Here is a 72,089-nt window from a genome sequence, read left to right on the forward strand (position 1 = left end):
ACCATCTCCTCCAGCCCTCTCAGATGCTCGCCCCACCAGTGTATTCCTCAGAGGAGGCACTGGCAGAGGTGTAGTGCATGTACTGGAAATGGCTAAAGCCATTTCACGGGTATGTCTGTGAAAGAAAAAAAACCACACACCTAAAGCTACTCATAGCTATCAATTGGAGTTTGCTAATTAAAAATGAGAAGAGTAATTTTTTTCAGGAATTCATCCCTCTTTTGTTTGAGGCAGCTTCAGTGACTATCCTTTACAGTTAAGGTTTCAGAGGGAAAAAACAGGACCAAAAAATTGAGCTTCTCAAGACTCAAGATCTGGTACAAAGTCGGAAGCCATAGCTAGACTCGACTGGGAGGATGGTGGCCCAAAACATTTGCTTGCCTCCCACTACAGCTTTCCGTGACTGAAGCCACTCATGGTTATAAGGCACCATCGATCAAATCCGGCCTTAGGGAATCCTAATGCTAATGACTGATTTCTGGAAGGACAGGATGGGTATGCTAAATGTGCCCGCTTTTTATACACCTTCCCTACAGACGTGCTGTCTCCTGGCAGAGCCCGGGCACTGAGGTAGGTGGACCTTTCTCTGATCTTTTCTAGGGTCCCCTCTGGTGTGGCAGTCCCCATGCTGCTGTAACGGCCCCCAGATTTTCTTCTTGCTGCCTCCAAAAGTGGCACCTCCTCTCCTAGATGTTTTGTGCTAGTCTATGTTTGTCTCAGTTTTTCTGTCCTGTTTGCTTATTGCTACAAAGTATTTCAGGGGTGCAGGCAAGACTCCCCTAGTCCACCAGGACCTTTGGGCTTGGCACCCATGACCTGTGGCCACAGGCAGATGTGATTCTGCACTTCTTCAGCATACTGGAGGGCTGCCCCCAGGAAATTGGGACCTCCAGCATTATTACAGTGACACCCTGTGAGACCGACCCACTGCTGGGGCGGAGGGTCCCTTTGCAGGACCCCCAACTATATTGATAATACCCGAGGTTTCCCTGTGGGGCAACTCAGGGGCTGAAGAGGTTAACTGAGAAAAAACACATTAGATCTTAAAAAACAGTGTTGGTGGGCAGCCCTGCACTGTATAATAGAAAGAAAACCTGGCACACGGCTGGGTAATCCTGTGATATTTTGAAGAAATCATGCCCCCTGCTGATTTAATTAGGTTTTTTTTTTTAGCCTCAGCTCTAAACCTGGTGAGAACATTCAAACATACTGATTAGCGTTCAAGGTCAATAACTCTGATGTCCTGCTGGATAGTAAAAATCTTCTCTTTCAACCCCAAAATAAGATGCTTATTACTGATATTTTTTGGAAGCAGAAGGCAAAAGATGCATGGCATATCCTTGCAGGGCCGGCCTTTCTGTGACCATGCCTAGCATTTCACATGCACTTTGTAGCATTTAATGGGGAAATGAAAGCTTGGAATAATAATGCAAACAGAAATTTGTGACCAGGGGATTTGCCAGGTTTATAAAGCCTCCATGGATGTTTGTGACTCATCTGCATGGTAAAATCGTCTCATTTTCTAGCCTTCTACAAAGGACAGTCATCAGCTGCCCATTTAAAATGATCATGAGTGATTAGCACGATAAAACCAGATCGCTGTGGAATAGCAATCACTGTTATTTTACAAGATGTTTTTTATGCCCCAATATCTCAGATCAGCTCTCTCAATGGCCAGCAGTATAAAAAAATGCACCTTTTTTTCAGAAAACGTCAGCTGTGTCAAGCTGACTAGCACAAAGGTCACCCCCAAAGCTTCTCTCCTTGCAGGTCAGACAGCAAAAAGCAGGAAAGAAAGGAAGAAAACCCAGCGGCATGCTGTCATGGGGGTACAAACTGACCTCCCAGCTGGCCCCGCATTCCTGTCCCGCAGTGGGGCTGGACGTGTGCTCACGCTCCCCCGGAAAGGGCCACCAAAGCCCCATTTCCCATTGCCCCATTTCCATCTGGCAGCTTGGGTGTCGCTGGAGCTATGGTACGGAGATGGTCCTGCTGGATTTAAGCAGGTCCAACATTTCTTTCCCCTAAAATCCTCCTTACTGTGCTTTCTGGTCCTGTATTGTGCTCTGCTATTGTTAATGCAACTCTCAGTGACATTTTCTTTTGGCTTTCCTCTCCCAGTGGCTAGACTGCAAACCTGCCTTCACTGGAAGATCATCGAGTACCCTCTAGTGGATATTTTTGGGAAATATAGCTCAGCTCTATTGGTCTCCAGAGTCTTAGCAGCAGCTCTCTGGAAAGCCTTGAGTTTAGAGTTAAGATACACAGGGGATGGATTACAGTAAGTACAGCACATACTAACAGTTGCAAGTTCTTACAAGAGCTCCTTCTCTTTAGTTAAATCAAACATGAAGGGCAAACGAGATCAAAAATCAATATTTCAGGGAAACACTGCTCAAGTTTTTTTAACTAGTAGATGTGTACAAGGGCAAAAATACCTGTAAGGAAAGATCAATCTGCCAGTAGTACTAATTTTCAGTTTTTGGAATAGCCTGGGATGGCATCAGGCCTCTGAGTTATGGCACTGCAGGGCAGGCTGGAAATTATGTCAGGGAGATCCTGGGAGGAGCAAGAATATATTTCCCATGATTGGCCTCCTTACCCTTTATTTCTTACTTTTATTAATCATCCCTTTTTCAAAATGAGCTAATGCATTTGCTCTTTGCTTCCCATGAACTGTATGTGGTGGGTTAGTCTTTGCAATTAGCCAAACTCCCACCCAGCTGCTCACTCGCTCCCCCTCCTCAGAAAATGGGATGAAAAAGTTCTTGTGTCAAGGTAAGGACAGGGAGCTCACTTGTCAGTTACCATCACAGGCGAAACAGACTTGATTGGGGGGAAAATATTTTAATTTATTGCCAATGAAAATAGATTCAGGTAGTGACAAACACAAATATTAAATTGATACCTTTCTTCTCCCCCTTTTCCTAGGCTCAGCTTTGTTCCCAACTCCTCTACCTCCTCATCCTGCCACATGGCACAGGGGGATGGGGAATGGGAGCTGGGGTCAGTCCATAACAGCTCCTCTCTGCCGCCCCTTCCTCCTCATGCTTTTCCCCTGCTGCATTGTGGGGTCCTCCATGGGCTGCAGTCCTTCAGGATAAACGTGTTCCAGCGCGGGTTCTCAACAGCATGATGGATATCTGCTCCTGCTCCTGGAGTACCTCTGCCCCTGCCCCCTTTCTTCTCCTCCTCTGACCTTTGTATCCCCTCTGCTCTTTGTCACTTCTTCCTATCTGCCATCCAGTATTTTCTGTCCTTTCTGATACAACTTACCAATAATATTTTCACTAAAGTGTTGTATGGTACAGAACCAAAAGACTCACAGAAAACCAAATATCTGCATAAGCAAAGTGCAGACAGAGTGTCCATGCAGAAAACCCCTCCATGCCTTTCTGTTCCTGTTTCTGTTCCTGTCATCTATCAATCCAATCCCTCTGTCAGCAGTCTCATTTGTTCACCTTGGGTTGATGTCAGACTAAATGTTGTAGAATTATCAGGCTCATCTTCATGCCTTTTTAACAGTGGCTTAATCCCAATACTCTGTAAGGCTTCAGGAATTTCACTGGTACACCAGGATGAATTCAAAATGAAGATGAGTGGGCCAATTATCTCCTAGGCAGATCTTCCAGGACTCCTGAGTATGTAGCAAGACTTAAAACTATAAAAATCCGTATTCGACATAAAATGTCCTCACTTATAACTTAGTAGCTAAAAATATGACTTCTCGCATTTTGCTTGAATATATCGTCTTGCTTCTTTCCAAGTGCATAACAGAAATATTTGTCTTTACCTTTTCTCCCCTATCTTCTTCATAGGGAGTTGCTGTAGGTGCTGCCTGCTGTATTTTAGGGACGTCTGTCAGGCTTTGCCCTTTATGTGTCTCATGTCTCTTCAGAATCACAAGATCCATGCTGGTCTAATGCATATTTCATGAAAATACAGTACCTCTGCTGGCTTAAAAGGCTTCTGGACCTCCCCCCTCCCCGTTTTTACATTGGCTGTTCACCTCCTTTTTTAACATTTCCGTTCCTTGTGGAGCTTTTGGCTGTGGCTCCTGAAGCTGAACCTCCTGTGCTGTTCTTATGCCAAATGTTGGTCACTGTTGACCAATTTCTAAACCACCCTGATGGGTGGAGTTTTGCTTTTGCAAGTAGCGAGTAGCAGGCTGTCCATTTGTCATGATTTAACATTAAACTAGACTCTCTCCATAAACAGGTAGGTAAAAGACAGGCCAGTTGGGCCCCAACCCCTCTCTCTAACCTTCTACTTTCGACCCTCCAGAGTCCACCCTCTCCACTAACAGCTGAGACACCTCCCGCCTCCCGCTGCCCACCCCTGGGTTGGCTGAGGTTTCTGAAGGAGGCTGTGACCCCCGTGGAGAGGAGCCCATGCTGGAGCAGGTTTGCTGGCAGGACTTGTGACCCCGTGGGGGACCCACGCTGGAGCAGTCTGTTCCTGAAGGACTGCGCCCTGTGGGAGGGACCCACGCTGGAGCAAGGGAAGAGCATGAGGCGTCCTCCCGCTGAGGAGGAAGGAGCAGCAGAGACAACGTGTGATGAACTGACCACAACCTGCTGGTGGGGAGGAGGTAGAGAAAACTGGGAGTGAAGTTGAGCCCAGGAAGAAGGGGGTGGGGGGGGTGGGGGGAAGGTGTTATTTAGAGTTGTTCTTGTTTCTCATTATCTTACTATTGTTAATTAGCAATAAATTAAATAAATTTCCTCGATTTGGGGCTGTTTTGCCCATGATGGTAATTGGTGAGTGATCCCTCCCAGCCCTTATCTCCACCCACAAGCCTTTTGTTGTATTTTCTCCCCACTGTCCAGTTGAGGAGGGGGAGTGACAGAGCAGGCGGGCACCCGGCATCCACCACGCAGGGATGTGCCAGCTCAAACACCAGAGACACAGTCTGTTTTACAGAGCAAGCAGAAGTGTGTGTTTCCGTGTGAGTTCACGCATAAGCAACAAACACATATAACAAAAAAAAAAATTGGCTTAGCCAGTGCTTCAAAGGGTGTGAGCTGCCACCCATAGTAATTTCACTGTGCTACCTGCTGCCTTCCCCTTTGCAAAAGGGCACTCAGGTGATTCATGTGCTCATGTACTGCCGTTCCCAGCTTCTTAAACCACACCGCGTACTCTTTGCCTTGGACCCAAAAATATCAAATAGTTTTTAAAAGTTTTTTTTTTTTTCTATGTGTGTCCATAGAGCCTTCTTTTGGAAGAGAGGCATTCCCAGCCTGTGGCCCGAGAGACAGGGCGGGCAGTGGGAAGTTGCCCTCCTCCCCTGCCTTGCTCACTTTGCTCACACTTGCTTTTCCCCATGACTGCTCCCTGTGAAAGGATGGAGCCATGTCCTCCCTTCCCACAGGTGAGAGTTGAGACACTGAGCCACTGGCAAACCATCTGGCTCCCTGCAGCAAGGGGTGCCTTGCCCCTTTTCTGATTCGGCTACGAAGTTGTAATGCTGATGTGCAGTCAGGCTGCAAAGTCACCATGCTGATCCAAATGGAAAGCCAGGATGTGCGGGCACCTCCTCCCCCTGCTTTATTGCTGGCTGGAGGAACACTGTGGGTTGCAGGAGCATTGCACTTCCATACCCTCCTCTTTTCTGTGCTGGATCCCCCTGTGCCAGCCCAGCCATTCACCATTTCAAGGAACCTTCAAAATCTTTCCTAAAAAGCATTACATTAATTTTTTTAAATTAGCGCAGATGACATTAATTACTTTTTATGAGGAACAAGGTCTGCATCTCTTCCAGCCCTGCAAGGGCAGCCATGGGGGGCTGGCATGGTGGGTGGGCACCACGTTCTGTGACACTTTCCCAATGCCTCCGGTGACTGATCTGCTTGGCAAAGCGTCTCTTCTGGTTATGTTTAGCTTCTTAATCCTTTTTCCTCTCCCTTTCCAGAAGTGACAACTTTTCTGTTTGCTCCTCTATTGCATCACCACCACCCCCCCACCACCTCCCCCTCCCCGAGAGCTGCCCTGCATTTTTTTGCCTAACAGCATGTAATTAATCAGCTCAGGTTTGTAATAAAATATGACGCCCATTTAATAGAGTGAGTCACCGGTAGAGCCAAGCAAAATTAGCCGATGGGAAGGATGGCAGGGGAGATAACGCAGGGCTGTCAGCAGGCGAGGGGCAGGCCTGCCTTGTACAGCCAGCACTCTGCCGCAGCAGCCTGGGCAACGCCAAGACCAAACCTGCTCGTGTTTCCTCATTGCTTGGTGACGTTTTGGCACGTTTTCCTGCCTTACCCAGCGCTTCTGTGGCAGGAGCCAGATTGACCAATCCTTTCCATAAGCAATGGGCACGGGTGGAGCGGAAAGATGACTGCCACCCCCGTGGGGACACCCCCCCTCCAGGCGAGGGGAAGGGGTTGGACCCCACCAAGGAGATGAGCCTTTCAATGGGGAGGCACCAGCCTTGTCCTCAAACTGTTGGTGGCATTTCAAACATTGGGCTGATTTCTATTCGTAGCATTTTTTTGTTGTCAGCTGTGGTACAGTCACGTCATTAGTCTTCATTAGGGGGTGATAAAATACACAGGTAAAACCTAGGGTAAAACCAGCTGATCACCGGCACTGTGCTTTATGAGCTCTAGATTCAAAAGACAAAGCAGTTCTGTGACATTATAGAATAAAAAAAAAATCTCCCTCTTGTGGCTCAGAGATCATCAAAGCTAAAAAAGAATTGTCCTTACGCAGCTGACAAAGGCTTTAGGGCTCGTATACACAAACAGCTAAACTGATGTATCAGGGACTGCTCCTTAGTAACACCAGGAAGGTATTGGGGGTTTGTACAAGTTGCTTTGCAAGAGTTGTAGAAAAATACAGCAACAGCAGTTTAGTTTCACTTTAACATTAGAAATAATACAGAAAATAGCCTGTATAAACTCAATGTAAGACACGATACGTGCACCTTGGAAACAGAAGGATGGACAAAAGTGAAAAACCCAACATCTTAGTTTCGGTAATGGGGCATCTGGGTGTGTATATCCAGACACACATAGCAAAAGTAAACGCTTTCTGATTTTATGGTTAACACAACTGCAGTTGTGTTAGAAGCTTTTTAAGAAAAAGCATTTTAGCTTTGTTTCATGCAATTATGAATTTTTCCATATGACCGCTTTTCAGCCGTTTGTTAGAAAATGCTTACCTAGAACACTTTTATGATGTAAGCTAATTACATCCCAATTAAAAAGATTTTATTACTAATGAATAAGATAGTGGGATTTGGCATTTGCTTTCAGCATTCAGCAAAATTCCTATTTAATGCTGTGCAAACTAATTTGGTCTCTTATCCCAGACCAGAAACTGCAAAAATTGTGACGCTACAAATGGCGCGTTACAGGATAGTCACTGCACGAGAAGATTCAGGCTGCTCTGGGGACAGGCAGGAGAGCAAAAGCTCCGCCGGTTCTCTGCATGGCTGTGCCTGGGGAGGCAGCAGTGGCCAGGGGACCTCGTTTCCAGTCCCTCGGTGTGATGAGTCCTGTACAGAGCTTGCAGACGCAGCAGCAGCCTTGTGTTAGCCTGCCACGGCTGCGGAAGGAACAGGATCAAAGGAGAGAGTCACTACCCAAGTTCTTGCAAGTCTTGTTTCTGGTTGTTTACCAAGTATTCCAACCACTTCGTGAACGTCTCCTTTTTTTATTGGAAAACAATATTAACAAAGAGCCAGCAGTAACACAAATTACCTGCCCCACTTTTCATTATAGAATAAATAATCTCCTTACTTTATAGCGCTGCCAGGAGGGATAACGCTATTGTTAAGTTATGACACCACACTGCAGAGAGGGTGTCTGCTCAAAACTTTCTCATCCTTGCCTGTAGCCACTGGAAAACATACAAAACCCCTGCAGTTAAACAGCATGGTAGCCATTGCAGGTGAACTACAGCTCTTCCCTTTTGGTTTTCTTTCCCTGTTAAGGTAAAAAAAAAACCCAAACACCAAAACAAAAAACCAACCCACACCAAACCCAAAGCTAAACACCTGAAAGGGGCCCTTTACTGGTGTTCAGAAGCTCCTGAAAGAGCAGCTGAAAGCATCTGCTTTTGGTGGTAGGTGGACACTAGAAAAGCCACTTTAAGATTACCCATCAGTTGAATTTTTAAAGCCAAGGAGGTGAAGCTGCGGAAACGCCCTACCTATTGATGCCAGAACATTATTTAGGTTCTCCTTAGAAAACATCAGTAGTTAGGAAAGGCTCCAAGCTTTCCTAAGGAAACACCATAGTGAAATGCATCATCAAGCTGGCTGTGCCTTCAGCACCGCTCATCTGTATCTGCCCCTATGCAGTGTAACCTGCTAACAGCTCGTCAGGTTGTGCAAAGCCTGCTAAATCCAAGGGCCACCTAGAAAGCCTTTTGCAAGTGGATGCACTCTCCAGCTACAGGAATTTTCGCCTTCCCCACTAAATTGCATACAGCAGAAGTTCAGCACCTGCTATTTTTATTTACTTATGTATTTAAATTGCTATTCAGTCAATCCAGTAAGTCTCCAGGAGTAAACCAATCCCAAGCAACAGGAATGATGAGTGATGAGAACACTGTAATTTTAAAAGGGGGTCAGGGCCAAATATTCCTATGATTTCTAATTCGTTCACCTTCCAAGGGACGCCAGAGCAATCCCGCTGGGCACGTATGGATTCCTCCTTGCTCACATAAAATGCTGCTTCTGCTCCAGGTTTCCGGCTTCAAGACCTGAAATTCTGGTGCAAATGTTCAGATTGCATTATAACAGCTGAAAAAAGAAATCAGAAATAGAATTAGCCCACCCCCCACCTCTGACTGAGTGTATCATTAATCTCTTTTCTAAAGCATTCTTTACGACCATAAAGGCTATTTTATCTAAGCAACAAGGTGAAACAGGTTCCAGCTGGGGCTTTAAAACCTGAGCTACTGATTTCCTTAAAATAAATAGCATTAGTAGGCAATAACGAGGACATTTCTTAATTTAGTTGCTTCTGCTACTAAAATAGCAGAGGGCACAAAAAGAGCAGTAAGTAATAACCTCCGTGAGCACACTTCAGGGATTTTTTTTCTTTACCTTATTCCTCAATGCTGAGGAAAGAGATGACAAAGTTGCGTTGAATGTAATGACTTTTAAAAATTATGTATTAATTTAAATCAAGGATTTAGGACACACAAAAAAAGCTGTGTTCCTTTCCAAATTCTTGGTTCCTAAACATAACTTTTGCAGATAATAATAGCACATATCTCTATATCCCGGCCTAGCCACAGTGCTGGGAAAGAGCTGTTGACTATATCTACTTACTGGCAGATTATAGAATTATTTTAAATTTATAAATCAAATACAGAATACACTGCTCACTGGGTCATAACAGTGTTGATAGCTAATCTTGGTGTCTAGCATCATGCTTACAAAGGGAGTTTTGCTCAGTGAAGGAGGTTCTCCACAGCACTCTGTGCCTGTTCTAACAAACAAAAGAACCACATTGCCTCAAGATGTTATGCTGCCAAAATTGCTACACCAAAATTTAAATTGAGAACAGAGCCCCAGATCACTTGTCTGGCTAAAACAACGCATTATTTTCAGTATCCTTGCAATTCAAAAGCAAGCAAACCACTAATGCTTTGGGCACTTGTTTGTAACCCAGCATATGTTCCTTCCTCCCATGAAAAACATGCATCAAGATGTGATGCGATGAAAATACCAAGAATATTTTGCTCAGATTAAAATACCTACATAGGCCCCAATCAGTCGTTAAAATTCCAAAGAAAACACATTACAGACGAGTAAATGAATTGCTTCTATTTAACGCGTCACTTACTAGAGCTGCTGAGCAGTCATCTTCTGATACCTGCAGTGAACCACTGAGAGCCCAGTGCTGCTCCCTGGTAGCTGGTGGAAGGACCAGACACTCAAAAAGTCAAAGACTCAGGTGTTGAAAGGATGAGAAGTTGCCTCAAACAAGTGCTAAAAAAGGAGCAGAACCATACTTTTGCAGGATGACTTGTATGTATATTTAAAAAAAAAAATAAATACAGGCTTGCATAGTTTAGAATTTAAATTGTCGATCTAATGGTTCAGTTCTTAAGAGTGCAAGGATTATAGTAAATTGGTACCTCTATAGCTTTCAATGGGCTTTAGACAAGATCTTCTAGATCTGAGGGATTTATAGACCTGTGAAGCAGACAACTTATGCCGACTGTTTATCACGCCGGTCCTACAGGCGTGTTCTGTACTGCTGGTGCAAGCAGAGGCATTCAAGAGAGTCTGAGCTACAAGTGCTGCACATGCAATCTTGTTTCTGAGTCCTTATCAAAGGCATATTTAATCAAGCGTCAGAAAGCAGGGAGGAATCTTCCCATGCAATTGTCTACAGCACAAAGCAGGTTTTTTTCTCAGTAAGGAATCTGCCACAGCCAACACTGCGTAAGTTCAAAATACATTGCCACTCTCCTAGTGTTTTACTAAAGTAATTATGTTTTCATTGTTAAGTGTTTAAAAAAATCTAAATAGAAAAAAAATTAATTTTTTTTGTGCTTATTTTTCTATTTTTCTCTTAATATCTTAGTGTGCAATGTGAGGTCTAGACAGTAAGTGAGCTTTGATAAATCCTGCTAGCATCACGGAGTGACCTTAGCTAGTGAAAATTCCCACTGAAATAAGTGAAACTTCACCTAGAGAACACCAAAATGCATCAAAAAGGCAGGATGAGAATTTTTATCTGTGCAAGAGAATATTTGTACCGGTTACCTGACTTTGAAATAAAAACCAAAAAGTCATATTTGTATAAAAATCCATTTTTTATTAAACTCTGATCACAGAAGAGAATAGCTCAGTATAAAATCTCTAACAAAGTGATTTTATAGTGCAGTAAACTCTCTGTCTCTCGCAGCCATAAGCTCTGGTTACGAGTGTACAAGACGCCTTCGTATCACAGAACACAAAACTGGAGTTTGTCCTTGTAGCCCTGTATTTGTTAAGCAGGAAGACAAAAATTTAATAAAAGCTGAATCTTTTTCTAGCTTTTTGTATCCAGGACACCCAGTTTTGTAGCGATGCTTTGAGACCATTATACGCTAAGTCTTGTTACTAGTCAACCTGCTCAGACTGTTCGGCTGCTGTTGGGTATTTCATACTTCAAATGCCCCAGTGACAAATCCCAGCAGTAAATTATTTCCTGAACGCGCACAGCAATCTTTGTCCGAGGAGCCACCCTAGCAGACCAGAGGAGCAGAAAGGCATGCACAGTGGTTAAAGGGAGCAAAGGGGAAACAACGGGAAGTTTTTAGTAAAAAACTAGCTACTACCTAAAGTCTCACTTTCTGAAGAAATCAAAAAAGTTGGGGTTTTTTTTCCACTACATTTGGTGGAATATTTCCACCACATTTGGTTTATGCCAAGCAACTAACAACAACTGAAAAGCACGCTAGGCTCTCTATGAATACTGAATACTGAATCCAGAGCCGCATTTTCTTCAAACTCTGTACCTCAAGTTGTCAGTGGAAAGTGTTCAGACACCCCCTGCCATGTTTGGTGATTTGAGAGGAGGCAGAACTGTAAAAAAAACAACCAAACAAACCCCTCCTTGGCCCAAGGATGACTTCTGCCCAGGCTAACACCTGTGTGGAAACCAGGCCCGACACCAAATCCCAGGTAAGAATCTACTGTCTAGTAAAGAAAATTCAGAATAGGCTAGAAGGGCCCGGGTTGCTGTTCCCTGTGCCCAAGGGCAGCATTTGAGGAGAAGCCAGTGTATCAAGTGAAGCCATGGACTTGAAATCCTTGACTCTGCAACACTCCGGAGTCCATTTTACTCACTTGCAACCACTACAAGATCTTTCTATGAAGTATATCCCACTCTGAAATAATTCAGTAAGCAAGCATCTGACCTGAAGACACATTGCCAAGAGAGAAACAAAGCAATAATAGGAGCTCTGCAAAATAGGTTTTTAGCAGTTAAATAGCAATTTTCATCTTCAGAGAGCTTTGTGTTATTGTGAGAAGCTTCTCAGAAGCTCTGAAAAAGATTACTAAACAGAAAATACAGGGTAAATATTTATTTGTGAGTCCTGCCAATCAGGACTACGACATTTGTCATTACTTCCACTACAAGCATTTGTGGTTAGATAAATAGCTCGCTCTATTGTAATTGAAGACAAAGCAATTTTTATTTACTACTTCAGAATGTACTTACGCACAAGTACACTACTTGTATACTGCTACAGCATCTATAAATAGGAAATACACAGCAGTGACAGTTATAGAGTAGTCCTTAAACTAACTCCTGAAACATCTAGCGGCAAGGGCAAAAACTAGAGGAGCGACCACTCCATGTTCTCTAGCTTTTGGCCCAAGTTATTTCTTGTATTTCTCTAGTTTTCTCTCATAACACACTCCAAAAGCTACCAGTATAAAGGTAGTTTTCTCATGAAACAAATTAAGAAGATACCACTGCAAGAATAACAGTTCTCAATCTAAAGATAAGGATCGACAACATTTATCTTTGAATTAGTTCAAGAATCAAAGATTTCATCTCATTTAGCAAACTAAAACCTACCTGATATTCGTTTGACGGATAGCAGCGATGCCATATGAGCTCGTATCAATTCCTACATATTGAATCAAAACGTAAATAGCTGTTTTCCCCTCAAAGCTGTACCAACTGTACGGTGCTCTGGCAGAAACTACTGGCACTGTTTTAATACTGTCAGACCAGTGTGCACTAATCAGGTCCTGGACAACTGGCACAGCAATGATCAAAAGAGCCATAACCTTGCCCATCAATAAGCATCTTCGTAATTAAGTCAAATGCAATGTCACTGACGCATCAGGCGATCAACAGAGAGGTGCGTGCGCATTCCTTAGGCTACCTAGGAGTCTCAAGCATAAAAAGACACCGAAAGGCACTGGTCCATAGAAAGGAAGTACTGCCTTCAAAACTGCCTTTGAGTACATGCTTCATTTTCATCTAAGACTACAGCGTGTGTTCACCCAATCTCTTGTGGTAACTCCAGTGCTCTGAGCTCAGCAAGCTCAGAGTAACAGGTCAATGGGTAATAAAACTTTTCCCACATTCCCAATTTTCTGGACATTAAGCAGCAAGTGATACAATAAAGAAAACCAAACATGAAAACCAAAGGATCCAGCCTACTCTCTCCAACCATCTGATGAACCCAGCTTGACCACGCGTGCTTATTTTTGATTCCTGGTGGGGAATGAGTATTACGGAGAAGATGCCTGGACAGGGTGCCTACCACCAGCATATGTTAAGCGTCAAAGCAACAAACCCTGCTCTGAACACTGTGTATTTTCTGATTTCAGGGAAGATGTAAACAGTGAATTGAAGCAACAGCTGCGAATTATGCAAGAAAGAATTGGCCACACCATATTTTGCTGTGATGGCAGACTCAGTTGTCTGCTACTTGACATCCAGAGCAGCTATTTGCACTTAGGCGCTAGGAGTGCCATATGGGTGCAACTCAGCATTATAAAGTTGATTATACTGATCATACTTGGTGGACTGGCTATGAAGAAGCTTATAGTACACAGCAACACGTAATCATGAATTACACCTACTGCCAAGAGTGCTCCAGATCCCCCGGGGTGAGAGACATCACATTAACACAATGCGGTGTTCAGCAAGAGCTAAACAAGTGGCTAATTGTATTCCTAATTGTTAATACTTCCAGGGCCAAACAATCTGGAGCCTGAGGAACAGCATAGAGATTGTTGTACCACCACGTTCTCAAAACAGAAGATTGATTGAGGTTTCTTAGCTACAACCATTATATTCAGGCACTGCATGCATTTTTTCACTTTGCTGATCCTTCCCTCCCTCTCCTGCTTATCCAAGGCACAAGACATACTGGGCTAGTAGCAAAGGCCAACACTATTTGACACTTTCAGTTTTTCCCCAGCCTTAAGATGATGTCTGGACAAATGTGATGCCAATATATGCACTGCACAGCTGGAATATATTCCGGGAGACTTGTTTCTCCCTTAAGGGGACATCCTATTTTCAGTCAGTTCCCTAAGGGTGACTTCAAAGCCACTAGACTACTATTTTGGGTCAATATTAAAAATTACAGAGTCCCCTAAACCTTAATATGGGATGATGTGCCACTGAAGTGTTTCTCTCAAATTTCTGGGCTACAGAACAGATTACATCAACACAATCTGTGCAACAGTATAAAATCAGCAAGCATCTCGAAACAAGATGGGACACAGAACTTTCTACAGAATGCAGAAAACCGAACCCAAACAGCATGAAAAAAAGTAATTTTTATTTTTATTGTTTACAAAAGCATGAACACCTTACACAAAGCACCATCCTGAACCATGTATTTCCCTCATCCTCCTGGGATACTGGCAGAAAGCAAGTATTTTGTCAGTTCTTTAGGGTTAAACGTACTCTGCTGACGTAAATGGGAACCACCCCACCTATTTCCATGGAGCTCCAACTGCTTACGTTAGCAAAGGGGCCAACTCATCAGACCACAACACAATGAGATGTCACATGGGTGACTCGCTCTAGGTGCCAGACTGACTTAGTCTGTGCTTCTAACCAAGATGAATACACTATCCAAATACTTAATAAGCTCTCCATTCACTTCAGTTTCAACTGAAACAGATCTAATTTTAAATATCTCTTTGAACATTATGACTCTCATCCCACACTAACTTCATGCAAGGTTTATGTACCATGAACAATTTCACTCAAGTTTTTAAGAGACAGCAAGCGTGCTTATAAGCTATTTTAGGAATGAGACCTTTCAGCACAATAGCTATTTACTCCTTTCTTACCTGCCTCCCCAGCACATGGAGGTCAAGCACTTACTCTGAAGAAATGTGCCCTAAGGTTAACCTGAAAAAAAAAGTGCAGCGTTTTTATTTTGCCTTCATCTTTTTCTCCTGATCCGGAGCTGGAAGTAGTTAATAGTCATATAATCAAATAGGTCATGCTTTTGAACCTACAGAGAAACATTTTTTGTTTTTAAAGTGCTCTGTTAAACAGAGAATTTGATTACAATGACTTCAAAGACTTACCTGGAGCAAATTACTCATACCGTTTTCTAAAATGATCCCTACTATAAAACTGTAATTCTTCAGCTCCTCCGAGTTGAGGTCCCTCCCCTCAGAATCTACAACCAATGCCTCAAAATATTTATTACACTGGAAGAAATGCATCTGGCTTGTCTGCCATCCCATGTCTAAGATGACTGACAAATACTATTTATGTCTGCAAGACTGATACTGGATCTATGGATCAATGAAAGCTGCCTCATTTTACTGCTCGAGCTGTCGGAACTGTTCTATTAGCTCCTGCCAACTTCACATTTAAGAAGTATAATTTACTTCACATATTGAAAGAACCTGCTAAGAACCCATATATATACCCCCACACATACCCTATGTATGTGTACACATATATACACACACATATATAGATAATTTGTATTTATTTTACACTGTCAAAGTGCTAAAGAATCCAACAACTGTCACTGCTAGAGATGAGACTAAATGAAACGGTATCACTTATATGGCATGAAATAATTATGTGACTCTGGTCCAAGAGCTTCAGAACTGTTAGCAAAGTATTTTTCATTGGCAAAAAAGAAAAGCTCCAAATGGTTTGAATTTCACTTTTAAATAAATTTGAAGCATTAAAAAAAAATACCACACAAAGTAGATTTTATAATTTAAATTTCAGTTCAGTGTATAGCAAGCACATTTATACATACATTGTGTTACTTTACTTATTACGGCAAAATTCTGAGGTGCCTTGGACTCAATGATGACTTTAATGAATCTGGCAGTATCTCACGTGTGCATCGTTGCCTGAAATTTTGGAAAAGAAAAAACTGTACAAGTTCAGCCCCATACTCTGTGAGTTTGGCTGCACAGTCAGAAACAAAAGTATTGCACTCAAGAGAACGCCTACAAAAATGCACATTTAATAAGGCCATTATATTCAAGATCATAATGGGACTCAAGTAGTCATATGGACAATCAAATATATCATAAACAGACCTAGGAAAACATATTGCAGAAAATGGACTCAAAACAGCAGTGTTCCAGCAATTTAATAACTGATTTTTTTCCCATGAAATGCCAAGCTCTCAAACTGGTTTTACCCACAGGGCCAGGCAGCATGATGTGTGTGTACACATGCATTCCCACAATGCGCTGCTTCATTTTTTTTCTTAAAAGTTACTGAGTGCTCCAGAGTTTGAGGGTAGGATTCTACTCAAGTTCTGCCAGTAGGCTTAAGCTGTTATCGACTTTAAGCAGCTTCCATGCATGATGAGGGGAGAGAAGATTTGACTTTCAGTTATTTAAATATTTGCCAACATGCAAGACATAATTCTTACTTTACAAAGTGTAGCAAAGACGTTAACTGAACCTGTACTGGAATACTTCTTCAGTATGCTCTTTCAGAGCTAGATCACATTAAGAGCATCAGTTTATCTGATCTGGCTTACCAGAAGAAAGACAGAGCAAACAACCAATTTAACATAATACAAGGAATGATACAGATTTACAAGTTAGCTGCCCACATCCCATTGCAAATAGAAAGAAGCTACCCCTTAATGAAAGTGGGGTAAGCTACCTTGAATTTACAGTAGGGTAAGTGTATTCACACCAGCCATTACTTTGGAGTAGCAGGTGTGCTGTAAATCTGCTAGCTTGCTTTGTAGTTATTTGCTCCTCTAGCCATTCCAAAGTTACCCAGTCAGCCAGCATTTTGCCTTGGTTAAGAGTAGTGGCATTTGTCCAAGAAGGAAGGGTACACCACTATCCCTCTTCCCCACGCCACGCTTCGTAAATACAGAGTGTTATGCAAATGCAAAAAGCTTCAGTACAAAGGCTGGAAGAATCACAAGACACAACAGATAGGAACCTTAACGGTCACATGCATTGCAGCTCAGCAGAGACATCCTTTCACAATCCTATATTCTGCTGTAAAATCCACAGTGGTGGAGATTATAGATGAACTACCTCCCAGCTGAATCAACTCCAGCATTAGGAATTACTTCAGAGTACAACACACTATATCCAATCCTTTTTTTCCAAGGGCTTGTTTTTTGGGCTTAGGCAGTTCTTAGTATAGAGACAACAGACAAACCTGGGACACAGAAGATGTGACCTGTTTGCATGCTGTAAACAGACAAATGGTTAGTCGAGTTGTAATAACTATTAAACATGTCACACACTTTACACCTACAGCTCCATGTACTTTTTTCCTGCAACAATGCTGTCACTTGCCAGGTGCAAGTTTGTCACTAATTATGAATATGTTTTTGTCCAGAGCTGGGAGGAATGCGTTGTTGCTGTCTAAACGTAGCTCCTGCAGTGATGAGCAAGGACCGTGGGAGTTCAGGTTTCTAATTCCACCCGTCTTACACTCATAACATACTGAGCAGCTCAAAACATCTCTCTTAGTAATCACATTATTTGGAAGGAAAAATAACTCTTTCCATATTTTCTTCACAAAAGGAGCAGTAAGAACTCCCTTAATGTATCAAGTAAGACGAAAAGCCGTCTAAAAGGCTTCTACTTATTTTAGCAATTTTGACTAAAAATGATTAACATAATCACTTTGTCAATTAGGTTGAAAAGAGACGAGAATATTTTGGGAATAAGTTTCAGAAGCCCATCTCTGTCATTCACATTAAACTGGTGGCCTGACTGCTGGCAATACTTTGTCTGCAAGCGTCTAAACAAAGAGAGTGTTGATGGGTATCACGCATTTGCAGTGTTTTCAACATTTTATGTTTGATGTATTTAGTACTTTTTAAGCAAATTCTCTCTCCCAATAAAGCAACTGTCTTGTAGTTAGCGTGACTACCCATACACACAGCATTTCTAAATGGAATTACACATCGTTGTTTTCTCTCCACCGTAACATTATCTTACCATTTTCAGTATTGGTCAGCACCACAGGTGTAATGCAGGTCACGGACAACAAGCAGCAGGCCTACTTTTACTGCTTGCTTCAAACAATCTATTGTTTCATATTTATACATTCTTAAAATGTTTTCTTTGCTTAGCCATACTACAAGTACTACTCCAAAATTCAAGCTTACATTTAAAATGGTTACTGATTACTTGACAAAAAAATACCGCCCCCCAAATCCCTTTTACTCCCACAGGAAACCATGTTTTCTCCTGAATTAGTGTTAACAGATATTTATATTAGAGGACTCCATATTTCAGAAACCAGTTATTTAATGTTCAATATTCTTTTCAGCGGATGAAGAGGTAGGTAGATTTCCACACAAGAAAAAAAAAAAAACACCAAAACAACTTGTAACAGACAGTTAAATCAAGTAATGTCTGAAAAGTCAAACACTGTTCTGACAGCACATAAACATAATGTGTCTGAAGATACTCTCCAAGGAGGACAAGAAAAGTTGCACATTCTGATTAGATAATATGGCATAATTTGAAATTTAATAATTTTCTGGAAAGAAAACACAAGTATCCAAACGCTACTTCCTTCCCCTCCCTCCCCCAAAGAAATGTGGGTGTCAACAGAACTGCCTGTATCAATGGTAGTATTAACTTTTGGACTGCTAAACATGGAATCAACTGCAATTCTTCCTTACATTCACCAACACCAGCAGTCTACAAGTTTACACAGAGACCATATGCATGATAATTACATAATTACAATAGAAATTCAACTTTAGTGTTGTTCTTAAAACAATCTTCATAAATAATGAAAATATCTGTGTTCTAGCTCTTCGGTAACCTAAGGTTAATTGGTACAGATAGTGGTTTTTTTCTTCCTTTTACAAACCAAACTGGAGGTTCCTCACTGCCAACAATGGTTAAGGCCTGGATCAAGTTACTCTCCTTTTGCTTTTCCCTTTTTCTGCTTTTTTCCATTTTCCGCCACTGCATTATTTTCTGGTTTGCTTACTCCATTTGCAACAGCACCATTTGCTATTTTGCCATTCTTTAGAGATTCCTTGGGCAGCTTATATGTCCGATAGTAGAAGTTACCAAACAGGAAAATGAAGGTGACAGCATAGAAAATTACACCCCAGTGCATCCATTTAGGGAAAGGACAATCGATATAAATAGACAAGGCTGTGTGGCCAATAGTCACATGGAACTGCACCTGAAACACAGAAAATATAGAATCAAAAAGGTCTGGATATATTCTGTAGGTCTGATTGAATTAAGTTTTAAAAACTGCTAAATTGGGAGGCAGTAGGGAAGCTGTATTTGGTTGTCGTATCACGCATCCACACGTATGCTTGACCAGGGATATCAAATTTATTGCAGTACCTGGCGCCGGTTTTCAGAAATAGAAAAATGAGCAGACATTAGAAGATTTGGATTTTCTCTACCTTTTGAGCAGGTCTTTGCAATTCAGTTGAAACAACCAGTAAAGTGGTATTAGACTTTACTCACACAGCTATTATCTATGCTGCATATTTTTTGAGAGATGAAATAAATACTTCCATCTCCGGGAAGCATTCTAACTTGAGCTGTATCAGAGAGCTAAGAACTTTTGGACGGAGCAGCATCTGTTCAAAGGTGCTGCAAATGCGAATCCACTCCGAGGCAATACCTTCCAAGATAAAGGGAGAAATTTTACTTACCAATTGCAATATGGTCAAGTATCGTTTCCACCACAGGTATTTCTGAAATTTAGGGCCACAGGCAGCTAATCCGTAATACATGTACATAATGACATGAATAAACGCATTCATCTGAGCTCCAAAAAAAGCTGTCCAGGAACAGAAAGGAAGATTGTAATATAATTTCAACAACAACAAAAAAAGTCGTCTCTTCCAGGATTTTTCATGATAGTTAAAATTATAAAGCACAGGACATGCCAGGCTTCCACTTTTGAAATATTCAATAGTACTGTATAGACCTGACTGCCAACATGTGCTGACACAAATAGCTGTTCAATGCAAGTAGTACGTCACATCTGTCACGGAACTACTTATGGAAAAGCTTTTCATAAGATTTTTGTTGAACAGACATAAATCACACAGATTCCACAATAGTTGTAGTGTAAGTGCAATTGTTTTGCAAAATGGGTTATTAAAACCGGTATTTGACAACATAAAGGATAAAGTATCAGGTTCTGAACTTAAATCTTTCCAACTATATTTAAATAAACAAGGTTCACTTTTCTGCAAGAAGTCAAGAAACTCACGTGGAAGTCTGATGAAAGAGGCCAAAATACTGTACAAAGCAAAACTTCATTTGTGGTTATAAGATGTTTAAGGGCATTGCCAAGTGAGTTTGTCTAAACTGCTCATCTTTAGTTTCCTTATTTATGAGGTAAAATATGCAGCATTCTTAAATATATAAACGTATAGTATAGCATTTTCCAGAATGATCCATGCTGGAAACAATTACAACAGTTCTCATTTGCATTGAGATCTATTCGCTCTATCAAGATTAGCAGCCATTTAACAGAAACATATCTCGTTAAGGTTTTCTTACACTGCTGCCAGAGAGGCTCAAAAAGGCTCTAATGTACAAGATTAGGGCAATACAGGCAATAGCTGCTGACATCAAACAGCTCAGATGCCCATGTGGTCTAGACCCACTTGGTTATAATAGGGTCTAGTTTCTAACAGATCTGTCTATGTAAGCGCTGTGCTATCAACTAGAACAGAAAAGAACATAGTTCTATCCATATTTATCCAGTAGTTCTACATAAATGCAGAACAGCAACTATTGCTTTTCCTTTTGCAGGGGCTAGAAACTAAGAGGTAGTGCAAGAACACAAAAACTTGAAATAAATTTGGCAATAGTTGCAACGGTTGTATTGAAAACTGCAGATATTTAACATGAAAAATCTGAAAAAGCAACAAGGGAGAGAGCATTTTGAGATATGCAGGGAATTTCTAAGTAAGACTACATGTAGTCTTACTGCATCCAGTCTCCAATAAGTTTATTTTGTGGGTGCAGTAGCCAATAAAGATCATGAAATGTCTGGTTGAGTAGCCGCATCCTGAGGATTACTTGGGAGAAATTAAAGGATAGTCACAGATACTAATTTTAAATATTTCTCTTTTTGAATATAGAGTAACCACTCAGTACAAGGTATACGTAGTAAATGAGAGCATAAAAGCCCCATGCATTAAGTTGTAGTGTGGTTTGACAAAAAAAAAAACAAACCCCAAATCCTAGTTTGGTCTGGTGTTTACTATGTTATTTTCAGTGTCTTAAGCCTACAAAAGCACATTACAAACAAAACAGGGTATTTTCCCCAAACCCTCCGCTCTGTAGAGCTTATAATCTGAGAGAGACAAATCAAAACAACAGGAAAAAGGGTACAATGCAGGAAAGAGAGGATGTTACAAGTGCAGTGGAATAAAATTCTTTGATGGGGGCTTTAGAAAGGAAGCAAAGAACAAAAAAGGCTGATAATGAATTATAGACTTGCGTCATTAAGAATAAGTTTTAAAAGTTAATCAACAGATTTATGGGCTCACCTTCAAGGGAAGGTTTCAGAATTTTATACATGCCTCTTTATAAAAAAGAAAGCAAACCTCAAACTCAGATATAATGCCAAAATAACGTTTCTATTAACTTCATCACATTTGCACACAGATTGTGGCCCATAATTAGATTTTGCAGTTCTCTGTATCTGCAAAAATTAAAGTTAGGCAAGACATATTCATCTTCCTATTTCATACAGAAGAAGGATAATTTTGAATACAGAACTTCAGGCTTGCAACTGATGCCCATGAGGAAAACGAAGTTTTGCAATTCATTCGATTATTGCCCTGTTATCTTTTCCTCCCCCACGTTTCCCACAGAGGAAGACTCTACACATTAAAGCTACTTACATTAAAGCTACTACACTGCTCCATTGCTATTTTAAAGTCTTGTATATTATATTGTTAAGTGTACGAAAACTTTTTTCCATTGATCCCAAACAATAATAATTCTCCCTTATATCCAGTCAAAAGGGTATGGGAGGAAGTGAGCTCACCTTGTCCACCTGCAACCCACTTAATACCAATCCACCATAAGGTGAACATGGTGAAATGGTGATAGACATGAAGGAAACTAATTTGGTTAAATTTCTTCCTCAGGATGAAGAATACTGTATCCAAATATTCAATTCCTTTAGAGACATAATACCACCATAAAGCAGCAGCTATCTGCAATGAAAAAAAAGACAACACAGAAGTTTTAGTGATTCCAAGTTGAACGGAATAAAGTTCTCTTCGCTTATCTGCTGCAAGAGAAGGACACCTCTTCCTTCTCCAAATCCTGGTAAATGTTGAGGTGGAGTTACCAAACCTCTGACGGTATGAGCACAACAGGGAAAACAATAGTCCATTCATCTAGTCTGGACATAGAAGTATTATTCTGAGTCTACTGCTCACAAATCACAACCGTAAAAAAGAGATAACATAATTAAAAGCTTTGCCATCTCTAAACAGTTTACCAGTTAAACATAGGGAGTTCGTGTCCTCATTCTCTATCCTAAGCTTTGTGGGAGAAGACTATCACAGGGCTTCCCTTACTAATGAGGCAACACTCTGATGTGGTCAGAATAACGAGGCAGAAACATTATGATAAAATGAAGGTGCAAAGGTTGAAACCTTATATAAAAGTCTTTCAGTACCACAGGCATATGAGTGGGAAGATACCAAGTAACTCTTACAAGCCAAGTGTGGTACAGATTTCACATCCCTTAGGGCAATATTCCCCTCAGCTTCTTCTGGCCTGCTCAGTACCCTGCCTCTGGAAACCAGCGTTGCTCCAGTGGCTCTGTGCCACTCAGAGAATAGAAGAAACCAGACCACAGGAGCAATACAAGCTGCAGAGACATAACCCAGCTACCCAACAGGGCAGTGCTACACACCCGAAGCTCTTTTTTGAATCCATGCATTACAGTGGATCTTGCCCAAGATGCAACATGAATAAGGCTTCCTGCTGAAACTAGGATATTGTTGTAGCAGATAAAACCCAGAAGGTCTGCTAATTTGCTAATACTATGATATGGAGTATGGTGGTGGTGGGGACTCCCTTTCAGATCCCAAAGCATAGCAACAAGTCTAGTTCCTGGCATCATAAGTCATCTAGCTCGTTATGCAAGGGTGGGACCAGAACATATCCCAGATGGTGACTCACAGAGAGAATGAAAAAAAGAGTTGGAAATGGCACCACCAGCAAGAAGAACAGGCAATGTCACAACACACCTATCTGTAAGTTCACCTGGTCTTTCAGGACTCATCTGATGGCAAATCAGAGTTTCTTACCTTAACATGGTGTGAAATAATCCCACCACCTCCTCAGTCCCCAGGGGAGACAGAAAAGAAAAAGTTAAGACAGCAGTAGCTTCGCTTCCCAAATACACACGTACTGTTAGGCAAGTGGGAGAAAGGGGGATCGGGAGAACGAGCAGTACAGAGCAACGATACAGCCCTGCATGGTGTTTTCCTCCACCGTTCCAAACTAGTGGGAAAGGAACACATCTCTCCTCAGAATAAGCTTGTCACAGCCATAATTGGACTGGTGAACATTTTAGGAGAGATTACAGCAGAAGCAAAAAAGCAGCATGGGAGCTGAAGAGTGCCGCAGATCTGCATTGCAGACTCTGCAGTTTCCCACAGGGACTGCACAACTTACTGTTGCCAAACTGCGGACTTCTATGTATCCATTAATGAATACCCTTCTCACTCTCTGGACATGATTTAGCCTACTGCAGGTAAGAAGAGGAGGCAGATTTTTTTAGTTTTATATAAAAAGATACTAGTATTTGTCAAAGTCGGAGAGAGGCTTAATGAGAGAAAAGTTACTCCCACAGATCTTGGAGCTCCCAGACACACAGGCAAGATGCAAGAGCCATTAAAAAATATATATACATGTATAAAAAAAAAATTTATATATATAATGTTGCTTAATATCCAGTACAGTTCTGCCTCTGGGACAGGTAGTCAGGTTTTTAATAACACCCACATCAAGCCTTTGTCTCACACCCATAGATTAGCATAACAGTCCAGCATCTTTTACAGATGTTTGCTAAAGCTGCATCTCTTAAATAAATTAAGATAAGCACCTTTTCATCTCATGAGTTAACAATAAACATTTTGGACTATATCCATAAAATGGCAAGCCAGCACTACAATACCTAAGCTCTTTGGAGGTCCTTCCTTCCGAGAAACTTTTAAAGAATCAATAGGTCAGTTACAAGCAAACTGCCATAAGATCTCTTATAAAGTTGATGCGCATTTTGCTAAAGAAACAGTGGAAAAATAAGCCAAATAGCCAATAAGCAAATAGCCAATTTACTGTATGACACAGAGCTAAATGTAAGCAGAAAAAATCCATTAAAAATTTTTGTTTTATGCCCAAGATGCCACAGGTTCACTATATGCTCTTGGACAAGTCATTTAACACACCTCATTCCTCTTCTTTTGACTTCCACCTGCCTTGCACAGAAAGCAATTACAGCCTGTGGATCAAAGTCAGCTGAACTTTTCATCAAAATGCTTCCCATCACTTAAGAACAAAACCAGCCTCCATTTCTTTGCAGGATTGTACCTGCTGATTTTTGTGTTCCCGTAGATTTTTTTTTGCCTGACAGCTCTTTTGCTCTCTTCCTATCACTGAATTTTACTACCATTTATTCTCAAACCTGACAGGTTTCATGTACTGATGATCTATTTCAGTGCTCCCAATAACTTATGCAGGTGTTCTGATCATTAGTTTATAGATACAGAAAAAAAATAAAACTGATGTTAAGTCATTTGCCCAAGGCCACGCATGCAATCAATGACAGAAGGTAGAAATGAAGTAGAGCAATACACCAATATGTAAGCTATGTCAGAAGCAGATGGCTACTGTTAAACTTCTTCCGCAAAGCATCAGAAGTTAGGACCTAACCTGTAGCCTTTCTTTGGACACAACATGAAAGGAAGATTTAGTTAAAAGAAAATATGCATTAAAAAGGCATATTCCTGAAATAATTAGTACTAGTCACAACCATACCTTTTCTGGCAATTTTCATACGTGCTGATTTAAGTCTGTTAAAACACCAGATGGCACAGAAAGATTACACTACAGCCTAGGATTAAAGGGGTCAACAAGAGGTCCGATCCCATGACCTCTTCCTGCTGCGTGGTTTTTGAACACAGGGCTGTTTTAACATGGGACTCCATTCCTGCACCATCCTTCATCATTTCAGGTTGGAGACAATTATCCAGTAGGGTGTTGGAAGGGACAGGTACTACTTCCAAGGTAGTATGGAAAATTGAAGGTTTTTTTTAAACAGAACTGTTTTCCCCTGCTTCAGTTATAGAATTTTGCTTACAGGACCATGAAAAGTCTGTTTTGTTAGGTCAAGTTCCCATTTTATTATTATATTTATTATTATTATATTTATTATTATATTTATTACATAAGGGGAAACTAGTCAACCCGTAGACATAAATACAAACAATGCAGATTACAATTACAATACAGAAGACAACCATAGCTCACCTTTATGATTACTATCAGCACGCTTAAAACTAAGACCTAACTAATACACATAGCCCCAGATTCCTAATTCTCAGCTCTCTAGAAATGCTAATAAAATAGATGAACCTTGACCCGGGAAACAAGAACACACATGTAAGCAGAAGGGGAAAGTGACTACTCACAGACATTAACATGCCTTAAGTTAGACAGTATCAGGAAACAGTTCACTTCAAGTACTGGAGCTTCCCCAGGGGAGTACTATACAAAGCATGGATTTAACACCTCGGCCCTTTGCACTTACTATTTTGACTCCTAAGCTACAACCAAAAAAAGTTCTTCCAAGATGCAGCTTCAGCAGCTTCAGCAGCTTCAACATCCCTTATTGGGGATTTCTTCACCCTTTTCTTTCTTCTCTACTACAAACAGGGTTTTTTTTTATATATATATAACCAATTACAAAACACACTTCTCAACTTCCTGCCAGCAGTCAGTAAGGTTGCTACCTACTACACACAGAAGATAAGTCCTTTAGAAAGGAGTTTACTTCTGCAACCGTGGAGGCTAATTTCCTTCCCCTGCAACTGTGGAATCTAATTTCCATCCCTCCTTGCTCCAGTTGTCTGTTGCCTCTTGTAGAACAACAGCCAAGGGAGCCTGGATGAGATTAACGGGAATAGGTAGGTTCAAAACAGTAAGTAGGAGGACCAACTTCGTCATACTATGTGTAAACTAATTACAGGAATTGTCAGTGAAAGCCAGAAGCTTGATAAAGTTGAAGAAAGTGTACAGACAAATTCATGGAAGAATATCCCCTTAAAAACTGGCAAAACAAAGAGGTTATGTCTGACTTAGGCCCGTGAGCTGCAGATTGCTAGTGTTGCTTGATAATACAGAAGTGCCACCTTATGCCATTACACTGTTCCCTTGAAATCACCATTGGCTTACTGTCCTGAAACACAATGTGTGTTGGAGAGGAGAGTAAAGACATTCTCTGGCACCCAGGATAGCCAAACTTTTTTATTTTTTCTTTTTTGGACAATGTTTACCAGCTCTCTGTACTCCCTTGAGGAACAAAGGATGGTTTCTTGATCACTCATTTTCAGCAGCAGCTTTGGTCAAAAGGGGACACTACACGGCAACATCATAGTGGCACACTCCCAGTAAGATAGAAACAGGGCTTCTAAGTTTCCATTTAGACCACCACATGCAATTAGCTTCACATTTCTCAGTATTTGTTCCAGCTTTCTAAGCCCCACAATGAAGTAATGTATGAAGCTGTTGCTTTCCAGAGCATGTTCCGTAATGCTTTCCGGGCTCAGTGCTGCTTCCATTTGAGATAGTCCCAGTCTCCTTTATCCAACTAATACAGGACTGATTTACTCATTCTCTTACAAATAAAGTTATTGCATTTGTAATTAATGCTACTGTTGCAGTGCAGCATTCCTCTTCAGAGAAAACCCAGTGCCAACAGATACTAGATGTTTAGAATCAAGATCTATTAAAAGGGCATGAGAGATGTGATACAAGGTTTATCAATTCTAGACTCAAAATTGCAAAAAGCAGCCCACATTTACTTACATTTTCAAATTGTGTTGGCAGGTTTATATTAAGAAATATTTACCTAAATTGAGAAGTCATTCAAAAGAACTTCCAGATAATGATCAAGATAAGGGTCTTGGCTAAGAACATACTATACAGTTGCCACAACAACTTGAGAGAACTCAATTTTCCCTGCTTCCTCAACTCCCTCAGTTGCAAACTGAACATGTTACAACTTAAAACCTTAGAAACTTTATGCAAGTCCACAAGTTTGGAAAAAAAACTTGAAAGGTCAAGAAATCCAAAGAGTAGATATTCCTAGAGCAACCTTTCTTTTCTGGACATATCATATGCAAAAAAATCCTTTGTGCAGTTCATTTTGTCTTTATGTCATTGTATAATAATCCTTAGTTTGTTGTAATGACCAAAATGGAAGATAATTCTTTTCAGCAGGTCTGACCCCTGCATAGCCTCCCCGCAAAAAATGTACCTAAAAGTGAGGCTACAAAACACAATTTTTGTGTACTAAAAATCACTACCTCTTGTACTTAGCTATTATAAAAATTCCTTCAATATATGCCTCATTGTCATCCAGTGAGTACAAGGGCATTCTATCTTGCTTATCTATTGAGAAAAAAGAGCTGTCAAGCATTTGTTATTCTTGGCTAGATTTTGTTTTTAAAGAAAACTATTAACAGAAGTATTCTAGTCACTGAAATAGTGAGTGCACAGTATTGGCAAAGATGAAAGATAGATGACTACTCTAAGGCCAATAACAACCTACACACAGAGCTGTTCTGCAATATCAGCCATTATATACAAGGTGTAAGACACAAACCGATCCTCCTCACTACCACCCCTGCACAAGCTTTTGAGTAATACTACCCATGTCACCTTGTAGACAGATATTTTTCAAAATGCGTTATAAATATTAAATGTATTTAGACTATAACACACTTTCATTACATTTTCAGGAACACATTCTAATCTGTAGATGAAACTTGCAAGAACAGCTGATAGACTCTCAAGCGTCAGCTCTGCCGGAAGATAAGGTTTAGTACATGAGCTAATCAACAGTGTTACAGAAATTAACAAGCATCTGCACTTTGATTTTAATTTGAATGCTTTCCAAAAGATACGCATTTGAAATCTAAGCTTCTGCAATGAAACGTACCGATAATACACCTGCCAGAAGCCAGCAAGACCTCATGAAGCCAAACATGGGTAAAGGAAACAAAAAGTTGCCTCACCAGCATGAGTGAAGTGCAACCACAGCATATGCTGACAAATCTTACTTGCTTTAATCTAGCGAGAACATTACACCTTTGCTGTGGTTAACCTGGTATCATAAACTTCAGCAAGGTCTAGAACCAAAGCATGTATACAAGGTTTATCCTGGGTTGTACAACCACGGATGAAGCCAAGGATGGTATCTTTAAGACTACCCTTACTTGTAGCAGTCAGATGAAAGTTAATGCAAATACACTGATGCACTTTGATTAAACCTGCTATGTGCAGTGTAGTCAAACCTGAAGCCATCTGTGAGAATATAACGGGATACAACCATGGCTGACAGCACAACTTTGGAAACACTATTTGCAGACAAAAATTAAACCATCATGTAGTGCTATATATTACACACATTCATATACAAAAACAAAGAGAAGAAATACTCACCCTAACTTCATAAACATTATCTGAGTAATCCACAGTCTGGCAGACATAGCTGTACCCTCGAGCTCTTGAAGACAAAAACAGCTGAAAAATTTAAAGTCATACGTGAGGGGAAAGATGCTACATAAAACATGTTCATAACAATTATCAGCAAATTTCTTGCTACAAACTTACCTGAACAGAAACATTTACATTTAAAATATCCCTATCAGCCCTGACAACACTATTGAAGACAATATTTAGTTCTAACAACCTGTTGTTACAAAGTACCTATTTTTTTCTTGTAAATTAAAAAGAAAGTACTCATTTTTCCCTGCATGTATCTGCCAGACTATTAGAGCCCTGCACAAATTAGTAAGGATTCCAGTATGACCTTAAGTTATTCAAGCATGAGTATTCCCTCTGACAGCTCTAGCTTCAGATACAGAAAGTACCTAATTGCTTTCACTATGAATGACAGAAACGCTATTCCCGTGATGGATTAGAAAGGCCTTTCTCCAATAGACAAGGATAAAATAATTTGGATCTACTATTCTTAAAACAGTATACCAATCAAAATCCAGGGGAAAAAAACCCAAACACAGAAAACAAACAAAAAACTCAATAGCCAATGCTGAGCACCCATAAAACATACTGAGAGAAACTAGATGAAGAAGAGTTCCCCATTTAACGCCAACAGAAATAGCCTAAAGCACATGAAGTGCTCCTGTAGGGCCACTCCAGATAAAGCACATTGTTATAACCTGAACAGGAGAAGATAAACTTGACATTTGAGCAAGTTCCCACTGGAAAGAAGAACACTTGCCTAGAGCTGTACAATGTTCAAGTAATACTTCTAATGTTGACATTCACAGATGTTATGATCCAAGACTGTTTAAAGCCAGGCAATCCCACCCTCTTCAGCATTAAAAAAAGACAGCAGGGGAGCCAATGTAACCAGTAAATTGTGAGCTGTGAAAGTAAAGAAGGGTGATAGAAAAAGCTCTCCAAAATAAACACAGGTAGGCACTGACTATCCTTACCCCTAACCTCGCTTCCATCTTATTTAGACTGAACTTGAGTTTACTTCAGTGTCACAACTTGCATACACCCCTAGCAGTGCAGAGAGGTGCAGAGACAAGTGTTATTCAGACAAGATCAACATACAAACCCTTGTGAAACTCTGGACTTATTTGCTGCATATGTCTGTTAAAGAGGGAGGTGAAAGAACTATCTACAGAAACGATCCCAAGAAAGAAACTGAACTACTTCTGCATCATCCAAGCCCATTTACAAACAGCTGTAACACCACTACTCTCCAGTGTGGTCCAGGCATGAGCACCTTTGATAATATCAAAGAAGTGGAGGGAACAGTTTAGTCTGCACTGTTACAGAAACTGACCAATCCCTTCTGCAACCTACCAGGTAATTTGACCAAGGTTCATTTGGCAAAAGGCAGTAAATTGACTTCACCAGACTGCCTCAAAGTAGAACAAGATATTCAAGACTCTGTGGTGAAAAGGGGGCTACGTGTCTGGGTCTTCTGCATGTTCTAAGCAAAATCTGTTCCTAATTTGAATCTGACCTTGAGTCCAGCGTATGGGAATCTTGGACTAGACAACCTAGGAATGCTTTATGGACGTACCATTTTAACATAAGTTATCACAGAAGAACAATATAGCTTGCCATAAGGATGATTATTTAAATAACATTTAAAGGCATTTCACATTCCAAGTCTGTTCTCAGCAATACCTGGAAACTTTACAGCCATTCACAGATACAAACTGTGTACCATTTAACCATAACAATTACATTACTCATGCTAATTACCACAGTGGCACACTGGTATTGTAAACCTCATGCAGATTGAAGCAGGAGTTGCCTGGTTATAGGGAACCACTGAAACTCAAACACCTTCCTCCTATCGATCTCTAAGATCAAGAAAAGACACTTCCTGTAAATGTTGTATATCCATAGCCTTAACATCCATTGAATAACAACCTACCATTTGAATAGGAAACTAGAACCTCTGTCCATGTCTAAAATTATGAGCTTTCAGCCTATCAGCAGCAAATGCGTATTTGCAGTCTCATTCATTTTTATGTTAATTCAGTGATTTGGAAGTGCCATGCAAACATGTGTTATCCTATAAGCAACATAGGTTTGAAAATTAATGGACTACAAGTCTGGTATAATTCAGCTTATGGATAAACCAAACCAATTTAAAAGAATAAGTGAAAAAGACAGACATGGCAAAAACACTGCAGAATTCATTTCAGAGAAGTTTCAGTTGTAACCTGTCAAGATGATTGGATTTCATCCATTCCCACAACTATCCTTGGGTGTCAGTATTAAATTCTGTGGTACCTGTAGTACTTTATTACTTAATTGAATAGCACAACAAAACAATTCAGACAAAATGACGACTCAGGTGTGATGGCTAAAATTTTACTGAACCATGTCTTAAAAAAAAGGCTGAAATCAGTTAACAATTCTATTAAAGAAGCTATGGGGAAGGGTCAGTACGTAGATCATCACCAGATATGCCGTGCTTCCCTCACAAAAGCACAGAACAAACCAGCCAGAAAAAGAAGAGTTTGGCAATGCTGTAATTTTAACTGCTCTGTTCATTTTCATACTTTTGGAAACAGATTTTGCAAATTTACAATCCCAGGTCTTCCAGGAAGAAGACTCTCAATCCAAATGAGTCACAGCAGCATAAACTACTCCCTAGCATCAGCTATATTCTGGACAGCTATCCTTGAATAATGATTATCAAACTGTTAAAGTAATCCCACTTAGCTACTGCTAAAGAGCTGATCCACTGCATTGTTACTATTAATTTCCTCTGTACAGAAAACCTAACAAATGAGAAATGCAGCAACACTGAAATTTATTAAAATTAACACACTCAGAATGTTGCAAACCAAATATTAGAAGACTATATTTTTATTTTTATTTAAAGACACGGTCCACTTCATTTTTATTCTTATTCTTATTCTGAAAGATAAGTTACACAGAGATACTGTTCCTCACTACAGACAAGGGACATCTGAATTTCTTAAAAATAATAAACGCATTGAAGGCACCAACAAACAGTTCAATTTCCAACAAGGTACCTTCTGATGGCCTTTAGGATTATTAAAAAGAAAAACAATCAGTTACAAGTGTTAAATCTCTTCAGATTTTAGTTAATCTATCCAGTATTTACACAAACAAATCTAAAAAGAACCAGGAATAGCTAGCACACAAATTCTTTCTATAGACTCATTTAGTGAGTTTATTCTCAAACAGAATGTACCTAGCTCCAGAAATACTCACATCAAAGGCAAACTCAGCTTAAAAAGTCTGTGTAAAACATTCACCCTCAATAGACATCATGAATATGTAAGACTATTTTCATTTGACAATCTGAAGACACCCTCAGACTTAAATAGGAATTCCCTCCTGCAAGAGGGCATACACACCTCTTTGAAAATGAAGAAGTTGAGTAGAACCATTCCAAAGTTGTAAACAACCAACAGGAAACGTAACTGGAAGGGCTCTCTTGTCTTCATCCATTTGGGGCCCAGCCAGACAGTGAGGAGATAAATAGTGCTTATAGTCAGTGTTGGAAATGGAGACTGCATCAAGGGCCAGTCATCAACACGTTTGTCTGGGGGGGGTGAAGCAAACAGAAGGAGTCAACAAGGTCTGAACAGAATATATTCCATCATCATTTTAAGTATTATTCTCTCCTGGAATAGCTGCATCACATAGTAGAAACACAATACACTCATTCTTTCTAGGAAGGTTAAAGAAAAGAGTTTAAAAAAAAACCCACTATATCACATCACCTCACACAGATTCATCATGTCATGCAAGTTGTATTGTCCAGTTCTACAGTCCTAAACAATACAGCAAACAGAATCACGTGAGCCCGAACCCAAGCCGCTAATCCCTCCAAAACCTATTTTGTTTATGATGAACAGTGACTACAGTGGCAACATAACCAAATATTCAACACCACTGCAAATGAAAGATACAGAAATCTGGCAAAATACTGATAAAATTAATAGCTTTTATTAGTTTAAAATTAGGCACTAAAAAGCCTCCAATTAGTTTTATAAAGGTTGCATGATGCTAACCGAGTACCTTTGCTATTTGATGTAGGTCAGTCTCATATGTTTCTAGATAGAATACTAACAATGTTACTAGAAAACAACTAAATAAAAGAGTTCAAAGGGATAGTTCTAGTGAGAGTAATCTGTGCTGCCATATGGGAAACAAAAGTTTTATTTACAGTCTCCTTCAGTCACTCACGGGATCCACAGTTACACATATTCTAGGGCCCAGAATATGCTTTATTAAGTTCTAGAACTGTACCCAAAAAGCACTTAGCCTGATGAACCGGTGACATCTAGGATTAGAAGATGGCTCTGCTGCAGAAGAGATAAGGGAAAGCCTACAGTGACACTTCCTTACTCAGTGTTTCCTTCCCCTCTCTCCCCATATAAAGGCTCATCTCTAGTTACAGCAAGACATAAAAGGTAACTATTCCATAACTATCAATACTTCAGATACTGCACCGCTCTACGATACTACCTGGATTATTTCCCAGATGCTTAGGCCAGTGGGAGTTCAGATGGAAATCACACACAGGGCTCCTCGGGAAGCTCAGACATGTAAAACACCTGCCTTCAGTCATTTGTGGGCAAACTCCCAAATAGCAATGCAGTTGCTCACAGACTTCGCTAGAGGACAAGTTTCTTTCGGAGAACTGTTTTACTTCATGGTAACCCAAAGACAGGGAAAAAAAACCTCATACCATAAATGAATTCCTGAACCCAGGCATACTAGAAGGTAAGTTAAAAAACCCTTCTTATCTACAAAATGAGGAACTCTGATGCAATGAGGAAAGTACAGAACAGCACTGCCTTTTCTCCTCCTCCACTTCTTTCTCGTTTCCTTGGTTGCCCTAGAGATCATAAATTAGAACCTCATTTTAGGAGCAGATTTCATGAGACCCTCTATTTCTAATAAACCACACATATTGTGAGGTATAGAAAGACAGTGTGCCTGGCACTGACTCTTCTTGCTTCCAGCTGATTTAACAATACTTGATCTGAACATTGCACGTAAGATGCTAGGAGGCCTAAAAAGAAGTGGAAAAGAAGGCAAACGAGCTTAGGTGCTTCCATTGTGGCCGTTAATACCGAAAGAAATAAGTCATCCTAATACATGGAAACCTCCAGCAAGGCTGATGCTGCCAGAATGACAGGAGTCAGCCTTGTGACCGCAGCCACCAACAGAAGACAACGGCAAGGTAGGGCAAGGAGTACAGGGAGGAGCAACAAAAAACACACGCAGATTGGCTATAGAAACACAGGCAGTGAGACAGAACAGAAGAAAAGTGAGAGAAGACAGTTAGTTACCTCCTACTTTTCAGCAAGTCCCTGGAACAGACGCTTCTGTTACATTATAATGTACTCTCTGTAAAACATGAGAACGATTGCTTTATAGTACAGTATAGCGTCTTGGGATGTAAAGGAACAGCCCCAATTTCCAGACCTTACAGAATGCTACCTCTTGAAGCTCAAATCACAGTGCTGTGTTGCAATTATTACACTGCTAGCTCCCTTACGCTTTAGTTCCTGCTTGCTTTTAGCAACTGCTCTACAAACCTGAATTTAAAAAGAAAAGATAACACTATTTAGAAGACAAGAGAAATGGAGAACTTCATCATCCACCTGATAGAAAGTAAAATGGGCAAAGACTCATCTCCACCAAGCAAGAAGAAAAGTGTCACTTCTTAATTAGGGGACAACTCTGGGAATAGCCAATGTGTGACATGTTTTAAACAAATCTGCGTCTCACTTCAGACACTGTAGTGTGCAAAGAGTTAAGAGCAGGTGAGGCAAGAGACCCAGTTGCTTTCCCAGCCTTCTTGCACTAAGCAATATAAAGAGGTACGGACATACTAGAGAATGTGTCTTCTATTTTTCTAACCCAGTGTTTCATGGTATCCTGAATACTGAAGTGACAATTCGAAACATGTGAAAAAAGGAAGTAGATTTTACTTTTACCCAGGAGCTGAACATTACCACCCACTGCTGAAAACAGGAAACCATGACCTATTCCAGATTTCTTTTTGTGGCAAAAGACAGAGATTTCTAGAGGGAGACAGTGAGGATTCACTAGAGGGTGAAAGGAAAGAGAAAGGGATAACTTTTATGAAAGCTCAGCTGCAAGTGAGCTTTGCCTCATGCTTCATCAGCACTCTGCACAGTTCACCTGCTTTCTACAAATACTACAAATCGAAGAACTTAACTGGAGAAAACCAAGAGAGGTATTTAATTAACTCTGACAGCAACATAAGAGCACCTGGGCAGCTGCCATTACACTTCCATACCTGTATCATGGTTTCAGCCTATTACCTTCCCTCTGCACAGGGCTTCTGGACAGTGAGCCACTGCATCTCAGAGACAAGTCTTAAAGTATTTGCAAGAAAAGCATAGTTTACTGATACAGACCGTGTAACACACTGCCCAGGGAATCTGACTGGGATTTTGAGGGCCTGACCTCTCCCAGGTTTTCTGGTTTACCAGGCAAGCCTGCTTGTCCATGTTGCACACAGAAAACAAAGTTATATGCAGACCCTTGTTCCAGACTTCTTTTCAGATACCCTCTTTCGAACCAAGATAAATTCACTCTCTTAAGTCATCTGCTTAAGTGACAAACCACCCAAGCTACTCCAACACCCTCCTCCCTTGCACCCCACCCCCGACCCTGTTTTAGCAAAACCAGCATAATTTTGCATCCTACTTACTACCTGGTGCTGATGACCACAAATGATTTCTGCAAATTACAGAGAACTGTGATAGCTTAAGGGAACACATGAGTTTAGTGAATCCTGCAGTACTTCACACACAATAGGTACAGTATTACCTGAAAGATGAAACAGGCTTGAAATAAAAAGGCCAGGTCCCTGAATTAAGAAATCCCTCCAACTACTTTGATGCAAAATGACCAATGCCTTTACCTGATTAGAATTGACAGAGACTGACTGAATCTTTCAGGGGATTAATGCGTTTGTTGTCTTTCAAATCCTAAGACCCAGATTCTAATTCGATCACCAATAAAATGTCTGTTGTGATGGCACAACCTGTAGTACAGTGCTTTTTCTGTAAGGTGGGAAAAGTTTTAGAACAAACATTTAAAGTTGCACTCAGTTATAAAAGTGAATCCAGAGTAGAATAAGGCATCTGCTAACATGTTCCTGATAGGAAATTACTGTTATGTAAGGAAAGAATAAGGAATGTTTATATACCCACGGCTTTCCTGTCAGTGTGTATAAACATCTTAAAGTTGCACATTGCGAAGACATGACAAGAAATAGAACAACATATATCTATTTTTATATATATAAAAAATAATTTAAATTGCTGTGAGGCACCGACCCTTGCAGGATTTAATTCTTTATGTGGGGCAATTAACAGGAAATACACACATAAACCCCTCTGATTTCTTCTTCCAAAGCAAGAACAAGAGCAGGACCAGTGAAAAGGACTGAATATCCCACCCAGTAATGTCCAAAGAGGACATAATTAACCTGTATTGAAATACCGAAGGCAAATGAAGATGAATTTCAATAAGTAGGGCTGCAATGATGGTGATCTAGAGTCAAAAATCACAAGAAACTTCTGTGAAACATACTGTAGGTATTTAAATATGCAAAAGCTTCTGTTAAATATGGTTCAGCATTTCCTTCCAATAGAGAGGATTTTAGATGGTTAAATTTCCTGCATATTACTGAGCCTATGACCAACTTTTTTTTTCTTTCCTCAAGAAGTACAAACTTTAAAAATAAGCAAACAAATGCATAGTACAGTTGCTTCTACATTCATTAGGAGAAATCCTGAAACAGAACAACGGTGAGTATCTCTTCTCTTAATATTAGTTTTAGAGAAAATATTACATAGCTAAAATACATTCCCTACATTCATATTAGATTCAAAATCAATACTTACTAAGTCTTTATTTTTACTTTAACATAAGTATTCCTTAACTATAAGGTCGCTACTCACTAATTTATCTGGAGAGCCTTTCAAAGTTATTAATAGCTATTGATACTATTCTCAGCGCAAAGACACTTACAGTGCCAATCCAGCACATCCATCTGTCCAATTACATTTCTAAAGACACTGCAGAAATGATGGTGACTGTTTAAATGTGGTTCTCAACAGTGAGAGCTCTCTGCACACCACACCGCTTATTTTAACAAGAAGTCCTGTCAAAGCCCAATCTTAGGTTTAAGAAAGGTTGCCTTAAACAAATGAAATTTTGATTCCACAATATAAGGAAAGCAAACCAGTATTATCTAATTGGGGCATTGCTCTATGAAGTACACTGTTCTAATTATCTAAGAATTTCACACATCTTTTTAGCTCCCCTAACACTATAACTGAAGGATATTACAAAAATCAAAAACACGTATCATACAAGAAAACATACGGAAAACATAATATCATGCACCTTAAAACATTTACAAAGCTTTCACATTAAATTCCTTTGCAGTATTTTAGTGCCCCCCTCTTCTTTCTGGTTATGGATTAATGTTCCATACAACATACTTCTCTTTCTGCATTTGTATTAGAAATACTGGCTCAGCCCTGTAAATATTTGCAAGTGAATATAAGGTTCACTGTGCCTATACAACCCCTGCAGATTGGCTCAGTGGAAAGTACACTTGAATAAGCATCTACATGATTAGACCCTAGGCTTTTAAACTAAACAGAGTAACGCATCAGAATCACTTAAAAGTACATTTAGTCTTACCAGTTTGTAGAGATTCCAAGAAAAAAGCTCAGTCTTTGACTAACTAAAACCTCAGAACGTACAAACGGAACAACAGCCGAAGCCATAAACTTAGACTTTAAAACAGTACATGACTAACTACATGGGCTGCACAACTTGAGACTGAAGACTGTTAAGAGAAGTACCATTGCAGAGTCAAAATTGAGAGGCCATATATCTTTGGACTGAATACCTACAAAAGTTAAAATTTTCTATTCACTTATTCATTACAGTTTTAATAGAGCAGTTTACACGGCCCAAAATGAATTACTCTTTTAAAGATCTCCAGTGCTTTAATTAACTTGTCTGCCTTGATATTGATTATTCTTTGCACATATTGCACTCTAACCCTCAGTTATCTCAGTTTATCAAGTTTCTTTATGATAAATCCTATGACAGAGGACTGAAGCTAGTGCATGAACTAAAATAACATGCCTACTGCCTCACTCCTGTTTCAGTGAGAAAAAAGCCTATATCCTCCTCAGAGGGATTGTGCAGACAGGAGAGCAAAAGGCCTGGTACACAAGGAATGGCTAGTTTATGCTTCTTTCTCACCTTTATCTTACCTATCATACTTGGCAATGTCTGCAGTCTTCTGGCACTATGGATATTTCTAAGAGTCTGACAGGGTCAGAGATATCTGTACCTAACTCAGGAACATTGCAATCTAGATAATCTACAAAACAAAGGCCGTGAAACTTCCCTTAACGCATGTTTTAGCTAAGAAATCTTCCTTAGAAGAATTTCCCATTTTACTATACGATACGTCTTTTCAGAGGCAGAGAACCCAGTAGAACATAAAACAGCTTGCTGTAAAACGTTAATTAGACCCAATGCATAAATTTGCTCCCTAAATGCAATGAATTAGAATTAAACTTTAATCAGTTCCTGATACTTCTCTCTGCCAGACTGAAGGCCCAACTTTTATCAATTTTTTTCCCCTCCTCATTTGGGAAGTTATAAGCAGTTGTCAGGTCACTCACTAGCTGCCTTTTTTTTATTATTATTATGTTATTTGAAGAAACACCTTATTTAGTTCACCTGAAGGTACATTTTCCAATCTTTTAATCATTTTCATGGCTCTTCTTTGGATACTCCACAAACATTTAAATCAGCTTTGCAGCTGTTTGACAGGGAAAATTAATTATACCAATCAAGTCCCTGCCACCCTCCCTCACAGAAGAATTCTGTATTATCACAATAACATCATAGCATCAGTGGCGGTCATGACTGGCAAGAAAATGGAGAGGTGAGAATGCTACTGGTAAAGCTAAGGGTGACGTGCACACAATGCTGTATGGAAAAAGGTTCCCAAAACCTGGCACAAAAGAGCACAATAGCTGACCCAAATGATTTTCTTTAAAATACAGACCTGTACAGTGAAAACATGTTTACTTTGATCTTCAAGAATGAATGGAAATATCCAAGTTACGTATTTTGTCTAACCTCAAGGTTTAACTAGCCAAGAACAAACTCATTTCTTTGGGTCAAGAGGAGGAGACATCAAAATTTTATTGCAAAGCATTGCTGTTTTAACAAGCTATGAAACATCAAGCTAAGATACAAGAAAAAAATATTCAGTCTCAAGCACAATGAATAATGAAAGCATATACTCTGAAAAATAAAAAAATAAAACCCACATCTTAAAAGTTTGCAGATGAAGCTGCAGATGAATTCCATTGCACTGAGAAATGAGAGGTGACTGCCCCAAAACCAAAAGGACTACAGACAAGACTAACACATACTGCCCACAACCAGCTGTGGCTTTGTTTTAAATTTCAGGGCATTGCAATTGACTGTTTAGTTGTCCTTAAAGCTGTATACCGCAACATAAAATCAAAATACCACACAGCTAGGGATAACACCTCCTGCAGCTAATGAACACATGTGTAATACATGTATTTCATAAACTCCCATTAAAGTAACAGGAATGCCTAATCCCAATTTGTTGTTAAAAAGATCAGATGTATCTTAACCAATATTCCCATTATTCTATCCAGCATTCTGGTCTTCTTGGACTCCCATAATTCAATCACTAATACCATATTGTCTTTGTGCCTGCACACAGCAATTATGGGATACACTTGTTTCAAGACACAAAAATAATAGAACTGTTACGAAGTTCAGGAGCCATGCCAATTCACCATCAAGTCTCAGGATTTTCAAGTCTACTTGTTCAAATTATTTTTGATTTACCTCCTCCATTGTTTACGATTATTTGTGAGGATCAGTGCAAACACTCTGCTTCAAGGAATAGTAAAAATATAATCCTCATTGAAGCTTACACAAGATTTGCAAGATAGTAAGCCCTCGAGGCACGTAACGTTCTTCATTTGTAAAATCTTACTTTTCCAAACATCACAGAAGCAAGGTGCATTCCCAGTGCAGTGATACCTGCATGGCTTTTCTTAAATGTTACAAGTTACAGAGTAAACAGATGAAGAAAACAGATGAAAAAAACAAAACAAAAACAACCCAACCAACCCAGAGGATGTAATTTTAAGAACTAGTTGCAGAACCCTACGATCCATCCCATGTCTCTGTATTTCTAAAGAAATAAAAGTGCTGTGTAAAACACACTTCAGCAAGCTTGCTTTCTACCGTGTTTTTACTGAAACTTTAATTCTTAGCCAACCCTGTATTTCTGAGAGCTCAGACTGGAGATGCCATTACTTCACACAGAAGTGGTGGGTTTTGGTACTATGAATATAGTTGTAGGGGTATCAGTAAGCAGTAATACAAACACAGGATTTATGCACATTCAAGGTTGCAATAACAGATTAGACTATTGGCCCATCTAATATGATTCAGGGTTTTTAAATGCCAAAGGGGATGATCATAGAATAAATCTTCTCCACAGATGGATTTTTGTATTGGATTCCCTCAGTTAGAAGCTAACATCCTTGAAAAATGTGAGGGATTATTAATAGCAGTTTAATAATAACTCTGCAAGACCTTATCCACTGTAGAGAGACATGTGTTACATACTCAGCATACACGGGACAGTAAGTTCAGCAACGATATATGTCTTGCTAATGTGCTAACACAGCGGAAGGATACTGGTGCTTAACTACACAGGAAATGTACACATCTTACGTTGCTGCTCTTGTAACACAGAATGACTTGGGGTTGCAGATGAATGTTTAGAGACATCTTGATGCAGTGATTGAACATTTATGAAAACCAGCAATAGCAAGTTAAAACTACCTAAAAGTAACACCAGAAAGCTACAGAACATTTGCAAGGAGCTTGCACAGAAAGCTCTCTGATAAACTACCCATTTTTTCTGTTTGTATCAGCATGAGGATGCTGGTCATCAATTTGGTTTTACAGAGGATGAATGAGGTGGGAATTCTGTTTTGAGTAAAAACTGCCAAAGGAGTTATTGAAATATATTAGCTCTTATCTTCAAAGTTCAGGGGCAGAAGCAAAATTTACAGTTGTGAGGTACATTAGGTCTTCTGTTAGCCTAACACAAGTGCACCAGTCAAAGCCTCCAAAGAAAAACAACACTGAAAACATTTCGAACTTATCTTTTCAACATGCCTTCAACATCAGCAAAAATGACAAATCGGGGGGGACACACACACACACGACACAGGGGACGGGAGGGACAGGAACCAGATTAAAAAAGAGACTGATTTTGAAATGCTGATTTTCAAAACATTAACTTAATGAGAAAATATTCTTATACCCAAAGATGACCAGAGAATGATCAGTGTCTGAATCTTTCACAGAATCACAGAATAGTAGGCATTGGAAGGGACCTCTAGAGATCGTCTTGCCCAACCCCCCTGCTTGAGCAGGCACACCTAGAGCAGGGAGCACAGGAACGCATCCAGGCGGGGTTTGCATGTCTCCAGGGAAGGGACTCCACAGCCTCCCTGGGCAGCCTGTGCCACTGCTCTGTTGCCCTCACAGGAAAGGAGTTTTTTCTCATGTTTAGCTGGAACTTCCTGTGTTCCAGCTTGTGCCCATTGCCCCTTGTCCTGTCATTGGGCACCACTGGAAAGAGCCTAGTCCCATCGTCCTGACCCACCCTTTAGATATGTATAGGTATTGATGAGATCCCCCCTCAGTCTTCTCTTCTCCAGGCTGAACAAACCCAGGTCTCTCAGCCTTTCCTCATAAGGGAGATGCTCCAGCCCCCAATCGTCTTGGTAACTCTCCGCTAAATAATGCCATACCCAAATGACTGCTACAACTAAGTCTCTTCTGTTCTACAGTTGTGTTAGCTTTTATGGTAGCATATGGCCCCTAAATCTAAGCTTCTCTAATGGCTTCTGCAATACAGTTTCTCACTCTTGATCAAAAATTCATGGATCACTGAAACCGAGATTAGACAGAGTAGAAGAAAATGTGACCTAAGTATGAAAGTATTTTGGAGTAATCTATGTGTAAGTATTTCTATTGGGCACATATGTTCCTGGTAAACCACTAAATATTAAATGTAAATTCAGAAAATACAGTTATGAAGTCTTCTATTTACAGCCCAGCTATTCAATTTAGCACCTGTGTTTCATTTTTTTCAATTACAGTATCTTAAACCATTTAAAAACAAGATGTTACAATGATGCTCTAGGAATAGAAGGACATGAAATCTTGGCTAGAGAGATGAAATTTACTGGCTCAACAGAAAAAGTGAAAGACATGGGTTATAAACTCCCTTCTTCCGGCAACATTCTGTGAGCATTTAGAAAGCAATAAAACAATCTCTTATATTTGCTGTAACTGGGAGATGGAAAGAAGGAGATAATATCAATAAGCAGATTAAAAAAAAAAAAAGAAAAACACCATGGTCAAGCATGCAAACTGAAGCATAACGTATACAAGAGCTAGAAGAATCCACTTTTGCAATACTGCATAAAGAGATAAAAGGAATAGGAAAATATGGCAGAAACAAAGCAAATAGTCAAGAGTCTATCATCATGCTGAAACAGAGGAGTACATGTGGGAGGTGGATGGATGGAGTGAAGCTAGGGAAGAATCTCATGGTACAAGCAGGCACAATGCCGCACAGAGAGAGAGAACACTCCGGGGCAGAGTTAATGATCAAACCACTGAAATTATTCAGGTACATAAAGAAAGGAGTTGAGTTGCAGGCACGTAAGTGAGTTAACCTGACACAACCAAGAGCAGTTAATACCCACAGGCATGTCATTATCTTGCATCAAATGCAAGCCAAATTGAGGTAGCTTATTCCCCCTCACCTTCCATGACAGAAATGTAATCTAACTCATGTTTATCTTGAGATCCAGGCACACACAATGGGGTTAATATGAAACACGTTGCACTCAATTCATCTTTAGGCTTGCCTTGGAGCTACTTATTGCTTTACCTCCAGCCTAGGGTGCAGTCCTGAAAATGCCCGCAGAGCTGACACCTAAGTCTTGGCAGACCTGAATTTCAGAGCTGCCTCCATTTATGTCCTTAAAATGCCACAAGACCTTGAAGTCCATATGCTCAGAAGCACTTGACTCTTGACAGAACCGAGCACAGTTTTACCCACTTGCCACCTAAACAAGATCAGGAAACTATGTATCCCCCATCTATATCTTCCTAAAGGAGACGTCAGTCAGATAGTCCCACACACAAGAGTTCCTTATGAGATGTGATGGTAGCTTCAACTTTTGTTTTCAAATACAGCCTGAGAAAGCAAAGCCCTGTCGTATAACAGTTTACTAGTCAGAGAAGTCCAACCTTGTGGATCAGATCTGCCCCTAAAAACAGTGTCCTAACTTCTGTGCTCCAGGCGCACTTCACTCATACCAACACTCTTTAAAAGCCAAAGCTCTGATTCTTTTCATGGCCAATTCTGCTTAGCTAAAAGAACTCTCATTTAGCCCCAGTTTTTCAGGCCATTCTTGTTTAGCCCCATTTGCCTTACCTCAAAAAACCTCTTTAAACACCATGGCCCTTTCCCCTTCCCAGCCTTGCATCCTAGCATATTCTTCCTCCCAAAGTTCTCTCTGCATCCACTTGGAACCTTTTCATTCATTCACCTTTCACCTAAGTGCTCCCTTAATCCTTTCCATGTGAATCGAGTAACTCCAAAAACACGTCTGGACTGGCAGAGGAAAAAGTGGAGTCTTGCCTCACCCATTCCTCATGGCTTCTGGTCTACAAGACCTTAAAAGGAACTAAAACCTGTTCCTACACCTTCCTCTACTAACTGTCCTCATGCAGCCTTCGACAAGCTTTCCTGGTTGCACAGGATAGTATAGCATAGCTACCTTGAATTCAACCTCTTCTGGTCTTCCATAGCTATAACCATAGCCCTGCTACACGCCTCTTCACCCCAAGCACAGCATAAATACAGAATGACTACCATGATCAACCTCTAGTCAAGTTTCTCCAACTAAAGACAGCTACCTATGAACAACAGTTCAACCACCATGCTCAATCGATTTATGTAACCAGTGCAGCCCCCAGGATGAATGCATCTCCTTCATGCCACAGGTATTTCAACTGCTCAAGAATTCTTCCCCTCTCATTGCAGTATGTGGTTCCAGGACCACGTGCCAATTTGCACCTCACTAGTGGCATGCAGCCTCAGCTAAGAAATATGATCCACCAAGAACTCCACAACAGTAATTTATAGTGTGCTGTGATTTTAAACATCCAGTCATCTGGCCTTCTGCAGTAGGAACTAAGGTCATGCAATCAGCTTGGTCATTTTGTACAAAGCCATTTTCCAGCCTTTTTCCATGGAATCTGCTTTAAGGGTATTCGTAACATCCTATTTCCTCCAGGGATTTCAAGACATGCTCTCTACACAGCCTTAAAAGGAATTTTCAGAAGGTCAGTTACTTTCTTGCCATTTTGTCCAAACATCTCCTTTCCTTTTGCTTCTGGAATATGCTGATGAGCGCTCAAACAGAAGTTTGTATCACATTCTTGCTGGTGCTCTTTGAAGGCTTTTTTCTGTTTCACCTCTTTGCTGGAGCTGAGAGTTGCAGGTGATCACCTACAACTCTTCCTCCTTCATTTTAGGAAAGGGGTGTTCCACTCATAACTCAGATCCTCATCCACAGTGTCAGCTTTCTTTCAGGCTCTTCCTTCAGGCTTGAGTTCTTGAAGCCTGGCGATCCAAAATCTCTAAGCAGACATTTCTACTTCAGTAATGTACTTTTCTGAATGATGTTTCTGTTTCCAAAAGTGCTTGGTATCTGGTTTGTTCTGATTATCTGTCGTTTGAGTTCTGCAACCTGATAAAACCTCCTGGTGATGAAACATGGGTGGAATTTCCCTCAAATACTCAGCAAATTGTCTTCAATATCTACAGCTGTTTTTTCTTCAATAATAAAGTCCCTCCCTCCACTGACAGGCAGTTAAATGTGATGCTTAATGAAACGGATCAAGTAAACTGGGATGCTCCTATTGCTCAGTTTGGTTGACAGTAGACTCACATAATCTAGCCTTTAACATTCTTTACTTCTTTAATCAATTTCTCCAAGTCCTGCTTCTGCCACAGGCTTTTCTTTGTGTTTCTGCCACAAGACAGCCAAACCCAATTACACTAGCCTCTCCAGTTTCTGGTGTGTTTCCTCCTGTCTAATCCTTGTGTTTTACATAGTCATGGTCACAGATCGAAAAAACTGTTCCCTTGAGAAGGAAATCGTATCTGCAAGACAAGATTCATGTCAAATCACCGAGTCTGATGCTCAGCCAGCTCCCCAAAAGCTTAGAAATACATTCTGCTTTGTTTCTGTGAAACAGGCCTCATGAGCCTCCATCTCACCCTTTGTTCTCTCTCCCCATCGTCACCCTCTGAAGAACTTTCATGGTGATTCTAACTTGTCTCCAGCTTTGGCACAAACCCTCAAATACAATAAAGTACTACGCGCACTCAGACTGTTCTGCTAACCACCCCCATGAACCTTCCTCAAGCATAAACATTCAGGATCCTTTGGCCATATTTGTTTTCTGCATGGGGAAAAGAACAAGGGAATGAGAAGAATAAACGTGTTTTCTTCCAGTTCTGTTCCCTGGACTGAAAAAGAAACTGAACCTGAACTTCCTGAGCATTCTTAACTTAGTCCCAAGATCTTCCTGGAAAAAGTTTTCAAGGCAATTTGAGTTCCCACAGAGGCTGTGCCACCTGATCACTTTTAAGGCAAGCAGCAGTAAGTTTCTCATGTTTCCCATCCTCACTGCCTTACACGTCCGACATAACCAACAAAAGCTACAATTGATACTGTTCCGGAACAAGATGCTATTACAAGACTACCACTAAAGTGAAAGTTTGCATCTTTCTCCTCTCTCCTTTCCTCCTGATGGAAAAAGTCTGTAATCTTATTAACTGCAACAGCTCTAAATAGTTGCTGTTCCAAAGCAGTCCCACGTGGCCTGGGGTGGCCCTGCCTTCTTTTAACTTTGAGCTCCAGGAACAACCATTCTCACCCAAAGTTGGTAAAAACCTTCCATCCTTTTGCTCAATACATTAAAATTAAAATTAACTAGTCCCTCTAAAATAAATCTTTTTGACAGAAGGTTTCACAAATCTCCTTTTCAAGACACAGTCTCCTACTCCCCCTCTCCAACTGCCAATGGTCTCTTCACCCATGCCTTGAGATTTCCACATTCTTCTTTCCTGGATTGTGTCCTGAGTTATTCATCTTAATAGTTCCCCTAGACTCAGCCTGGAACCTCCCTTTAAGTCACTTGCTCAGTCATCTAATCATACCCTTAATCCTTCCTGGCAGTTCCAAACCCAACCAGCTACCTGAGCTGAGAGAAAGAAGGAAGCCCTGCCCTACCCTACCTATTACATCTTACCAGCCCCATGTCCTTACAGAAGTAATGGCATGAAATTCCTAGATCATCTTTCCTGATAGTAACTGTCCCACTGACCACCTTTTTTTTTTTTCTCCTGATGACTGCTAAGACCATGTCTTTGTCCTTTCTACCTCTCCGTGAATTTTATGGCTTCCTAAATGATCTCCTTCAGCCTTTTCAGGTGAATATATGGTTACAATGGATGTTAGGCTTTCGTGAAAGGTGTCTAAGAAGATAGTCAAGGAAGGAGAGGAAAGAAAAAGAAGTATTTAAACAGATTTGCAAGGAGAAACATTATGCTAAGGCTGAAAATGTATTTGATAATATTTATGGGGAAGAAGTCACAGAATACTGTTATTATTCTGAAATGCAAGATTTAGAAAACAAACGAAAAACAAACGCCACAGCAAACCCACAAACAGATAGCTTTAGAGAGCACACAACGCTAAAAAAAATTTGCGACGTTATTTAAAAAAAAATCCAGTTAGGTTTATCATATACTTGATCTTTTGGTGTTCTTTTTGGCTTCAGAAAAGGTCAGTTGCCTTTTAAATAGCACAGAGCAGGGGAGGAAAAAGACCAAATCTTTACCGCACAAAACCGAAGCAGCACAAGACTCAGTGGGACATTCTGGCACAGTTCTACACAAGTTTCATCACAGGAGTCTGGTGCAGCTTTAGAAATCACCTGCTGGCAGGACAATCCCGCCAAATACTAAGAACAGGGCTAAAGACAGACTTGGGTGTCCAACAGAAAATGGAAGCAAAAACTGGAGAGAATAAGCAAATTTGGTTTTACACGAATGAGAAGATTTTGTGTAGGAGTAGTAGTGGGAATAAAATTTCTTCATATTTCATTGTGTAATTTTGCTGTGTAGTAGTGTTTCAGTGTGATTTATTGTGTAATGCTATTGCATAGCATCATTTGTTGAGCAACTTTGCTGCGTGGTATAGTTTTTTATTTAATGATATTGAACATTAGGCAATGGTCTTGCATGCCATAATTTGTATTTTCTGTTGAGCAACATCATTGCCATAGTTCTTGCCACAAAGGTGAATTGCATGAATTCACACAACAGTGCTGAATTCATGATTTTAACGTATATGCACTCAGAGACAGCAAATTGAGGCTATTATTTTTTTCTGAAAGAAGACACATGCAGAAAAGCAGCAAACTGAGCAGGTACTTAAGCAGAACTTAGAGCATTAAGATACAATTTCATTAAATAGCAATACAGCATTGCCTCCTCATAAATGACACTTTCTGATCCAGAGCTACCTTGTAACTGCGTTGTATGATATTACATGTTTCACATATCCATACCTGACTGTATAAACTACTGGAGGACCTTGTTTTAGATACTACTGGGTATAAATAAGAACAGTAACATGCTTTTGATGTAACTTAGGCTGTGTCCAAAACTATCCTTGCAGGAAGCTGATGAAATCCAGAATCTGAACAAGAAACTCTCCACCCGCACTTCTGAACTTAGAGCAATAATTTAAAATTTGCATTAGTAAATTAGTAAAAGATGTAAGCATATTTCAGATGTCACCACGTCAACCTACTACTGCTTAAGATTCTTCAAAGCAGCAGGAGGAAGAAAGAAAAGTTTCCCCTATATGTAGTATTAATGTAAGTTACTTATCTTTACATTCATTACATAAACTACCCTTTTCATCCATCCTTCCCTCCCCCGGATCCTTTTTGCTTATAACAAAAGGGGTCCATATGCAGAGTTAAATAACATGCTTGAGGCTGAGGAAATCTATTAGAAGTTGAAATCTTTTTGCACACAAATAAAGTAATCCATAAGGGTATCAACTTTGTAGCCACATCCAGTTTTATATCCATCAGAAAATGCTACTGATTGGCTAGAACAGCATCTCTTTCATGCACTACCTGGCAGTCTATGAACAATTGTGTTGCAAGAGGCAGAGAAAGAGAGCAAACGCTGGTAGATTACAATGCAGTGCTGCTGCAAGCATTTTTATTTGATCTCATATTCTAGCAGGTTTTAAATACAGAAGAAAAAAATGCACACAGGCCTAAATTTTAATATATGGCAAAAACCAGAAGATAGGCCGGGAAGGCAAATTGTGAAAAAAAGTGGGCTCCCTCCATCTATAACATAAGATTAATTTATTATCTGACAGATGGCAGAAGGGAGGGGGGCGGAAAAGAACAGACTGCTGATGCAGTAGTGAGCTGCCCGTCCATAACGAAGGCCCCACATTCTCACTTATCATGCTGCCACAAAATACGTCCGTAGTCGCGTTCCCTCCAGAGCTTTGCTCCATGTATTTCTAGGTTTAAATCAAAATAGCCTTGACCTCATCACTGTGCGGACAACTAAAAAAAAAAACTGAAGAAAACATCCAGAGAAGTGATTTCTTCTGCCAAATGCCCAAGGCTACTCACGATAGCAACTGTGAAAGCTGCGACTCTACCCTGCTCATTTAATTTGACCAACAAGAGAGGGCCTTTCACGCTGACCAATACTTCCATAGCTACCGGCCACTGTAGCAAGTTACCATCTCATTTGCTGTCCCAGCACTGAAAGCTGCTTTTTTTCATACTTCTCCATATTCCAAGACATTTTCTCTTCCTTCAGCATCTTCCACATTGCAGTCACGGGGTGCCAAAACAAAAATGGAGCATATTGAAAACGGCAAACAGCAGAACCAACCCAAACACGCTTAAGAGAACACGGAAAGCTTCTGCGTTGACAGTAACAATCATTTCCTCATTTAGTTTGGCGAACTCCATGCGATGCTGTCGCAGGGCTCCCACCTGCCGCAGACGCCAAAGGCCGCCGGAGGGATCACAGAGGGATCACGGCGGGATCACCGGAGGGCCTCGCTTACCTCCGACACCAGATTCCCGTGTGACCACCCCAAAGCACGCTGCGGCCAGAGGGAACCTGAGGAACGACGGCTCCGGGAAGCGGGTTTTGCTACGTCCAGCCCGGGGGACACCCTCACCTTGCCACGAAACGATGCCCCGCGCGCCCCGGGCCGTTGCACGGGATTAAGAGAGATAAACAAACAAAGCACCCCAGTACACCCGGGAGGAGGAGGAGGAGGAGGAGAAGCGGGTGCGGAGGGGCCGCCAGGCCCGAGGACCCAGGCCCAGGGCTGTCCGCCCCCTCGGCGCGTCTCCCGGGAGACGGAGCCATTTTGAACGGCCTCAGTGACAGCGGGCGGGGGGCGGCGGGCGCGGCGATGGCGGCCGGGGGACACCCGGCTTGCCGGCGGGGCCGGGAGCCGCCCTGACGCGTTACCTCGGATGCTCCAGGTCCAGCGGTAGAACTCGAGGGTGTCGTTCACCACGCTGGACACCAGGCCCATGGCGCGGGGGGGCTCGGCGGCGGCGGCGGCGGCAGCGGCACCCATGGTGAGCAGCAGCAGCAGCGGCGGCTGAGCCGGCAGACCTGTCTCGGCGCGTGCGTCCGTACCTCTGCGCCGGGGCTGCTGCTGCTGCTGCCCTTCTACAGCCGGGGATGTGATTTAAATCTCTATCTCTCGGTATCTTCCCTCCAGACTCCGCCTCGCTCCCGTCACCGGCTCCCGTGCCCCGCGGGCAGGGAGGAGGGCGAGGAGGCGGAGGCGGGTGCGGAGGGAAGGAAGGAGCGGGGTGTGTGTGCCGGCGCGGCGGCCGCGGCTCCGCAGCACCGTCGGCGGCGCGGTGCGGTGTTACGGTGCGGTGCTGCGGGGCGGCGCGGTGCGGTGCGGCGGCGTCACGTGCCCGCCGGCGGGCTGCCCGCGGGGTCCCGGCCCGGCGCGGCCCGGGCGCGCAGGCGCAGTGCGGGAGCCCGGCCTCTTCCCGGCTGAGGGGAGCGCGGCGGGAGCAGGTGCGGGGGATCCCGGGCACTCCCCTGGGTACCCTTCTCTTCCCTCAGTGGGCGTCCGGGGTGGAAAAGAGGCTCTTGTTAATGTAACTTGCTTTTTTTTTTTTTTTTTTTAATAGCTATGGTTTCACTAGATGAGGGAATAAATATTTCAGTCGACTTTTATTTCCTTTCTTCCTTTTCTCTTTTTAGCAGTTCGGATTTTTCTTCCTCTCTCCTTCCCCTCTTGCTCCCCCTTGACAGACAGGCTGAGGCACCCTCAAGACCGGCACGTACTTTACCTCAAGCCATTCCCACTGCGGTCTCCATGTCGGCTTTTCAGCTGGCCATATCACAAAGTCTCTGCTAAAATCCCTTCCCCTCCCAGGACCGATAAAACCAGCAATCACAACGGGATCTCACTATGTCCCTGCTCCACCGGAGTGATGAGTGGCCGTTCCCTGACCATCAACTTGCCCAGCCTCCTCCAGCTGCCACCGAGGTGGATGTCGCATGCTCTCCCCTCCATCTCCTGGACCACAGCCTTTATGGTCACTGCAGGGCACAGGGAGGTTTGCCTGCCTGCACCATTGCTGAGCGCTCCAGGGGAAGGAGCCTCCGTGGCAAAGGCCAGCAGGGCTCCAGGTGCAGCCCCAGTTTGCCCATTCTGCACCCTATGTTTCAACCCCAGCAAACCCTCTGCCTGGTGTGGTGCACCAGCTGCTCCTCACACCCTTCGCCTCTTATCTTCTCCTGCCAGCTTGTCTCTTTCCTTCCCTCTCCCGCGATCTGCATAGTGTGGATGGCTGCAAGACACCCTCAGGATTGGTTTCCCCACTGAGGGACAGGAGAGGAGCTGCTGCAACCAAATTGCGAGCTTTCCTCCTGGCAGACAGCAGATCAGACGGTATGTACCTCTCCCTCCCCTGTGCACCAGCACTTGTGTCGCTCGTTGTGACTTGGTCTTGGCGAGCACAGCTTGCGCTCGTCCTCCTGGGTGAGTCACCCTCCGTTCAGCTCCTGGACCACTCTGGCTGCTGCAGTCCCAGCCCTATGGATGGGAGAGGCACACTGGCCATCGCTAGTAACTCCACCACGAGCCTGGAGCTTGGAAACCAGCAGGTGTTTGGGAGTAGGGATCACCTGCACTGGGAAAAGGAGCTATGGGAGCTTTGTCAGCTCCTGGAGGCCTGGATGGACGGGGCAGTCCAGCTTATCCCAATGCTGCCTGAAAGTCTGAGCCGAAGCAAGGTTACCGCATGCTGATGTATGGACACCTGCTACTTCTCTCATATGAGAAGAGTCAACCAAAACTCTGCATGAATCGCACTGACTTGAATTACATTTTATTTTGATGGCGCTGATTGTGGCAGGAGGTCCGGTGAGAGCTCTGAAATGGATCTGTCACTGGGTAGGGCACAGAGAACACCAACATGTTTCCCCAGGTGCAGGCAGACAGTGTAGCGTTAGCTGTGGTTCCTGTGCCTCCTTCAGGTGAAACCACTGCAGCGGATCATTGGGCAGTTAGAACCTTGATGTGTGTTTGGCATTGTCTAAAGCACAGCTTCAGAACTCTCGTTTAACATTATAATTTAAATCAAAAGGAAACCAGAAGAATGAGTCATAATCCTCAGTTTGGTATATGGCCATTGGCCTTGGCCATGTGTTTGAAACTGAATGGGCTAAGGAATGAATCAACATGGCAAAGGATAGCAATCCCCTGCTGTCCCTGATGTCAGGCAAGATGTGGACTAAGCAGAGTGCCACCAATACAAGGAGTAAAGATCCACAGCCTACCCAAGAACAAAAAGGAATAAGACATATTAGCAATATTAATACATATTCATAGTAATTATTAATTATATTATGCCCTAGATATACTTGCTTCTTTATTAAAATGATTCTTTATTTATTCCATGGAAGTCTTTTTTGCACAATCGACACTGATAATTATTGTTTATAAAATATTTACACAATCCAGTTTACTGTTTCATCTGTTTCAGATTAGATGACTTTTCCGTGATTGCAGTTAATTCCTTTATATTGGCAATATGATTGAACATAGATAATTTTCCAGAGCAATTAAGTCTTGAGAAGAGCTACAACCAACAGGGAGAAGATGAACAAGCTAACCAGGGTATCTTCTTCTGTGCTTCGAGAATTGACATTGGCTTTAGAAAATGTGATTAAGTTTATGACAAACTCTTCTCATTCGTTTAACATTCAGCCTGTGAGCATGTGGAGATGGTTTTAAAATTAGGTCTGTGTCTGAGGGCTTCCAAACACATCCCAGCCAGTTTCCTACATTTGTGCACCCAGCAGGATGTGCTGGTTCTAAGGCAGCTGCGACCCGTATCTTCTACTTAAAGAGAGCAGAAGGAGGAAGGTATCCAAGGACATAGAATTGAAGCAGCCTCTGAGGAAATCTGCAGCATGGTAGTCAGAAAAAGATGAATTTTTGATATCATTAATTAGCCAGTGTTGTTATCTTCTACTTGGTAATCTACACCTTCCTAAAACCTGAACATCTCAGATGGGCAAATTTAATCTTGGAAAGGTGAGCCTGTGGCAGCTGACCCCAGCGGTGCACACTAATTCCCAGCTGTGTTCCAGCCATTTGTCCAGTGCTCCAGGGTGCTTGTGCTGGCAGCAGGCATGCCTGCATGCTTCAGGAAAGGCGCAGAAGGTAACAGGAAGTTGTGGGACAGCCTGGCCCAAGGAAGGTCTCCTCCCAGATCTCATGCCAGGTTTGCTTATACTCTGAGATACAAACCATTTGTATTCCTTCCAGAACTTTTTGTAAAAAAAACCAATTAGATATCTAATTTCAGAACTATTTCAAGCCATTTTCTGCCTATTTGTGACACAAATAAATAGCAGAACATTACAAAGTCCAGGTGATGAGTGCATTTAATAATGCACGTGAAAGAGCATTTATGCATTAATTTCAATGAAGCATATTCTACTGTAATGTTTGATGAATGAGCAGATGCTTCTGCACTAATTGAAAGTATTCCCTCTTGGGTTTTGCTTCAGGTTAGCAATGAGATTGTTGTAAGGGGAAAGTGAAATACAGGTATGCTGGATAATAGCTATGAAGCGTACTAGGAAGAAAGCAGTTGGAGCTTTGTATGTTGCCGCCAGTGATCCCTCCAGACAGCTCACCACAAGATAAAAACAGCAGTAAAAGAACTGTGCTTAGCTACAAAGAGAATCACAACAACCAGGCACTTTCCTGGTGGAAAATCATAGAAGTGCTTGAATCAATGCATTTGACAGAAGATCTAAATGTTACACCATGTAGTAAAGGACAACCTATTCACTTACCGGTAAAGAGGGCGTACAAAGTATTACTTGCGCTAAGCATGACCAAATTAAAATTGTGCAGAAGATCTTAACTTTAGAAATGTACGTGCTTTAATTACTTTAACTATTGAATGATCATATTTTTTCATTTGATTCCATCAATGTTTTAAGAGGGAAAATGATAAATCAGCACATCAATTTGCAGGGTATGGGATGTTCTTGCACAGCCTGTCATTGAAGCTTTCTAGCAGATATGCTTTATATGCCTTATAAAGACTGCTAACTGTGCCAAAAAAAGCTTGTCTTATCTTTGAATCAACAAATGCAGGTTTAAGTGTATGCATATGCAATAGTACAACTGCTATCCTCTTCAGTACGGGGGCAGGTTTAAGGCAGCTTTATTCTATACATGCTTAAAAGAGGCTGTTTTCAAACAACCATAATTTTTAAAAAATAATAACATTAAAACCAACAATGTGTCTTTCAGCACTAATTAATTCTTTTTGTTTGTTACGTAACTGTCGTTAACCCCATAATTTGAGGTGGGGTAACTCAGGCACACAGGGATTACACAGCTTTTGCACAGCGAGCCTTCCGTAGGATCTGAAACAGATCCATCTCTTTTGTCTTCCAAACCATCTGCTACCAAAGAAATGTCTGTCCTTTCATGCATTCAGCTGCATCAAAAGAGTTTTTTCCCAAACCAAGTATATTGGAATGATGCATCAGAAAATATCCAGAGATGTTAATACTCAGTGCAGGCTTTGGCCAACTTACCTTTGATGTAAATTCCCACTAGGTTCCACCTCACTGGTGTCTGCCAGCACCAGCACTGAATTTGATTTCTGGTCTGGACCAACTTAACATTTTGAACATCAGCCATTTTTACTGTGGCTAGATCTGAAATATCAGAATTAAAATACATTAATATCTTGGCTTAAATGCTCAAGGACCAGATCCAACAGAGAGAATTCCTAACTAAGTAAATACAACTTTTTTCCCACAGGACTCTGTATACACATCGACATTTCTTCTCCAGTTTTCCATCCAAAAATTTGGTCTCGAGAAGAAGAGCAGGGAAGTAGTGGACAGCTTTCTCCCAGGTTTTATTCCCAAGTAAATATATCTATGGTTTGACTCCCGATCATTATGTTTAGAGGTTTGAAACTGTAGAACTAACGCCATTTACTGCAAATGTGAAAGGTGGCTGGAAGCGTTGGCCTGCAGCCCTGGGCTGCAACCAACTTAAACTGATGCTGTTCTGTACAGGTCCCGAAGAGGAGCCGTTAATCCAGGGCTTCCCAGTCCCATTCTGAGAGATTAATTTATAATGAATTCCTCTCTGGGAGATTTCACCCTAACCAAGAAGCTAATGTGTAATACACAGTATATGAGTTGTGTTCTATAGTCAGCAGGTACATGTCCAAAGCTCTACCTGTGTTTCAGCTTCCTTTTAAAAATGAGCATTTCATGGACACGAGGATGATAAAAACCTGTATGAGTACTATCTCACTCTGCCTCACTGATACTTTTCTTACATGGTTTCTCATACTTTTACACAGCTAAGATTTTTATCTGCAGTGATATCTGTCACAGCATCTATCATTTGTGAGGTGTGGCAAGCACGCTTTTGCAATGAGGGCTTCATATGTGTACATGCTGGAGAACGGCTATGCCAAGCTATCAGCTGATGTTTTGAGGGCACTATGTTGAAACGACAGCAACATGTATAGTCAGATCTGCAGCACCTCACTAACTACCAAATCCAGCCTTTTCCATAGGTGTGTGTCACTGCTACTGCACCCACTTCACTGGGTGTGTCGGCCTCCTGAAGGCGTGTAGCTGTTTGTAGGGATGATTTTGCACCTTTGCTTCTGCACTAGTAATGGCCTGAAATGTAGGGCATAGTCCCCTGCAGAAGCCGCTTATAGCAATATAGTTAGGTGGAAGGGTGCTGATTACGCAAGCTGTGGCTGTTACGCTGTCTCTGGCTGCTGCTGCTGTAACTGTGTGAGTATGGGTGGTAACGATGGTGCTAGGCATACCCTTTTTCTGTGTGATGTGTGGAGTACAAAACTGTGGTAAAGGAATTACATAAAGGCTGTGTCAGCCTCTGGACCTCTGAACCGGTGTGACCCGGCACACACTCTGCCTTCCACTCTGCCAGGGGAATATCCTGTAGGTCCATATGCTCTTGATGGACAGCCCAAATACCAGTCCTCAGCAGAGGCTCATTTTGTCCAGCGGAGAGACACAAAGACGCTCAGGGGGCTGGAGCTCCTCTCCTGTGAAGATAGGCTGAGAGAGTTGGGCTTGTTCAGCCTGGAGAAAAGAAGGCTCTGGGGAGACGTCATTGCAGCCTTGCAGTACCTGATGGGGGCCTACAAGAAAGCTGGAGAGGGACTTTTTGCAAGGGCATTTAGTGATAGGACATGGGGGGATGGCTTTAAACTGAAAGAGGGTAGATTTAGATTAGATATAAGGGTGGCGAGGGACTGGAGCAGGTTGCTCAGAGGAGCTGTGGATGCCCCATTCCTGGAAGTGTTCAAGGCCAGGCTGGATGGGGCCCTGAGCAGCCTGGTCTAGTGGAAAGTGTCCCTGACCACGGCAGGGGGGTTGGAACTACATGATCTTTAAGGTCCCTTCCAACCCAAACCATTCTATGATCGCCAGAAGATCACGTGGAAGTATTTGCCACAGGGTTATACATTTTATAAATAGCAGTTAGCCATATAATACCCTACTGAGATAAGTGAGTGTTATTAACTTCATTTTATGTATGGTGAAATCAAGCCTAGATAAAAGCAATGACAGTTCCAGCTCTTTGGAATGGAATAGAACAAAAATGTTGGGATCTCCCTTAAGTTAGCTAAGCCTTGTCCACTTACTAGTACAAACCCATGGTTCACTGGTCTTTCCAGCACCATATTCAGGCATGATCAGTTTGGGCATGAGCCCTAGAACCCTACTTTGAAAGAACCCGAAGACACACTATGTAGTTGTAGTCAAGCCAGACACATATAAGACAGACCATTTCATATACTGTATGAATTTGTGAGAAATTCCAAGTTTCTCGCAAAATGTTTAACATTGGCTGCTCTAAAGCTTTGTAGTTGGCAGGGTTCTCAACAGAAAGTTTTGTAGTAGTTGTGTGTGTGTGTATAACACAATGGTGTTTTAAGAGAACAAAACGAGCAGAAAAAATATAATGCACTGTAAGAATATTTAGTTGTTGAAATCAGAAAAACAGCCATTACCTTGTAAAGGGAACTTGAAGCTGTCTTTTACAAGCTGCTGTCCACACGCAGCCCAAGTTGCCAAACGTCCATCTCTCCAGCCTGGGGATAGGCAGGGAAATCCCCAGGGAGGGCTGCTGTGCAGGAACACTGTACTTCCTGCTGGGGTTTGCGCTGCCTGTTGCAGGGTGTTGTGGTGCTGGGCTTGGTGTCAGCCTGTGAGCCATCCATTCTTAGCGCAAGAGGCAATTAATACTCAGGAGGATTTTGCCAGGATTACAAAGCTCTGGTGGGAATGAAGTCACCTGTCCCCAAGGTAAGAGTCACAACTCTACATGGCAGCTCAATGGACTCCCAGAAGGGAAGGTGACAACCTAAACTGTTGTGCTTTTTATAAGGCAGCTATTGTGTATGAGTAGGTGCACCAAATATGCACATTTTATCTGCTGTGCATGTTTTATCAACCTTGCATCTAGCCACAAATCTTTATTTTGCCTCAGGTGTTGCCTCAAAATTTTAGGTCTTATTTATGTAATGAAACAGGATACTTAAAACCAAACCTTGGGAAGCCTGACACTAGAAGAGGATCTGTCTGTTAGAGGCAATAATAAAGTATGCCCAAATGACAAAGATCCATCAGATACTGTAATACCTGCCCCAAAAATCATAGGAACAGAGAGGCTCATGGACACGAATAATAGCCCTGTAACTGAATTACCTCAAGAATTCATGAAGCAACAATTGGAACAGATCCTTAGCTTGTATAAATGAACAGGACTCAGTGGACTGCAGTAGAGTCTTTATGGATACCTACTTTATGTCATTTACAGGCAGAAGCACCAATGCAAATATAATACTTGCCTTTTCACTGAGAAAGTGGCAACTGAAAATGTGAGGGAGGCCAAAGGTGCTGCACTAAAAGAGCACAATAAAATGTTTATAATTACATTAACATACTCTGAGGATCAGTTTATTAATACATGTCAACGTGAAAAAATATTTTTTTAAAAATACAGTAGTTGAGTAATAAAATTTGTTTTTATTTTTTTCCTAGCTGATTCTAATAACAAAAGAACTGGGCTTGTTTGGTCTACTCCTTGTAACCCATAGGATTGAAAGATGGAAAGCAAAAGAGGCAAGTAGCAATAACAGCTCTGAACTGCAACAGAGAGGGCTTCAGGGAGATTCCTGGTGTGCTAGTTCCAGCTGCCACTTTGAAAGACAAAGAAGCCCGGGAGAATGGGTTGATATTCAGGGACAACCTCCTCAAAGCACAAGAAGCATCCACTTATGTCTGCATGACATGATGCAGGTGTGAGGAGGTCAGACTAGCTGAATGGGAACTCCTGACTGGACTTAGAAGGAGAGAGGAAGCTTATGGGAGATGGAAGCAGGGATGGGCTGCTCAGGAAGAATAAAGAAGGAATGCCCAAGTATGCAGAGATTGAATTAGGAAAGCCAAAGCTTAGCCAGAGTAAAAACTGGTGAAGGACATGAAGGGTTACAAGAAGGGCTTCTACAGGAACAAAAGCAGCAAGAGGAAGACTAAGGCCAAGTGTACAGGTGACCTAGTGATGAAGGAGATAGAAGGTTGAAGCTTCTATGCCCCAGTCTTTACTGGCAAGGTCTGTTCTCAGGCATCCCATGCATTTGGTAGACTACAACCAATGTTAGAGAAAGACTGAGTTACGGGTTGCTTAAGCAACCCAAACACAGAGCCAAGCAGGACGCATGGCTGTTATCACCGCAAGGCTGTTTGTTCTCTGTCTCTTCAGAAGGATGCAGTGATCAGAAGTTCCCAATGACTGCAGAAGCAAATGGCACACCCACCTTCCAGAAAGCCAAGGAGGAAGAGCTGAGGAAATATAGGCCAGCTGGCTTTACTCCAGTCCTTGCAAATGTTATGGAGCAAATCCTTCTGCAAGCCATATCCAGGCACGTAAGGGAGAAGAAAGTAACTGGGAAAAAACAGCATGGATTTACCAAGCGAAAATTGTGCTTGACCAACCTAATTGCCTTCTACAATGTAATGACTGGATTTGAAGATGAGGGCAGAGCAGTGGATGTCATTTACCTTCACTTCGGCAAGCTTTTGACTTAGTCTCTTGCAGCATCTTTGGAGCTAAACTAGAGATATGGACTAGCTGGGTAAATTACAAAGTGAGTGTAAAAAAAGGCTGGAGCACCAGGCTGAAAGTGTTGTGGTGGCTATTGATAAGTGGTATTCGTTGGACATTCATATTGGGACTAATATACTTTATATCTCCATTCATGGCTTTGACAGTGGAACAGCGTGTTCCCTCTACAAATGCACAGGTGATATCCAACTGAGGGGAGTGGTCATTGTGCTGGATGGTATGGCTGCCATTGGAAATACCCTGACAACCTGGAGAAATGGGCTGACAAACATTTTATGAAATTCAACAAGGAAAAAATCAGTCCTGCATCTGGGATGGAATAACACCATGCAACAGTACAGAGTGGGGACTGAGCCAGAAAGCATCTTTATGACAAAAGACCTGGGGGTCCTTCTGGACAACAAGCAGAACATGAGCCAGCAGTGTGCCTTTGCAGCAAAGGTGGTCAAACACATACTGGGCTGCAACAGCAATAGAGCATCCAGCAGGACAAGGAAGGTGCTTCTTCCCTCTGCTTGACACTTGTGAGACAGCATCTGCAATGGCGTGTGCAGTTTCAGGCTCCTCATTACAAGAAAGACTTGGACATACTGAGCCCATTGGAGGACCACCAAGATGGTCAGGGGCTAGAGCATGTGATGTAGAAGGAAGGAAAGACTGAGGGAGCTGGGTTTGCTCAGCACAGAGAAGAGATGACTTCAGGAAGAACTTATTGCTGTCTACAGCTACCTCCCGGGAAGGTGCAGATAAGACAGAGCCAGAGGCTCCTCAGAGGTGCACAGAGAAAGGATTAGAGGCAATGGGCAGAAGCTGCAGCTGGGAAAAAGATATTCAGAATGCAATGAAAGGGCCTGAGCAATCTGCTCTGACTTCAAAGTTGTCTAAGGTTTGAGCAGAGGACTGGATTAAATAATCTTGAGTTCCCTTCCAACCTAAATTCTCCTGTGACTCGCCTTCAACTCCAGAAGTTAAATCTTCCCTCCCTTAACTCCAGATGTTTATTTTCATCACTTTCAGTAAATTTCAACACTCCAGCCTGAGCAGACTGGTGGTGAGCTGAGGTAGGCGTTACTTCTCATATCATTCCTTGCATAGACTTGTACAACTTTCTGTATATATTGTTAATATTTTTAAAGTTTTTCTTAAGAACGTAGCCCAAGGAAGTGCTAGGTAATGCATGATGATGTTACTGTGAAGTAAATGTAAGTATACCCTTGCCAGCATGTAGCAGTTTCATTTTATTCTTTTTGTCTGTGCCTCATTGATTTCACTTTCAAATTCTGAGTTTCCTCACTCCACGTGGCAGCAGCTGAAATGGTCACAACCACAGGGCTGTTCATGTCGGACAGGAACCTGGCAGTTGGACTAGGTGATCGTTGTAGGCCCCTTCCACCTGAAATATTCTATTCTATTCTATTCTATTCTATTCTATTCTATTCTATTCTATTCTATTCTATTCTATTCTATTCTATTCTATTCTGAATAAGCTGTCTGTATGTCCCATTTAAGTTGACAACTAATGAAAGGGACTGGAATCTGTAGCTCCTGAAACAAGACTAAACACTGTACTTATTGTAAGAATGTAAATATGTCCAAGCAAAGGTAGAGGAGTGTGTCTGGTAGAAACCAACAGCAGAATAGAAAGTAACAACAAGAGAAGCCAATGAACAGTTACCCTAGCTACTAGCAATCTATCTTTGAAATGAGTTTTATGGGCATCCTTAAACAACAGAACAATCAGCCTTATTTCAGCACCAAAGAACCCTGCCTGAAACATTAAAAAAGGTATTTTAAAAAGCATGGAATAGATTGAGACTGTAGTTACTTGGTAACATAACCTTCTGGGGAAGGAAAATAGTTTCTTTGCTATTCTAAGATATTTTTAGCATGTCTGAGAAACTATGGATGACTCAATTTATCTGTATTTTCCAAAAGCCTTTAAAGAGATCAGCTGAAGTGTGTTAAAGAGAAAAAAAAAAGTTGCTGTAATGCAATATAACACCATACATCAGACACTGGGTATGAAAAAAAAAGTAATAATGAACAGTTAACTATGAACATGAAAATGGCTATCAGACAGCCAAAAGTTAATAGATATAAATATGGTATATAGTAGCATTCATTACACTAGCATGCTCTAGAAAGGGTATCTGTAGGTACAGGGCTAGCCCCAGGGATTGTATTCAAGCCCACAGAGGCTAATTAGCTACAGAAAGGAGATCACACTTCTAGATTTTTTACAATTTCACACAGTACAATATTGGCACTTAAAGAACAGTGCTTCATAGGACAGTATCTTATTATAAAGGGATCCGTTTCTGTCTTTTACTGATGCAGGGGTGAGGGAGTACACCAGGTAATTCTGCCAAGGTGCAGGTCCATGCATAACCCAGTGCCACCCAGAACTGGTCAGCGGCTGCAGTGCAGAGGACACGGCCCTCAGACCTGCTGGCTAGCGAGTCAAGAAGCAGCTGAAACATCCATCTTCATTGCTGTCACCATCTCCACTCTCTTTCCAGTGCGGAGTGGCTGCCTATCAAATAACCTCCATTTAGCTTTCTGCAGCAAAGCAAAAGGAAAGTCGTATCTTTTATCTCTATGGCATACAAGAGTTTTAATTTACCTTCTATTTTGAACTAAGTACTTATAAGTTGTTATTTATCATCATTTTTTTCTTTTCTGAATGTCCCATTGTAGCTTTTAACTACCTGTTATACAGTCCACTGCCAGTAATGTCTTCTTTGTGTAGGTATTCCTATATCTTCATTTAGTAACCTCTTGATTTTTTATTGGATTGCAAATCAGATTAGTCTTATTTTGACTGTTATTGTTAGGCATATATTCCAGATGTTATATCATTCACCAAAGTTTTTGCAAGTTTTCAGTATTTTTTTAGAAGTGCGAATGCCAGATCTGTCCACAGTATCTCAGAAAGAGTCTAACTACTTACAGATGAAAGGCTTTCCATTTGCAGTTACCCTTTTTTGTTCTGTCACTTTATTACTTGTTAAGCCATATAATTGAAATTAAGTAATTTTTGAATCTCTATTTATTTTTTTTTTCATAAACTCATGCAATTCAGGTGCCTACAGAAGCTTTATCTTATATACTAGTACCATTACCTTTATTGGTCAGACTTTGGCGAAACCTATCTGACAAAATCCTTATTTCATAATACCAGCCTGATGGATATTAATTGCTTATGTATTTTATTTTCTTTCTCACAGCATCCTATTTCTACTTTTTTAATTGATTCCTGAATTATGTCATGTTAATGAGCTACAAGTTTCTGAAATCAATCAGTTTAACATTTGGACTTTTTTCCCCTAATGCACTTGAAATTCATGAATGGTTCAAAATTAGAGAAAAATCAACTTCAATCTTTCAGAGAGTTCTTTGACCAACTATTTTAATATTTTAATACTCTTGGAGAATGAGTCTTCCACAATGATGTTTTTTTAAAATATTACCAATATAATGAAAGATCTGTGTCCAGTTGATTATTACTTCTAGTGTTTCAAGTGCGATAGCTTTACTTAATGACTCGTGAAGTGTAGCTATGTGGGATGAAAACTGTGTTCTGTTTCACGTGTATTGCATTTAAGGTATGAAACATAACAGAAAAGTTTTTGTAGGGCAACTAAAATTTAAATGTATTCCTCGCTGTATTTTGTCTCTTTTTCCGACACGTGCAAAAGTATCCTAGAACACAGGTTACAATCTGACGTGTCCTGAGCTTTACTTGCAGTATATGCTATCTCACACTACATCATACAGGATTTATGATCTGCTAGTGTTAATAATCCCAAATTTGCTCACATTCATGAATGATACAGATAAGACATACTGTAAAGGAATATTTGTGAATGTATAGGTGTGGTAGTATAAAATATGCTACTGTATAAGAATTGCAATACTGTGATTAATAATAATAACAGTAGTAACAATGCAGTCAGAATATCCTCATGGTCATCACAGAGGTGTCTGCAAGACCACTTTATTTAAAGAATCAAACACTAAACCATATATAGCACATATAGCAACTTTTATTGCCACTTGGGTTCAGTTTGCCTATTAATGTACAGGGTTTTTTCTTGCATGATGATATTAAACATGTCAGAATAGCTTTCAATACATCCTAAAATCTGAATATTCTGTATGCCTAGTACATGTATGAATGGAATTTCATCCATGAGTGGAATACATCCAGTGTGCAACAACTATGGATTATAGAAGGTTTAAAAATATTCTATTAATTGCAAATAATAATGGTTTATCTGTAATGCTATAGCAATGAGAAACTCTGGAACCTGTATGCTAGAAATCACTTACACCTACAGCAAGGACACAGCCCTTACCAAAAAGACCTTGCAACATAGGCTTGGATAAAAATATCTTACAGGCAAGTCAGATATTGGCACTTTCAAAACACTGACATGCCTGCATGAAAAATGCTTTTGGCCATGGGAGGGGAGGCTAGGGAAAATGGCATCTGGTCCATGTTATGGGTAGAGACTGCCAAGACAATATTACTATATAGGTATAGTGACCTATGATAATGATTCACTGATCTTAGAGCTGTTTAAATAGGTACCTGAGGTGATTCCACCTCCTTCATCTCTTCCTACTCCTCCTTTCCTTTTTCCAAACATGAGCTCAGCTTTGATGTTAAGTTTAAACAGATTCTTGCTGCATTTTCGATTTCTGTGGTTAAGGCTTGCCATACATTCAACGAAGAAACCTGGGTTCACGCCTGCAGGACATGGCATTTCCAGGTGATTCTCCTGTGTTGTGTCTGTACACTAACAGCACAGTGTAATAACAACCAACATGTGCAATAACAGAGCTCAGTACACGCTTGTATAACTTTTGTTTTGTGTCTTTCCAACTTGACTTAAAGGATATGGTGGGTACAATGCATATTATCATCTTATATAGATGATATTTTAGCCATATCATTCTTACAATAAATAATACATAGCAGCAGTTGATCAAGCAAAATGGTAAATTTGTGATTAATCTCACGTTACTTTGTGCACCTCCATATCTTGTATGAACTACTCTAGGTTTCATAGCAACTGGGGAGAAATAGACACTTGAAGAGGAAGACGCATCCTGCCACCCTTAGATGAAATGAGCTATTGCCCGAGATTTTCTGTCTCTATCAAGAATATAAAGAGCATAGGATAGTGACTAAGGTGAGATACCTAAGTGTTAGATGGTTAAAGAAAATCATAGAATCATAGAATGGTTTGGGTTGGAAGGGACCCTTAAAGGTCATCTAGTCCAACCCCTCTGCAGTGAGCAGGGACATCTTCAGCTAGATCAGGTTGCTCAGAGCCCCGTCCAACCTGACCTTGAATGTTTCCAGGGATGGAGCCTCCACCACCTCTCTGGGCAACCTGTTCCAGTGCTTCACTACCCTCATTGTAGAAATTTTTTTCCTTACATCTGGTCTAAATCTACCCTCCTTTACTTTAAAACCATTACCCCTTGTCCTGTCACAATAGGCCACACTAAAGAGGTTGCCGCCATGACAATCTCCCCATGACAATGTCCCATGAAAATTGTCCCCATTAAATTGTCCCCATGTCAATGTCCCCATGAAAATGAATCTGACCCTTATATATAGTTTAGGTAAACCTCACCCATTCTGAGCCAGTGTATGCATTCTCTATGTACATACAAGCAGAATGTGCTGTCCTATTATGAATAATGAATGATAAATAACAAGCATACTTTTCATATATCTATCTCATTCACCCCAGAATATCCTCTGTGTGCTTTATAAACATTAATTAATGTGGCTTCATTACGATCTCATGAGGAAAGAATTGCCCCCAGTTTAGAGATGAAGAAATGCAGCTATAGCGTGCTTGAATAAGTTGTCCCAGGTTGCACAGAAAACCAGTGGCATAAATGTAAATACCAGGGGATGCCTCACAATCATAGCCCAAAGATAAGGTAGTAATAAGATGTGGCTCCCAAAGCAATTCAAGAGTGTAATATGGTGCTTGTTTCTGCCCTATTTGAAGTAAATAGGTTGAGGTGTGTGTTCACATCAGTCATACATTAAATTTGGTACAGATGTAGACAGACTGACTAAGGACAGAACAACAGGGTGAGGATCAAATACCTGTTCCACATACCTGAGACATTTTTGTGTCTGTACAATTCTACAGAATCCAACTTTTCAGCATAGAAACAAAATTTGAGAGCAGCCTTGCCAAGAAGGACTTGGGGGTACTGGTAAATAAAAAGCTGGACATGAGCCAACAATGTGCATTTTCAGCCCAGAAGGCCACCCATATTCTGGGCTGCTCAAAAGACGCGTGGCCAGCAGGTCCAGGGAGGTGATTCTGCCCCCCTACTCTGCTCTGGTGAGACCCCACCTGGAGTCCTGTGTCCAGCTCTGGAGCCCTCAGCACAGGGAAGACATGGACCTGTTAGAGTGGGTCCAGAGGAGGGCTACAAAAATGATCAGGGGGCTGGAACACCTATCCTACGAGGACAGGCTGAGAGCATTGGGATCCTAGCCTCATGGTCCTAGCCTCTGGAAAAGGCTTAGGAACAGCTGTGGAGAAGGCTAGCTGGTTCAAGTTGAAAGAAGGACAGGGAGCATTTTAGGAGCTCGCTAGTGTAGATGGTTTCAGTTCAGGATCTTGGGATATTTCGTGACACCAATTTATTAGTGAAGACACAGGCACAACTGATGCCAGGCTTTGTTCACACCTTCAGTAGGCTTCACATCATGACTTCTGAGGTTATCTTCAATACGGATTTGCTGCATATTTTTCTCCACACCACCCCTCTCCCATCCTGGCTTCATCCCCTTACTGCCATTCTTGCCTAACACCTCTTATTCGCAAGTCTAAACCAACCATTATCAATATGCACATCTCCAGAGCTGCAGGACAAATTGCACGACGAGGTTATCTCCCTGCTTTGCCATACGGAAGCAGCAAACGCATGGGTACTTCAAAAGCACCTTTCCCCTTTTTATTCTCCCTACTTTTTTCCTTATCACTCTTCTATGTACTGGATAACTTTCTGATATGTCGAAGGTGTCCTGCTGAATGCTACAAGCACTGGACTAAGACTTAGAGAATGGTCTATGGACAGAAGAAGGTCCACTGATCCTTTTTACAGTTGTCATGGGCGAGTTGCAACAGAACAGGAAGAGACTCCTCAATTTCACTGCAGTATCTGGTTTTACACTCTGGATTTACTACTGTTTTACAGCTATGGATTGTATTTGGCTTTGTGTAAAGCTGGGAGAAATAGCATTTCTCTGGCACCACTTCTTTTTTTCCTATATTTGATTACCTATGCAGGATGGAAGGGAAGGGATTTAAACATACAATGTGGGCCTCTTTTAAACTGTCTTTGCATTTCAAAGAAATATAAGGGATATAGATATAGTAAGGAAGAGTACCCATCTCTTCTGATATTTTTAGATCTATCCCAGCAGTAGATTTGTGACAGATTAACTACCACTGAAAAATTGTTCAAAGGGATAGAATATAGATCCCAGTACAGTTACAGTCTTTGGCTTGTGTAATTTCTTAGCAAGCTTTTCTGATTGAAAGGGATGGGGAAAGATGCACGAAACAATTTCTTTCTGGAATTCCCCTCATAGTTCAGCTTCTTTTCATACTTGCCTAAATTTTCCCTTTAGCCAGCAAGTGACACCTCAGAACATTTCATACAGGTGGAACTGCAGGTGGTCAATGAGATGCTAGTGAGTGCATGCTTTCAATGGCAACCTCCATAACTAATACATATTACAGTCTATAATACACTGTTGAGTCACCAGGTAATTAAGAAATCTCCTGTGCATTAACAGGTGGAATTATGCATATCTTTCCATAGTTTTCCTTTTTTTCAGTCTCCAATACTAATGTGTTCCAGGACCTATAGAGTATGAAGCAATACTGAAACCATTGCTAGTAAAAACATCATGATGCCGTCCTATGTGTTGTGGTTTAGCCCCAGTCAGCAACCAAGTAGCACCCAACCACTCGCTCACTCTCCCCCCACAGTGGGATGGGGGAGAGAATCTAAAGAGCAAAAGTAGGAAAACTCATGGGTTGAGATAAGAACAGTTTAATGATTAAAATAATAATTATTATGATGATGATGATGATAGTATGAGAGTGAGAGAGAGAAGCAAAATCCAGAAAAAACAAGTAATGCAACCACTCACCACCCACTGACCGATGCCCAGCCTGTCCCTGAGCCGCAATTGCTGCCCCCCCGCCAACTCCCCACAGTTTATATACTGAGGATGATGTCATATGGTATGGAATATCCCTTTGGCCAGTTTAGGTCAGCTGTCCTGGCTGTGCCCTCTCCCAGCTTCTTGTATACCCAGCAGAGAATGGGAAGCTGAAAAGTCCTTGGCTAGTGTAAACCTTGAGGTACACATCAGACTTCCCCATCCTTCCGCAGGTGGGTTTGCCTTTGCCTGAGGCAGGAGTAACCCAGACTGTCTTCCCCAGTCTATTTTTTATGTGCACTACAGGGACTTTATCACCCTCTACAGTGCACAAAAGTTTTGATTGGGCAGGGCCAGCTCGATTGGCAGATCCCCTAGTGTTGACTAATGAGGTGGCTTTTGCTAAATGTGTATTCCAATGTTTGATCATCCCACCACCCATTGCTCTCAGTGTAGTCTTTAACAGCCCATTGTATCTTTTGTTTTTCCCAGAGGCTGATGCATGACAGGGGATGTGATACACCCACTCACTGCTGTGCTCTTTGGCCCACGTGCCTATGAGGTAGTTTCAGAAATGAGTCCCACGGTCTGACTCAGTTCTCTCTGGGGTGCCATGTTGCCACAGGACTTGTTTTTGCTTGCCCACATAGTGTTCTGGGCAGTGGTATGGGGCATGGGATATGTTTCCAGCCATCTGATGGTTGCTTCCACCTTTGCAAGCACATGGCGCTTGCCGTGACAGGTTTGTGGGAATGCGATATAACCAATCTGCCAGGCCTCTCCATATTTATACTTCAGCCATTGTCCTCTGGACCACAGAGGCTTTACCCACTTGGCTTGTTGGATTGCAGCACGTTTCATGTTCATGGATTACCTGTGCAACAGCATCCATGGTCAAGTCCACCCCTTGCTCACGAGCCCATATCTCCCTTGATGTTGCATCTCTCCCTTGATGGCCTGAGGTGTCATGGGCCCACCAAGATAGAAATAATTCACTCTTACGCTGCCAGTCCAGATCCACCTCAGCCACTTCAATCTTGGCAGCCTGATCCACCTGCTGGTTGTTTTGATGTTCTTCAGTAGCCCAACTCTTGGGGATGTGAGCATCCACATGACATACTTTCACAACCAGGTTCTCTACCTGGGCAGCAATATCTTGCCACAATGCCACAGCCCACATGGGTTTGCCTCTGCACTGCCAGTTGCTCTACTTCCACCGCTGTAACCATCCCCACAGGGCATTTGCCACCTTCCATGAGTTAGTATAGAGACAGAGCACGGGCCACTTTTCCCGTTCAGCAATATTTAAAGCCAGCTGGATGGCCTTTACTTTGATTCACCTTCTCCTCCAGCAGTTTCTGTGACTTGTCACATAGGACTCCATACAGCAAGCAGGCTTCCACCTCTGATGCTTTCCTACAAGATGACAGGACCCATCAGTGAACAGGGCATATTGCTTCTCATTTTCTGGCATTTTGTTATACACCAGGGCCTATTCAGCACATGTCACCTCCTCCTCTGACGATATTCTGAAATCTTTGCCTTCTGACCAGTCCATGATCACTTCCAAGATTCCTGGGTGACTGGGGTTTCCTATTCAAGCCCGTTGGATGATCAATGCAACCCATTTATTCCACATAGCATCAGTTGCATGGTGTGTAGAGGAGACCTTTCCTTTGAACATCCAGCCCAGCACCGGCAGTCGGGGTGCCAGGAGCAGCTGTGCTTCAGTACCAGCCACTTCTGAAGCAGCTCGAACCCCTTCATATGCTGCCAATATCTCTTTTTCAGTTGGAGTATAGTGGGCTTCAGACCCTTTGTATCCCTGACTCCAAAACCCTAGCATTTAACCTTGAGTGTCCCCTGGCACTTTCTGTCAGAGGCTCCAGGTAGGGCCATTCTCCCCGGCTGCAGTGTAGAGCACATCTTTTACATCTTGCCCTGCCTGGACTGGCCCAAGGGCTACTGCATGAACTCTCTTCCATTTAATTTATTCACAGACTTGTCATTGCTCAGGGCCCCATTTATATTATTATTTTCCCTAGCAAAGCCTCCTTTCATTTTCCCAGTTATTAGAAGTTTTTGTTAGTTAATAAAGAAAAAGAAATTCTTAACATAGTTTTGGTTTGTTTGCTTTGGCCCAGACAGCTTTGGCTTTAAAGACTTCCAAATGCACACTATTTCAAGTAGGAATAAATGCATGGCATGTTGATAACAAATCCGGAAAGGGCTTTTTTTTTTTTTTTCCTAGATAAGAGGAGGACATTTTTTTCCCTCCTCTATTATAAATATTTTCAGTTGTTCTGCACCTGCTTTTGGTTTTGCACATACATTTCATTTTGTTGATATATATTGACTGAGTACCCTAAAAGTGAGATTATTTACTTGGAAAAATGAAGGAGAAACACGTTGTTGCACCCCAAACTTTTATTGTAGGTAGAGTCTCTTAAAATTCTGTAAAACCAAAAGTCTCTGATGCACAACATCAAATCAGTCCGTAACAGGAGAGTGGATACACATACCACAGCAGAACAAAACACACGACATGACCCACGGTCACCTGGCATTCCTTCATTCCTAAGCCACATCACCCTGCAATAATGGATGTGGGAGCAGAAGGCATCCCTCATTTTCCCTGGTTACCTCCCCTTAGCCTCAGAGGGAGGAGGTGGGATTTTTGCCTCTGTGTGCTAGATCTACAAGCTGAGTATCTATTGGGATAACATACTAAGCAACAGCCTGCCATTATCTTCTCAGGTAATGAGAAGATAACATAAGAAGTAGGTAACTACTCACTATGTAAGCTGCAGCATGGACAGGACCATATCCAGGTGTTTCCCTACACAGTGACATTTTCACTGCAGCCTGTACATTCTTCCATTGTCCTGCAACCACTAGGCATCATGGTAGGAGCTGGTCAATGGTATTCCTTGCAGCAACAGTGAAATCACATGCTTTATTGATTACCTCGTCAGTGAGTAAAGTCTCTATTGTCCCAAAAGGCAAACATCGAATCACTTCAACAACGTGACAATATATACCTTTGCTGATACTTCTATATACATGTTGAGTACCACTTGAGAATGATGGAATAGCTGCCTCGGCAATTCACTTTCCACATGTTCATTTGATGGGCAAATGATGTACATGTGAGTACCACTGATGACTTTACTGACACTTGGTAAGTTCAATTCCAGACAGCTATTTCAGGGACATTTGAAGAATTGTTCTATAACCCAGTGGTGTCATTTCAATGCCTGAATTGTATGATGCTGCTCTTACAAATGAATTAGAAAATGGAATAGCAGTGAAGTTAATGGACAAGGCTTTAGGATTACAAGTGTTATTATAGACATGTACATGTATTTCTCCTGAAGGAAGGGAAAAGGTATACTAGTACACTTCCATTTCAATGACTCTCAGAATCTTGTTAAGTAAGACACAGTCTCTTCAGCATTATTCACGTGTCACCAGAGCTGTGTCCTTTTGAGCTGTTATATCATCAAAGAGGTAGGGCACAGGTAAAACTAACTGTAGCTTCTCTTATGAGCACAATACAGCCACCTTTCTCAGAAGTATGCAAAAAAGGGACTGTAACTAAATATTCAATTTATTCCCTTGGAACGGTTCTGATGTTCTTCAAGCTCTTAGAGATATTCTGTACTGTACCGTACTTTCTCCTTTCTTTTTGCTCCCTATGATACAAAATTCTGGTAGATCAAATACCTTATTCAACAAAAACACTGCATAAGTCGTGCAACAGTTATGGACTCAGTGTTTAACACAATGGACAATTCTGAGAAAACTACCTCTCAGAAGTCTCGTTTTAAACTTATATTTAGTAAATTCGCCATTTCAACAGATGGACTAGAAAAGAGATAGGACTAAGGTACGTAGTGGTGGAAACGACCATGATGTAAAAAAGACCTTCCCACAATATTTATGTCATATGAATTACACCTCCTATACAACTATGCAACCCAGTCACTCAGCATATGGCAAGTCCTTAAGTCCAACTTAATTAGTACAAAAATTAGACTGAAACACTGTTGAGTAGGAGTTTCAAAATGTTCAGTGTTTAGTGGGATCTCTTCTCCCTCTGGTAAAATGGACTTGTGTTTAAATAGATTGTTTTTCTGACTTATCTTTGATGCACTACATGTTTTTAATTCCTGTCTAATTTTGGTGTTCATGCCTCAAGAGTGACCAGAGACACCTCAGCCTAACTAGTATTCTTCGGGTGTACATCAGCCATACCAATGAGCACAGGAAGTGCTTTTTGAAGTCCCACATTGTGTTCACATTGGTGTTCAGTTTTGGGCCCCACAGTACAAGAAGGACATTGAGGCGCCGGAGGGTGTCCAGAGAAAAGCAACAAAACTGGTGAAGGGTCTGGGGAAAAAGTCTAGTGATGAGCAGCTGAGGGAACTGGAATTGTTTAGTCTGGAGAAAAGGAGGATGAGGAGAGACCTTATCGCTGTCTACAACTACCTGAAAGGAGGTTGTAGCGAGGTGGGTGTTGGTACCCTCTCCCAAATTACTAGTGATAGAATGAGAGGAAATGGCCTCAAACTGCATCAGGGGAGGTTTTGGTTGGATATTAGGAAAAATTTCTTTAGTGAAAGAGTGGTCAGGCATTGGAACAGGCTGCCCAGAGAGGTGGTGGAGTCGCCATCCCTGGAGGTGTTCAAAAAACATGTCGATGTGGCACTTCAGGGCCTGGTTTAGGAGGCATGGTGGTGTTGGGTTGATGGTTGGACTTGATCTTAGAGGTCTTTTCCAACCTTAATGATTCTATGATTCTATGATTGGTTTTAGCCTTCAAATTCACTGTCAGGACCTCTGAAATTAACTATTTCACAGAGTTTTAAGTCAGACAGGACTGTGAAGTGAACATCTATGCTGAGATATCATGACTCACTGCAGTTCATTGTATTACCTTTGTATTGAGCCAAAGAAATTTTTCACAAAAAACATTACTTCAGAATAAGTAAATTTGATGCAAAGATGATTATTCACAAACCCCCTTGAAAGCGTTATTTCAGTGGTTATGGTCAGTGCTGTGCTTTGTCTCCAGTTCAGATGTGTCCAGTTTCTTCTTCCAGACATTAGTTCCTTT

At 41.4% G+C, this 72,089-nt stretch overlaps 1 protein-coding gene across 1 annotated transcript; it reads right to left on the reverse strand.

Moving 5' to 3' along the window:
• Window positions 1-18,196: 18,196 nt before the first annotated feature.
• ELOVL4 (ELOVL fatty acid elongase 4) lies at window positions 18,197-50,017 on the reverse strand. The gene is made up of 6 exons (XM_075087146.1): window positions 49,527-50,017; window positions 32,098-32,285; window positions 28,655-28,735; window positions 21,957-22,128; window positions 19,597-19,724; window positions 18,197-19,109 (listed from the first exon to the last, which is right to left on the reverse strand). The coding sequence occupies exons 1-6, from the start codon at window positions 49,636-49,638 to the stop codon at window positions 18,834-18,836; spliced, it is 957 nt and encodes a 318-aa protein (XP_074943247.1). The 5' UTR covers window positions 49,639-50,017; the 3' UTR covers window positions 18,197-18,833.
• Window positions 50,018-72,089: the final 22,072 nt, after the last annotated feature.

Source organism: Phalacrocorax aristotelis, chromosome 3 (genome assembly GCF_949628215.1).
Source record: "Phalacrocorax aristotelis chromosome 3, bGulAri2.1, whole genome shotgun sequence".
Classification (NCBI taxonomy): Eukaryota; Metazoa; Chordata; class Aves; order Suliformes; family Phalacrocoracidae; genus Phalacrocorax; species Phalacrocorax aristotelis.

Coding starts and splice junctions, on each gene's coding strand:
- ELOVL4 (XM_075087146.1), bottom strand. CDS start 49,638: ATGGGTGCCGCTGCCGCCGCCGCCGCCGCCGAGCCCCCCCGCGCCATG. Junction 28,736..32,097: donor ACTTCTTCATTTTCAAAGAG/GTGTGTATGCCC, acceptor TAAATTTTTCAG/CTGTTTTTGTCTTCAAGAGC. Junction 19,110..19,596: donor ACTTGACCATATTGCAATTG/GTAAGTAAAATT, acceptor TCTGTGTTTCAG/GTGCAGTTCCATGTGACTAT.